This window comes from Medicago truncatula, chromosome 6 (assembly GCF_003473485.1).
Source record: "Medicago truncatula cultivar Jemalong A17 chromosome 6, MtrunA17r5.0-ANR, whole genome shotgun sequence".
Taxonomy (NCBI): Eukaryota; Viridiplantae; Streptophyta; class Magnoliopsida; order Fabales; family Fabaceae; genus Medicago; species Medicago truncatula.
The window spans coordinates 5,572,850-5,644,233 of record NC_053047.1 but is presented as its reverse complement, the minus strand read 5'-3'; the positions used below and the strand labels follow the sequence as shown (position 1 = coordinate 5,644,233).

General features: G+C 31.4%; 5 protein-coding genes and 1 non-coding gene across 7 annotated transcripts; 3 read left to right on the top strand and 3 right to left on the bottom strand.

Annotated features, from left to right (window-relative positions):
- The first annotated feature begins 11,840 nt into the window (after positions 1-11,840).
- Positions 11,841-16,976, top strand: LOC25495437 (disease resistance protein RUN1). Its single transcript, XM_013595660.3, has 5 exons — positions 11,841-12,502; positions 12,703-13,921; positions 14,145-14,417; positions 14,749-15,579; positions 15,955-16,976. The coding sequence occupies exons 1-5, from the start codon at positions 11,919-11,921 to the stop codon at positions 16,423-16,425; spliced, it is 3,378 nt and encodes a 1,125-aa protein (XP_013451114.1). The 5' UTR covers positions 11,841-11,918; the 3' UTR covers positions 16,426-16,976.
- Positions 16,977-19,185: 2,209 nt separating this feature from the next.
- Positions 19,186-21,133, bottom strand: LOC25495436 (adhesive plaque matrix protein). Its single transcript, XM_013595658.3, has 2 exons — positions 20,893-21,133; positions 19,186-20,783 (listed from the first exon to the last, which is right to left on the bottom strand). Exons 1-2 carry the CDS (start codon positions 21,059-21,061, stop codon positions 19,912-19,914), a joined length of 1,041 nt encoding a protein of 346 aa, XP_013451112.1. The 5' UTR covers positions 21,062-21,133; the 3' UTR covers positions 19,186-19,911.
- Positions 21,134-38,247: 17,114 nt separating this feature from the next.
- LOC25495435 (E3 ubiquitin-protein ligase At3g02290) lies at positions 38,248-44,319 on the top strand. Its single transcript, XM_013595657.3, has 5 exons — positions 38,248-38,431; positions 39,394-39,707; positions 40,796-41,222; positions 43,146-43,255; positions 43,919-44,319. Exons 2-5 carry the CDS (start codon positions 39,588-39,590, stop codon positions 43,949-43,951), a joined length of 690 nt encoding a protein of 229 aa, XP_013451111.1. The 5' UTR covers positions 38,248-38,431; positions 39,394-39,587; the 3' UTR covers positions 43,952-44,319.
- A 2,961-nt stretch (positions 44,320-47,280) lies between these two features.
- LOC25495434 (agamous-like MADS-box protein MADS2) lies at positions 47,281-52,710 on the bottom strand. Of its 2 annotated transcripts, none has more exons than XM_024786643.2 (8): positions 52,306-52,710; positions 50,393-50,471; positions 49,489-49,553; positions 49,292-49,391; positions 48,583-48,624; positions 48,463-48,504; positions 48,039-48,181; positions 47,281-47,582 (listed from the first exon to the last, which is right to left on the bottom strand). In XM_024786643.2, exons 1-8 carry the CDS (start codon positions 52,488-52,490, stop codon positions 47,483-47,485), a joined length of 756 nt encoding a protein of 251 aa, XP_024642411.1. In that variant the 5' UTR covers positions 52,491-52,710; the 3' UTR covers positions 47,281-47,482. The 2 variants fall into 2 exon arrangements, with proteins under 2 accessions (XP_024642411.1, XP_013451109.1); XM_013595655.3 differs by having other exon boundaries at positions 49,489-49,550.
- A 14,737-nt stretch (positions 52,711-67,447) lies between these two features.
- LOC25495432 (uncharacterized) lies at positions 67,448-69,787 on the bottom strand. The gene is made up of 2 exons (XM_013595653.3): positions 69,625-69,787; positions 67,448-67,854 (listed from the first exon to the last, which is right to left on the bottom strand). The coding sequence occupies exons 1-2, from the start codon at positions 69,735-69,737 to the stop codon at positions 67,635-67,637; spliced, it is 333 nt and encodes a 110-aa protein (XP_013451107.1). The 5' UTR covers positions 69,738-69,787; the 3' UTR covers positions 67,448-67,634.
- Positions 69,788-69,845: 58 nt separating this feature from the next.
- On the top strand, positions 69,846-69,919 carry TRNAI-AAU (transfer RNA isoleucine (anticodon AAU)). Its single transcript has one exon. It is a non-coding gene; the product is annotated as a tRNA-Ile (tRNA).
- Positions 69,920-71,384: the final 1,465 nt, after the last annotated feature.

Here is a 71,384-nt window from a genome sequence, read left to right as displayed (position 1 = left end):
CTTGGATATCGCAAAATCTGTGAAATACCTTATTGGCAAGTATTTTTGAGATGTGGATATGAGGCGAACATATTAAATGCATGAGTTTTTCATCACCAAACTATTTGACAAAAAAAAAAACTTTTATTTATGTTTTTTTTGTTGAAATATTTGTCATTTCTACTTACTTTCCATGGTGTGATCAAGGTGAGCAGTTAAAAGAATAGGAAGAATAAAAAATTCAATTAATCATACTGTGCTAATTACCCTAATATATTATTGTGCACTCACCCACGCTTTGTAAGACACCAATATATACATAACAAATTCTTGTTAAAGTAGGTGTTATAACTTAAAATAATTAGGAAAATTGCATTGACTTCTCACTAAGCATGTTTTAATGACAAATTCATTCACTTTATTTGCATTGACCTCTCATGAAGCATGTTGTAATGACCTCAATGGTGAGGAGAGATAAAAATGGGTGGTGAATCCACTTCTCCCAAGCGTAGATGGTTATTAAAAAAAATTACATCAGGGGAGTTCCATTCCCATTTAAAAAAAAATGTCTTGTTAATGAGTGTCTTCGAAGCACTCTTTAAACATGCTAAATTAAGTAATTATTTTTTTAAAATGTTAGTTTTCAATTTTCAATGTATTGATTACATAAACTTTCATAAAAAAATTATTATTTAAAGTCTTTAACAAGTGCACCCGGAGCACTAGTTAACATTTCTAAAAAAAAAAAAAAATTACATTAAGGGAGTTCCATTCCCATTTAAATGATGCACCCCTCTATTTTTTATGTAAAAGAGGGTACGTAGTTTGTATGTAATTAAGATTATTAATATCTTCTATAAAATCGATAAACTATACAGCAAAGTTTTTTTTTTTTTGAGAGAATACAGCAAAGATAACTGTAAGTTCGTAATTTGTTTTTTTTAAGGGTAGGTTACCTTTGAAGAATGTAAAATAATTTACCCAACAATCAAATAAAATTAGCAACATGAGTAATGATAGTGGTATTCACAAGCTAAATTTCGATTCACTTGCAAATTCTTTTATGTGGCTAATTTATACTAGTTGCTGGACAAATGTTCATGATTCTTTAAAGACAATTTGAAAAACAAAATTGACAATATGAATGTAAGTTCTTTGATACCTACATGAACAAGTTATTCATCCTGTAATTATATATATATATATATATATATATATGAGATTTGCTAGGATAAACTCACTACTTTTTATGAAGGTGTGTTCACATTTGAGTGTATTTAGCTACTAAAAAATAAGTGGGTATATTTTAACAAATGCGGAGTTGCTAACTTACACCCACTTATTTTTTTAGAAGGAGTTTTTAGCAACATCTACCTTAAGGTGTATTTAACAACTTTTTAGTTATATATTTGTTAAAAAACTCCTTAATAAAAACTAGTGGGTGAATCCTAGCAAAAGATTTATGCCGCCTCTCATTGAGTTGACGTTTTGGCAGATTGATTCGTCACGAATATAAAAAGAAATATAAACAAATGAAACATTTGATTTTTAGACGAGTTTTATGTCAACAATTAAAAGAAAAATAAAATAATATTCAACAATCCTTACACAACCGATTAAACGCTAATTTTAGTGAGTAGAAAATAGACTAAATGGAAAAAATTACATAGTAAAAACAACTAAAAAACGATTATTATTATTTTTCGATTGATCTGACATGTCAACTAACCCAGGTTAGTACTACCACTCAATTTTTTTAGTAGTTGTAACTTATAAGAGACGGACGAATTTAGAAGGTGAAATTCAAAATCTCAACTCATTCCACTTAAAAGGAGTTAGATCATTAGATGGACCGACTTGTTTTGCCACCTCCCTAATAATAGGTACATGGAAGTTAGAGTGATTAATTTTTCCTACTACTATATATGAAAAGATGTTCCTAGTGATGTCAACTCTCTAGTGTCACAAAATCACTACCAGCCATTAGTTATTAATTGTCATTAAACCTATATTAGACTAACTTTGTATAGTTTGATATCATATCATATTCATATATATAGGAATTCCTAGAATGCAGAGGAAATGACAAAGAAAAAATCAAGTGGAAAGGAGAAAATTCAGTAATTCGTACAAGAAAATTTCACAATCATCGTCCATTAGCTGAGAAAAGTTTTAGCATAAGCATCACTCTTTAATTATGATAATCAGTATTATTAGTTGAAATTGAAATTAATGGGATGGTTTTAGCTTCTAAAATCCACATTCATTCAATATGTCGTATGGTTTACAATTGATTGATTATGACAGATTTGATTAACTTTGTTTTACTAATTGAATGCACCTATTGCCTAAAACACATTGGCTTCTTACTTCTAAAGAATCATTATTGGGTTATCTAAATTTCTGAAATTATTAATATTTTAAAAAGGTGCGTGACTTTTTCAAAATTTATTCACATTAATTATTCGGAAAGTTAGGATTTTAATTTGTTTGTAACATTAGAGAATGAAATAATAGTAAGTGATGAATAATAAATTCAAGATGATATTAAGTGGTTAAAAATTAAGAACTTACCTTGGTGTTTTATTATATGTCAATCTCAGAAGAAAAAAAATTGTACTTTACAATTGTGTCAAATATAAGAACTTACCATCATAATGTACCATATTTAAATCATAAAAGAATTTGGATATTTAGAGATTATTTTATCATTTTTTATTGACAATAAGGTTAATTTCTTATTTTAGAAAAGTATGTTTATAGTATTTAATTAATAATAATTGGCTGAACACGTGTAAAGATATGCTCATAAGTCTTATATCAACTAAAAAATGTTGAAATAGTCAGGTTGGACGTTAAAATCTAAGTTAAAACCCGAAATTTTTACTTGAGTGTGCGAATTTTCAAGTAGTTATTATCATTTCAACTATTAAAAAAAATACATGAAGGTATATAAATAAAGTGTGAAAATAAGCGACCACTCGAGTAAGTAATGAGCAACCTTAAGACATATTTCTTCACAAACTCAAAATGAAAGCTAATGTTTATTATTATTTCAACAGAATATTGAATTTAAGGAGCCAAATCAAAATAAAAGACCAACTTCAAACGAATAAATCTTTTTGCTAATTATAAAACCCAGAACTATTTCGTTAATGATAGAGAAAGTGACCTATATTACAGGAGATAAAACACCATTAATCTTATTAAAAAGAAGTTAGAATAGTAAGTGCTGAGTGGAAATGTTACTAATTATCCTTTATGTGTTAATTTTAAGGACTATTTTTTTACTCATGAGTGTTTATAAGGATGGAGGAGCAATATACCATTATAAATTCTAAAACACCCTTTTGATTAGGCTGAAAGAATTTGATCAACCTTTGGAATTCAAAGAAACAATGACAATGGCAAGCGACCATACACTTTTTCAATCAAAATGTCATACTTTTTGTGTCTTTGGTTAAGTGGAGGTCAACACCTAAACTAGTTAACAGTTAAAGATACAAATGTAACTAACAAAACAAAGTGATTGAGGCCATTGATAGAGGAAGATATAGGATGGTGATGTTGATTATTCCAATTTCAAAAGTGGTTTACTAATGGACACCAGTTGTTGATGAATTATTTGTTAATAATTGTTATTGTTTTTTCAAGTTTACCTTGTTGAAAAAAAGTTACATTATCTTTCCATTGTACTGTAGTATTTATTGATAGTTACACAAGAGGTGCAAAAAATGGTGCTTTTGTAAGAAAATCATTCATGGAGTTAAGAATTTGAAAGTTGTCTTAATGTTCTAGACCAACCTAACGTTATATTTAGTGTCAACCATACCTTGTTGGTCTTAAGCTATATATGGTGCATCTTAGGTTAAGTCGATGCTAAATAGTGTCGGCCTTTGAAACGTGATTGTAACATCTCTTATTGAGCATCGCTTACGACACTAAGTGGATGTTTGATTCGAATTACGATGAACTATCGTAATTTTGTAAAAACTATATAGTGAAACTTTTTCATAATTACTAGATTATGACAATTAACGTGATATCAAATATACACTAAAAAAAATATACACTAAGATGTGTAGTACTTTAATTTTTCAGCTTTAACATAGCTTGGTTAAATTAACATCAGTTTTTTAGGGAACATCATTTTTGTTTGTTATCCTTTTTTTATCTTACTTTTGTTTTTTTCTCTTGTTTAGTTGAAAATGTGCAAATGGTCATTTGGACCCTTGGACCCAACATGTAAAAAAAAAAAAAAAAAAATCTCTTTTCTTTCGAGTTTTGGAACCTACATCTTTTGACTAATTTGTTGTTAAAAAGTTGTTTCTGTCAATAATGTAAATGGGCTTTTGGAGCCTCCGACTATTTTTTAAATGTAAATTTCTTTTCTTACTCTTCTACCTCTCGCGCCGTCGCACGTCGTTCATATGTTTTATTTTACCAATATTTAAATTATATAATTTGAAATATTTTAGATTATATAACCTGAATCCCCTAAAAACTCATAAAACTTACTTTAGTTCTTCTAATTTTTGTTTCAAAATAGTTCGAAAACAATAATCTAAAAAATATATTAACAGATCAGATTATATATTTTGAACTGTGTAACACATTAACCAATATGCAAATCATATAAAGCAAATTCCAAACATAAATTTCAAACAAAATATTCAAATCAAATGAAGCATAAACCCACCCTTGGCATCCACTCCTCCTCCAACCATACATCATTTTAGCAATGATCTGCTATGAAATAGCACAAAAATACTTCAAATTATACAATTCGAATGGAAGTAAAATGAAAAATTGGAAGGACCTGCGAGAGATAAGTAAGGTGCAAAAAGAAATTATCTTTTTAAATTCCAAACAATTTTTTTTATTTTTGGTACAAATTCCAAACAATATTTTACTAGCCCATTTTTATTTAATGTTTTGACTATTACTTTTTCCACCCTATGACCTTCTCCCGCGTCCTGTAATTTTTCCAAAAATTTTCTTGTGCATTCCGGGTTTTAAAATCCGAATTCATGTTTATTATTTTGGATTTTATAGTCCGGACAATTCTTATGTACAATCAGCCATCAGACTCTCTCAAATTTTAACAGTTTTGAGTTTTGCTTTTAAAAACAACAAAAAAACTAAGTAAAAAATGTTTAAAACCTGTCAAATAAAATCATTAAAATATAAAAATAGCACCAAAAAATTCTAAAAATCAAATAAAACCAATGCAAATTTTCTCTGATTTTTCTGAGAATATGAAAAATTAAAATAAATGAAAAATAGGTCTAAACGATGGAATTTTGGATTTTGAGGGGCGGAGTCCCGTAAGAAGTTCCTTTCCTTCTACGGGAGTCATGGTTCGATCCGATCAAGTAGTCCGAAATCCCGATGGAATTTTTCTGATTTTCTGGGGAAGTTTCGGAGCAATCCGATCAAGTAGTCCGAAATCCCGATTTTTGACTAAGAATAGGTAACAATGACCCAAAAACAGAAGGATGAGAGTTATGAAGATTAATATTGTCCTTAAAATGACTATCCATGTTACAAACATATTTAGAATTTGTGTTAATACAGTTCGGATTATATAATCTGAAATCTGAACTGTATTACCTTGAAAAAGGGTGTTTAGGGGGTTTCCGGATTATGTAATCCGGAAACATCATGTAACGCGCCCTATTTTTTCAAGTTTCCGGATTACAAAATTCGAAAAAACCCGTAACTCCATTTTTCACCCTATAACAAAGGAAAACACCATTCCGGATTATGAAATCCGGAAACTCAAAGACATTTTTTTAAAAAAAAAATAGGGCGCACGAGGAAACCCATAGGGTAGGAAAAATAATAGTCTAATGTTTTTTAAGAGTATTGGTCCACTTTTATTATGGACTTTAGGTTTGTTTCCTTAACAGAAAAAGGAATAAAATCACTTGATCCCTAATTCCTTTTCTGTGCTGGAGAAAATCATTGTCTCCTTCACCATCATTGACATAAACCAGACCCCATAAAAGGATCATAGAAAAAAGAGATCAATATGGAGGGAACCCAACAACAACAACAAAAAAAGGCAAGGGTACATTGCAGAGGTGGAAGATAACCCCAAGGCTAAATTTAGTAAAATTGGTTCACTTTGAACCCCCATTATTTTACATTTGAGTTAAATATGTTTTTTATTATAAAATCACAATCTTAAATATGTTGTTATTTTTTATAAAATCACAATCCTTAGGCCTAAATGTTTTATAATAATTTTTAGTTCTTAATTTGAAAACGTTTTACAAGAAATTGATGTTTTGTCTTTCAAAAAAAAAAAAAAAAAGAAATTGATGTTTTTAGTCCCTCAAAATAGTCCCCTGAAAAGAAAAACAGGGACTAAAATTGAATATAATATATCGAGGGCTAGACTTGAAGTGTCTTAATTCTATATGGATCAAAAATATTTAATCCTTAGAAATTTTTATAGATATGCTCAACATTTAATGGGGATATTCTTAGAGTGAGTTTGAATGAGATAATTGAAAATTCTAGAAAACCTTAAAATTTGAAGCAATTAAAATACTTCAATTGAATTCTTTTTATTTCTAATTTTTTTTTTGTTTGAATAGAGTAAAAATTTATTCTTTCTTAAACATTCTTGGTCTAATTTTATGAATTTTCAAAAATCTCAAGTGACTAATTCCAAAATAAGAAATTTAGTTTAGTAAAATACTCCATCAAATCCCTTCATGTTTATACTCCAAATTTTTCATCTAAATGATAATATTTACATGGAAGAATTTGAGTTCCCTTAAAAATACATCACCTCATTAAAATCTCTTAATCAAACACACTCTTATAATTTTGACTTAATTGTACTGGTCTTCTACTTTATCTCACTCAAAAATATTTCATTTAGTTAAAAATCAGACTTTTTGGTCCTTATAGTATCACATTTATTGGCATTTTACCCCAGCAGTGATGATTTTATGTGTTAATTTTGATTTTGAATAAAAAACACGCCACTTTTGAGGTAAACAAAAGTCATCACTTTTGGATAAAAATTTATATTCTTGTTTAGAGGTAAGTTTTGATCTTTTTCAGTTTATCGTGTTGGAACATTTAATTAGAGGTATTGTTTTCGAACCAGTGTCATAAGTCACCTCCTAACACTTATGAATCCAAATTCTGGGATATATTTTGGATGAAGATTTTCATACCAAATATGCCTAATCTAATCAATATAGCATTGCCGTTACTCCTAAGTATAGAGTATCCCCTGTACGGTGGTGCTAGTGTAATGATTGTGGGAATGAAATAACCAAACATGTTAAAAGTAACTATATAATATGGGAATGATTTATTTCCCAACAATATCAAGGATTAAGGTTGTGCTTCTAAATATAAAACATGGTACAATTTTGTCCAATATAAATCCAAACCACTCATTTCCAATTATCATCTTTCATTATTCACATGGATGCATAGTAACACTATCATTGTACAACATAAATTTACCACTCTTTAATAAAACATTTGGATTATGGTTCTAAATTCTTACATTTCCACACATTGCAACAATGACTAAATCTATGAAGAACAAAATGAATGCAACAAATAATTCCTAAATGAGCAAATAATTTTTGAAGTTCTGCCCATCAGAATTATCCCTTAGAGGCAATGTTTCGTGGGGAGATTTGCAACTGGAAAACATATTATAAACTCCTTGGGATAGCAAAAATCGTTGAGTGGGTTGAATTAGGGGAAATGAGAGAAATTATGGATTGCTCTTGGTAAACAATTGAGGATAATTTATTGGTTAATTTTTGTAACTCTCTTGTTCTTGATATAAAAGGTTAGGGTGGAAATTAGGGTTTGCTTATGTTGATCTCATTTATGGATCCGATAATTGCTCTCTCCGTAGGCAATTTGGGTTGAACTGCGAAAACAATCTTTGTCTGTTTTTTCCTTCTACTCTATTTATCCTCTCTATTCTTTGAATTGCTTCTTTGGATTTACATCACACATAGGTTCTAAATTTGTTTTGGATTGTATCTATTGTTGAAGTTTTTTAATTGTAGTTGTCATTGTTATTGCTCAATTGTTCTTGTTGGTTTTCACAAGAATTGGTTTGAATTCACAACAGACGAGATGAGGTAGAAAATTACGAAGTCGCGTGCAGTTTATTTGTGGTGAGAAGTGCAGTCAACGTACGTAACGTGCTTCTTCCATGTTATTTCATAGCTTATTTTGATGTTAATCATTCTTTTTTTTTTTTTTGAGAAATCAAAATGAAATATAATATAAACGACAGCCAATCTTCACGGCACAAGGTGTACCATTCAAGACTGCCCAAAAGTTACAAACAAGTTCAGATAGGACAAACAAAAATCAACTAATGCCCGCACAAAGGAACGGGGCCTGGCACCAATCATGAAAACAATAAGGAAATACAGTAAATTTAGCCTTAAACCACCAAAACGAGAGAAGTTTAATGGCCTCCAACATTTGATAATGAGAACGTTCTTGACCACGAAAAATCCTGTCATTCCTTTCTTTCCATATCTCCCATACAGTTGCAAGCTAAATCAAATGCATAAGAGAGCATCTTAATTTTCCGTAACCTGAAGAAGTGCCAAACTGATGAAAATGATCCACAATGTTACCCGGATCCGCATAATAAACACCAAGCCAATTCCGAATAAGTTGCCAAATATGATCAAAAAGAGTACAAGATAAAAACAAATGAGTCTCGGACTCCTGTTGACCGCAACCACTAATACATAGTTGAGCCTCAGAAGGAATAATGCCTCGACGAAACAGATTTGTTTTAAAAGGCAATCTATGCCGAAAAAGTCGCCAAGCAAATACCGACACCTTCACTGGGACATCCTTTCTCCATAAGACAGCCACTGGAACAATATTAGTGGGAGGCGTCCTATCAATGATCGTACGATAGGCCACCCTAACCGTATACCCCTCCACAGGATCAGGAGTCCACGTCCAGACATCTTCAGTATCAACCTGCAACAAAATCGTTAACAATAAACTCCTACATTCCACTACCATCTCCTCCTCCCAGTCCCACATTCTCCACCTCCACTTCCACGCCTCCCCTCCAATCTCCCACCCCCAACTGAACATTTGAGCAACAATAGTCAATTTATTTTCAGAAAAACAATTCCATAACGACATAATTTATACATAATTATTTTATCATAAAAACTAATCTATACCTAATTAGATAATAATATATATTCCTCCTTCAAAAAGAAATAATAATATATATCTGGACTGATGTGTACTGATATAGTCTTTGTTTGGTTAATAAAAAATGTTGGTCTTTTAAAATTGCTTTAGTGACTAGACTGTGGGAAAACTTTGACAAACTGGACATATATAAAATTCCCCGTTCCTTCCTTGTTACATTTATTAATTAATTAAAAAAAATGCTAACTAATAAAACTTGTATAAAGGTAATTTAAAAGGATTTTAAAAGGTAATTTTAAGATGAAAAACTCTTAAGGAATTCAATTAAAACTTTTACTTAATCTAAATAAGTCTTGTGGTATTTAATCAAAAAAATTATAATTTTAAAAAATCTTGTGATAAAGTTCATTCGGAGACAAGCAAACGGTACTGCTCATAGCTTAGCTGAGTAAGCTCCGTCTAATCCTAATTTTAATGAAATGCAATAAACTTCTTTCTATCCAAAAATATATATTATATTTTGTGCTATTTATTTCGTACTACATCATAACCACCACCATCATGCATTCTGATCCGCACGGCACAACCGCGCTAACCGTGTTGTAGCACGGGTATCTCGACAAATATTGCAAGTATAAAGGATTATTATATGCAATGCATTCACCAACATATACAATTTGCGCTAATTATTGTGCTTCGTTTCTGCATCTGGATTTTTCATTTTCATTCAAAATTTCTCTACTACATTCATTCATTATTCCCCATTGACCACATATATTTAAACAAAAAAGACACAAAAACGAGATTATGCACAACAAAAAAAGTTAGACAAAGTTGGTTCCATTTAAGAAGCCATCAGTTTACTCCATTTAGTCCGTCAAAAAAAAAAAAGTTTACTCCATTTAGATATATGGATGTATGACATGTGTCAAGAAAATTATTTAATGGCTGCGATTAGAAAACCAAAATTAAGGATTTTTTTCCTTGTCAAAAAGTTAATTTTTTTTAAAGACAAAATTAAGGATATATTTTTTTTGTCAATTAGTCTAATGGCTGGAGCTCACACATTTTAATGTGGAGAAGTGGGGTGTCCGAGGTTCAAACTCCTACCCCTGCATATAATATACAATATCCCTACCAACTGACCTAAACCACGGAGATAATTAAGGATATTTTTATCAATACTAATACTAATAATAATAATAATAATAATAATAATAATAATAATAGAAAAATTCTTTTAATTTATTTCATTTTCGTCCTTAGGTACACCTCATTATGTTTACTAGATTTGCAACATAAGTTGACAAATCATCTATTAATGCTTCAATCTAACATCGGAGACTATTATAACTAAAGTACAATAGAATGAAGGGTTATCTTATGTTTTTTTTGTTTGCTGAATCAAACGACTGCTATGACAATTATGTGCATATTCACATATTCCCTTCGTTTCATATTCGAGTTCCTATTTGAGTTTTATACGATTTTTAAAAAGATGATTATTAATGTTGATTTTAATGGAAAAACACGTGTCATTTAATTTATTGAAATGTTCTTATTAATTATAGTTAATTGAATAATTATAGATGATTGAAATGCAATATATAATGATATGTTAGTGAAAAAATTAATAAATATTGTAATAATATTATAAAAGATACAAATAATTTAAGACAATTATTAAAAAAAATTGAGACAAGAAAAAATAGGAAAAAAGACATTTGTTGTGAAATAGCTGTCCTACCTAATCTTTGATACAAAAACAATGCATAAATATACTTTCATTGTCCTTTTCTTGAACTAAATATATTAGAAATGGTTCACTTATCAATGCATGGAATGACAAAGAGAAATGATATTTGAATAACCATTTTTTACAATTTTTGTGATAATTTTATTTCTCATATTCACATTATGTTTTTACTTTTTCTCTCTATTGTTTTGATTTTTGTGTCAATACCTCATTTCCTTTGTAAAATTTAGGTTGTCTCAAAAGTTGTCACATACATGAATGTTTAAATAACACAACTCAACTACAAATCTATTCAAAACCAATGTTGAGTACACATACAAAAAACAACCTCTCAAGTTGAAGTACCACTGCAAAAATTAGAGCATTCACAATGGTAGTACAGTAATAAAGACTCCTTAAATGGACTCCACGTGTAGATATCATTTGTTTATAATTTTTTAATGAAAGTACATATTAATAACTCAATAACAATACATTAATAAGGACTTAAATTAAAAGTACTTAAATATATCTCACTATCTTAAATATGTCACACTAATAACGACTCAAATTTAAAGTACTTAAAATATTATTTCTTTTGCAAGTGGGATCAACTAGTATATATTTTTGGCTTAATACATCCCCCGATCCCTTAACTTATTTTATTTTCTCAATTTGATCCCTTAACTATAAAATGATTCGTCCTCGTGAGCTTAGCTGTTATAAACAATGCATAATATATGCAAGGTATGTGGTTGAAACCCCGACTGCCACAAAAAAAAACGACTAAAATGATTCAACTTTAATTTTTTTGAGTAAAGAAAGACAACTTTCACTTTTTTGAGTGGAAAAAAAAAAAAACTATTATTTTCATTTTCTTTCGCTGTGCACACCAATAAAGGCGCACTCAGCTTTTGCCTTTCACGTGGATCTTAAGCTAATAGAGTTCATCCTCGCTTTCCTTCAAAGCCCATTTACATAGTTTTTGATCTTAAGCTATCTGCCTTTGAGTGTAGTTATGGACATTGTTGGAGCGATCCTAGGAGGTTTCAAAGAGGGTTTAATAGATGTTTTAAAATTTGGTCCCACCCGTGCCTCTGAAACAAACACAGAGACTTTGGACAGAGAGACTTTGGACAGAGGATTGTTAAGGAGCAATGACGTGTTCTTAAGTTTTCGAGGGGAAGACACCCGTGCTTCAATCGTTTCACATCTATATGCTTCTCTTCTAAATGCTGGAGTTTTCGTTTTTATGGACGATGATTCACTTCCAAGAGGAGATCACATTGCAACATCACTACTACAAGCAATCGAAGAGTCTATAATTTCTGTTATAGTTTTCTCAAAAAACTATGCAGATTCGTCGTGGTGTTTGAATGAGTTGGTTAAAATAATGGAGTGTCGCAGAACTATAGGGCAGATAGTGTTGCCGGTGTTCTATGATGTTGATCCTTCAGATGTACGACACCAAACAGGTGAGTTTGGAAAAGCGTTCCAAAGTCTCTTGAGCAGAATTTCAAAGAAGACAGACAAGTCGCTGAAATGGAGAGACGCGCTTAGTGAGGTTGCTGGGCTTGCTGGCTTTGTAGTTCCAAATTTCAGGTAGTTTCATTCAACTATTGCAATCATTCAGAGGCTTAAACTCATTTTTGGTTCCCTAAATTTGTTAAAATTATAATTTTGCCCCCGATTAATAAAACAACATTTTTGTCCTCTAACTTTGCCCCATTTTGCAATAAAAAAAGAGGGGGGGGGGTTCTTATCCAATCATTAATCCTCTCTTTTGGTTGTTTTTGAAATAGGAACGAAAGTGAGGCTATAAAAGATATTGTCAAAAAAGTTGTGCGTTTGCTAGACAAGAAAGACTTGTTTGTTGCTAATCATTCAGTGGGAGTTGAACCTCGAGTGCAAGATATGATGCAATTGTTAGATAAAGAAATACAGCAAGATGTAGGCTTTGAATATTCAGAAGATATAGACTTTGAATATTTTGAAGATATACTTCACCTGCCAGACATCCAACAATCATCCCTACAAAAAAAAGACATCCAACAATCTAATAATGTTCGACTAATAGGGATGTGGGGCATGGGAGGAATTGGCAAAACCACCATTGCAAAAGCCATTTACAATAAAATTGGCCGCAATTTTGAAGGAAGGAGCTTCCTTGCAAATATAAGGGAAGTTTGGATGCAAAATGTTGGACAAGTATCTTTACAGCAACAACTTCTCTCCGATATTTGCAAAGAAACAACGACCAATATACAAAACATTGATGCAGGAAAAAATACATTAATGGATAGACTCTGCCATAAAAAGGTACTTATTGTACTGGATGATGTGAGTACATCTGATCAATTGAATGCTTTGTGTGGATCTTGTGAATGGTTTGGTCCCGGCAGTAGAATAATTATAACAACTAGAGATAAGCATATACTTAAAGAGATAGGAGTTTACCAAGTATATGAAATGAAAGAGATGAATGAAAATGAATCAATGGAGCTCTTTAGTTGGCATGCTTTCAAGCAAGCAAGACCCAAGAAAGATTTTGCTGCATTGTCCAAAAATGTAGTTGAGTATTCTGGGGGATTGCCACTAGCTTTGGAAGTCCTTGGGTCACATTTATTTGACAGGATGGTAACAGAATGGGAGAGCGTATTGAACAAACTCAAAGCAATTCCTAATCATCAAGTACAAAAAAAGTTAAGAATAAGCTATGATGGTTTAAGTGATTATACGGAGAAAGAAATATTCCTTGACGTGGCTTGTTTCTTTATTGGGATGGTTCGAAATGATGTTGTACATATATTAGATGGTTGTGATCTTTATGCAGGAATTGGAATAAATGTCCTTGTGGAGCGAAGCCTTGTGACTGTTGATGATAGGAACAGGCTTAGAATGCATGATTTGTTGCGAGATATGGGAAGAGAAATCGTTCGTGAGAAATCGCAAAAAAATATTGATGAGTGTAGCAGGTTGTGGTCTAGTAAGAATGTGCTTCATGTATTATCAAAACGAACGGTAGGCACTTCATATTCATTTTTCTTTCTATTTTGGACTTACAGAATCTAAGGCTTAAGGAAGTGAAACAATCATTTATGTGTAAATTTTTGACACTCTTTAATTTTGGTGACTATCACAAGAACATACAAAATTAGTTTTGTTGTGATTACAAAATTTGTTTAATCGTGAATCATTTTTATATGATTTCAAAATTGGTTTGATTGTGAATAATTTTTCATAGGGAACAAAAGTTGAGGGACTGAGTTTGAAGTTGCCAAGAGCTAATGTACAATGTTTTAATACTGAAGCATTTGAGAAGATGGAAAAACTGAGATTGTTTCAACTTGCTGGAGTAGAACTTGATGGGAATTTTGATAAACTTTCAAAAAATCTGAGATGGTTTTCTTGGGATGGATTTCCTTTAACATCCATCCCTTCAAGCTTTTATCAAGGAAATTTAGTTTCCCTTGAGTTAGAAAACAGCAACGTCAAATTTCTATGGAAAAAGGCACAGGTAATGATTTTGACATAATCAAAGGAATTCGGCAATCGGTTATTAGATGATAGTGTAAATAAGTTTTACACTAAGCATGAATTAAAATTAATTTTTTTGGAGATTACCTCATCAGAAGAGTTTTATTTATATCTCCATCATAAAAACTCCTTTAACTAGTGCATGATTAACAAATAATCATGCCATAAACTTGCGCAGAATACTATGTAGTCTTATTTCAAAGATTATGCAAAAGTAGTACAAAACCAATTTATTAATGAAAGGGTTTTCCTATCATTTATTTTTTGAAGCTTCTTACATAAGTTTCTCTTTAATATTTATATTCTTGTAGATGATGGAGAAGCTTAAAATTCTCAATCTTAGTCACTCTCATTATCTGACACAGACCCCAGACTTTTCAATCATGCCTAATCTTGAAAAGCTAATACTCAAAGATTGTCCAAGGTTGCGTGAGGTTTCCCATAGCATTGGACATCTCGACAAAATTCTTCTGATAAATTTGGAAGATTGTATTAGCCTTTCTAACCTTCCAAGAAGCATCTATAAGTTGAAATCTCTGAAAACTCTCATTCTTTCCGGGTGTTCAATGATTAACAAGTTGGAAGAGGACTTGGAACAAATGGAATCTTTAACCACTCTGCTTGCAAATGACACTGGAATAACAAGTGTGCCCTTTTCAATTGTAAGGTCAAAAAGCATTGGGTATATTTCTCTGTGCGGACATGAAGGATTCTCACGTGATATATTTCCATCTATCATTTGGTCTTGGATGTCACCAACAAGTGCTCTTTCATCCCCCTTTGAAACATCTGCTGCCATGTCATCTCTTGTTTCTTTAGATATACCATGTAGTAGTTCTCAGGAACTGTCATCTATTTCCAACCACCTTTCAAGGCTTCGAAGTCTATGGGTAGAGTGTGGTTCAGAACTTCAACTTTCTGAAGATGCAAAAATCATTTTGGATGCTTTATACGCCACAATTTCTAAGGAAATGGATTCGACTTCAGCTACTTCTAAAGTATCAAACATGAAAACTTCTGCATTAGTTCAACACTGCAGTCAATTGCGTGCTTTCGAATCAAAAAATTTGTTGAAGTCTGTTCTGTTACAACTGGGAATGAATTCCGAAGTCACCAATAATCTGAAAGAAAACATTTTAAAGGTTTGTTTTTTATACTAATTACATTTGGATTCTTTCTTGTAAGTCTATAACTCTTAAAAAAACTTGCATCTAATGTAAGTCTGCTGAATCCTAAACATTTTAAAATGATTTGCGACTACACACACTGCACACTTTAGTTAGTGGTACAATTTTGTTGTTATTATCAAAAGAATAAAGAAACCCTCAATTTTATTCTTGTTGTATGGTATTTTAACCTCGACTGGCAGAGTGTTCTATGAACCCGGATTTTTTTTTTCCTGCATAACTCAATAATACAAGAATGATTAGTTATCCTATGGAGAAAAATTATATATCTATTTGTTGAGTGACATAAATAAATTGCTAAAAAAACTGAGTCTGTTTTTACTTTTACAGAATATGGATGAGAATGGGTGTGGTGGTTGTTTGTTTCCTAGTGATAGTTGTCCAGATTGGTTAACCTTCAATTGCGAAGGTTCTTCGGTAATGTTTGAAGTCCCTCAAGTGGAAGGGCGCACTTTAAAGACATTGATGATATGCATCGACTATTCTACAACCCTGGATAACATAACATCAAATGGCCTTGCAAACTTGTTGGTGAAGAATTACACAAAAGCCACCATTCAGCTTTATAAGAGCGAGGCATTAGTCTCCTTTGAAGATGAAGAGGGACAGAGAGTAGTATCAAGTATAGAACCTTGTAACAAAGTGGAGGTTGTTTCTGTTTTTGAGAACGGTTTCATTGTGAAGAAAACAACAGTTTATCTCGTATATGATGAACCAATTCGTGAAAATATGGAGCAATGTCAAGAACAAGAAGAAAATGATATTGTGTGTAGTAGTGGTGATGAAGATGAATGCTATTAAGAGAGGTCTCTTCTAATGCACAAGATTACAATGTCATTGTTGGTAGTAGTGGTGATGAAAATGAATGTGTTGTCAGAAATGTCTCTCCTCAAGTGGCTCTGGCTCCTATGGAGGATTTAAAACATAACAGAAGGAAGAAAATTTTCAAGTGGAGATGGAAGACGGTTAAACATTGGTTTTGTAAAAGTTAACGCAGTTTTATGAATACCTCCAATTGGTGCTGCTTGTTGTGTTTGATCGATCAAATAAAGTTAAATTAGGTTTTGAACTGTGGAATGAAGGTCTTATGCGCAAGTTGGTAGCTACTAATTCTCTGGCTTCTGAAACATGAGATTTTGGGGAAGGTAAAGATTCAGCTTGATTGCAAAGCTGTTAATCTTCTAATGAGGTTTCTAGTTTTCTGTATAATCTAATAATTGGTCTTGTTACTTAATGTGTGCCTTTGGTGCATTTTTCTGCTGTTAGGCTTTACAAATTCCATTGTTTTGTAAAATATGTGTTTATGGGTTACATTATTGTAAAATAATGGATGAAAAAGTTTTGAGCACTCATCAGCTGTGCACATAAAAAGGAATGACAAAAGTTTTCTAAAATAAGCACAACATTTCTAATCAAGGCTGCTCCTCAAACCTGTTTTGCATATTAATATCCCCATAAAAAAAAAAAAAAAATCTTCAATAAAGTAGATGCGACAATGATTAAAATATTGAAAGTATTACTATATACACTGTTTGTAACGCAGTAAACTTTAATTCATCAAAAAGAAATATACAGAACTATAGTTAATTGTTTTAGTCATAGAGGTAGGCATCATTAACCAAACTGCATGAGCAAAAATTGTGTCGCATTATCTTGTGATTTTCGTTTCTTTTCTTCTTCTATTACTCGATGTTGCTTTAACAAAAACTAAATTAAATGTAAATATTGTAAACAAAAAAAATTACAATCTCTTCCTCCTCCTCCATCGTTAAGACTTCAAAAATTCGACCTGGATATAATCTTGATACCCAAGAAACCAATGATTGCAAGGATCTAATGAAACCAATCTAAAACAAGCAACAAACCAGACTAATGACAGGAAATGGTATGAAGGTAAGAAGACAATTTTCAATCTTAAAGACAAATGTTATGGTTAATGAATCGTCACACAGCAAATTAGAATCTTTCAAAACTCTTTGTGAATACAAAAATTCACCGGATAAAATCTAGAAACTGCAGCCAAAATTGGAAAACAATTGTTGGTAATCACCATAAGAAATTTTATGAATATAACTGATAAATTTAAGGACATTCAGATGAAAGAAATTTGATGTGAAATTTTAATTGTTCTAAGTTAGTTAGTCCTGTGGTGTAAATTAATTAAGATTGAGCACCTAAATATAATTAAGGCAATATTACATTATGGGTCCTTTATCTTATTTATTTGTAACACTTTAGTCCTTTATCTTTATTTTTTTCCTGTTTAGGTCCTTTATCTCTCTTAAAAGCACATATACATTTTTTTCGCATTTTTTTTTTATTAAAAAATACATAATTTTATTTTTAAAAATATATTTTTATTAAAACCGATAAAAAATCCAAAAATATGATGAAGATGTTCATCATCTTCATCTTCTTCCTTTGAATCTTCATCATCTTCCTTAAATAAAAAAAAAATTCTACTAAAATATATTTTCAAATATCGTGAATTAATATTATATTCACCTCAAATCTTCTTTTAAACACAAAAATCAAAACCTTAATTTCACAAATGTTGCAAGGCGGATGGTGGAGGCTTAGTCACCGGAGGAAGGGTTAGGCTTTACGAAAGTTAAAATTGTTCTGGAAACAACAAAATTGATGTGCAAAGCTGCTCTCAATTTTGGGGTTAGCGTGACAATTTATATAACTAAATCTTTTTTTTTTTTTTGTGATGAAACTAAATCTCTTTCTCTATAGGGTTTTGATTTTTGTGTTTAAAAGAAGATTTGAGGTGAATATAACATTAATTCATTAATTCATGATATTTGGAGATATATTTGTGTAGAATTTTTTTTGATTCAATGAAGATGATGAAGATTCAAAGGAAGAAGATGAAGATGATGAACATCTTCATCATATTTCTGGATTTGTGTCATTTTTAATAAAAATATATTTTAAAAAATAAAATTATGTATTTTTTTAATAAAAAAAATGAGAAAAAGGATGTGTATGTGCTTTTATAAGAGATAAAAGACCTAAGCGGAAAAAAAAAAATATAAAGGACCCAAATGTAACAAATAAATAAGATAAAAGACCTCTAATATAATCATGTCTATAATTAAATAAAAATTAAAAGTATTAAAAGTTACCTTATGATTATAATTGATTCTTTTTTTAGAAAAAAATTGACTCATTTATGACATTTAATATTACCAATGTATATTACATTTTGATTGGTTGATATCATGAGAGAGAAAATACCCTCTAAACAAAAGAGGGTAATCTAGAAAAAACTATAGAATCTACGTATATTTTGGATGGAGATTTTCATATCCAAATATGCCTAATCTAATCAATATAGCATTGCCGTTACTCCCAAGTGTAGAGTGGATCCTGTACGGTCCTAGTGCAATAATTGTGGGAATGAAAGGACCAAACATGTTAAAAGTAACTATATATGGGTATGATTTATTTCCCAACAATATAAAGGATTAAGGTTGGTCTACTTTTAAAAGAGATAGAATATTTAAGTATATAAAATATGGTACAATTTTGTCCAATATAAATCAAAACCACTCATTTCCAATTATCATCTTTCATTATTCACATGGATGCATAGTAGCACTATCATTGTACAACATAATATACCACTCTTTAATAAAACATTTGGATTATGGTTCTAAATTCTTACATTTCCACACATTTCTGCATTTGGTCTTTCTCATTAACTTGGCCCAGACATATAGTCTTCACTCTTCAGCAACTTTTGTTCAAGTATTGAAATAATATTCATATCACACTCATAATTCATAATAGTACATTTATAGAGCAATTCAAGGGTAGAAATTACACACTCAAAAATTACTAGAAAATCTCTAAGATAACAATATTCTTGTATCTATTACTAATTACAAACATAGCAATAATGTATCAACATTTTTTTTGCTTAAGTCACTACATATGTGACATAATCATCCCCATATTTAGAGAACTATACTATATCATAATCATAGTTTCAAATTGCACTCACAGTTATACTGTAAACCTTTATATTGCAGCCTTGCAGGAATGTAGCCGCAATTGTCATTCCAATGCCGTTGTGGAGACCTCTAAAACTGTTAAGTTGCAGCTGCAGATTGCAATTTACAACTATAATATTATATACTCCATCTGGTCTTATTTATAAGAAACATTTGGGTCAGCAAAATATGATGTAACTTGTTAATAATTTGGTCCAAATACATCAACTTTTGTTGACCCAAATGTTTTTTATTAATAGAACCAGAAGGAATAATATGTTAATAATCAAGGAGAGAAATTACTTGAAGAAGTAGGGGGTGAGCCAGGGCTAAGAGGTGGTGGGAACAGTGGAGGAAAAGGAAGTAAGGGAGCAGGAAAAATTGATTTTGGTGGTGGCGGCGGCGGTGGTGATGGAGTTAAACCTGGTATTACTATTGGTGGAAAAGGAAATGATGGTGGTGGACTTGATGGTGGAGGCTGAAATGGATTTGGAATGAGTGGTGGAGGACTTGCTGGGGGAGGTTGAAATGGATTAGGAATAAGTGGTGGATTTGATGGAGGAGGTTGAAATGGATTTGGAATAAGTGGTGGACTTGGTGGTTGAAATGGATTAGGAATCAAGGGTGGACTTGGTGGTTGAAATGGATTTGGAATCAAAGGTGGTGGTTGCAAAGGGTTAGGAATCAAAGGTGGAGGTTGAAGTGGATTAGGGATAATAGGTGGTGGAAAAAAAGGGTTTGGAGGAAAAAAGAAGAAATCTTCAACTTCATTAGGTACTTTATTTTTGCTTGAAAATTTTGATTGTTCCAAATTTTTCACATAACTATGTTGTTTCTTAAGGTTATGAATACTATGTTTTTTGTCACAAAATTTTGGTTTTTTTATAGGCTTGAATGAGAAAATCCCAGCTGAAAAAATGTGTTCTTGTTGCAACTTTTTCTTTAGGCTTAGTGAAGATGAAGTAGAAGTTGAGGCTATAGCACAATTTGGTTCATTACTACTTAACAACTTAAAATTACACCCTTTGATTCTCTTCACATGTTTCTTCACTAAGAAAGGTAGTTTCACTTTGAATTCTCCATGTTCATTTGTTTTCACTTCTTTATAGAATCTTGGTTTTGTTTTTCCTATTTTGCATTCAACAGCTATTGATGCACCTATACATAAAAACAAGGACAAAATAAAATATGATAAGGTTTAGAAAAATTTTACAACATTTTAAGAGATATAAAATTGAAGTACCCTTTTGAGGTTGAAATGGATTACCTGAAATGAAGTGGCTGTTTAGAGAGAAAGCTTGTTGAAAACATGTGTCACAGTAGACAGTGCCAACTACAACAGGTGAAGGAAGAAGCTTCTTGTTGTCATGGTTTGCTTCTGAAAAATTAGTACCAAATGTGAGACTGAGAAACAGAATTGTAAGGAACCAAGACATTGTGATGAGGTTTGAGTTTTCAGAAATAATGTCTTCTTGTGAAGGGAATGCAAATTTGTATTGTGCTTTTAAATAAATAATGAAGGTCTATATAAATATATTTAAGACACTATTTCTCAATCATATGTCACATCAGTAATAAGAGTTTGATCTTTTAACTTCAACTAACTTGAGTTCAAATCTCTTCAGAAACGACCGTAAAATGGTTACTTGTTCTACTTTACTTAGTAATACCCATTGTTTGAATATGAACTATTCCACTAACCGATATTGGGTCTAGCGAATAGGTAGTAACCCATAATGTGGCGAACTAAAATTTGAATTCCGAGGGAGAGAGTTATCCACATTTAGGGATTTGGATTGCATGCAGTCAAAATCTCGTGCATTAACACAGTTGACACATCGATAGTTGTTGAATTAAGATCGGACGTTGCAGGTTTTGAATACATTTTAAAATCTATAATATTGAGGTTGAAATTTGACTTGTCCGATTTTAATCGAAGAACCAGGAATGTACCGAGTGTGTAATTACATGATATGTTTTGAGTGCACACAAACGAAATTTCACATTTAGTGTAACACAATGCCTCAAATAGGGTTAACTATCGTGCAAGAAACTTGTTGAAAACAAAAATAGAATCTAGTCCTCTATCTTTTTACTGCTCTTTGTTTCTTCTAGCTGTCTATGAAAACAATCTAAATAATAAGATTTTGTAGACTAGTTTCCTTTAGCTGTCTATGATAAAGACAATCAAATTAAATTAGGGTTTGTGTAAATACCTAAATAAGAAAGACTATTTTGTGCAATCATGCTAATACCTATAATCTTTAACTAATTAAAAAATGTGGTTTCAGGTTTGTTTTCTTAAACAATGTATTACAAAATGTTATATTATTTTACTATTCAACAATATATTACAATTTCATAATCTTATATGATTATACTATTCAACTTTTGTAAAAAAAAAAAGATTTTACTATTCAACTATGTATCACCTATAAAGCACGGACACAAACACAGACAACGACATGTACCGGTATAGTCCTAATCCAATGAGTATCCATATTTTATAATGTATCTCAAAAATTGAAAATGTAATAATAGAAAAACACAAGCATACCTACTAGATAGATAAGTATTTAAAAGTAGTTTTATTTTTCAGGAAAAATCCAAAAAGTTTACCAAGTATATTTTGGAAGTTTGTTCCTAGTTGATGTGGATGCATAAGAATAATTGAATTTGAATCACTGTTTGATCACGGGATAGATAGAGGAACCACATACTCTAGAGTATGATATCTGACAATTCTTATATGCAAGACACGTAGGAACTTCTTAGCATGACATGTGAAATATATTATACAGTTATGCATGTGAATATATTAGTAATAGTACTATGCATAAATTATAACTGTTTTTGGAAGTTTATGTTTGGTTTGTGACTAGCATCTAATAATGTTGAAAAATAAGAGTGGAAAGAAGATAATGTTGTTGTTGCTAGAAGAGATTTATGATTGCATAAGTCATACAAAATACAAAAATATATTTTGATATTTTCCATTATGGACAAATATGTGACAAGATGCTTTTATAAAGGGGTTTGACAAATCTTTGCATATGAATTTTATGTGAAAAGAAAACCTAAAGCTCATTAAACATGACATGAAGGAATGACATAGATCACATTGTCAGAATATGGAACAGCGTATTAAAGTGGCAAATGATGAGGTGAAGAGGCTTGATCTTCTGGGTGAAAGGAGTGGCCCTAAGTGATGCAGAGATGGACTGTAGGAGTCATTGTGCTTATGTAGGCTCTCTTTGGTAAAAATAGTGGATGATTGATAAGCTAGCTGATAGCTTATAGCTGATGAACTACTTGAAGTGTTTGATAAAATTAGCAGTTCAATTAACTGATAGATGTAAAATTACATGAAATGACATTTTTAATTCAAAGTTTATACCAATTAATTTTAAAGAATTTAAAAATTAAAAATTGTTAATTTAATATTATTATTAAATTAATTTTTAATTCCTAAATGTTAATTTATATTTATATTCATTTGCCTAAAAAAATTATATAAGATGTAAAAAAGTTTAAACGTAACAATAAATAAAATATAGTTTGTACAAATATATATATATAGTGAAGGTAAACGTAACATTCTCATTTTTTTTTCTATGGAGAAAATTATTGTCCTTGTTCTTATTCTCTACAATTTTGATGTATCACACAAAAATAACGTGTCATTTCGCAAAAAAAAGGTGACATTAAATATTGAAATAGTCCCACAAAAAAAAACGTAACAATTGTAATGAAAAAAACTTACGTAACGGTAAAAAAAATATCTTTTTCTATTGAGAAAAAAAAAGGATCTTTCATTCATAAAAAAAAATAGCATTCATATTTAAAACATATGTATTTTACTTTATAATATAATAAATGATTAAAGGTAAAAAATGAAATTTAGTTAGAATAATAAGGGTAAAACTGGAATTAAAAGTGAGAAGCTATAAGTTATAAGCTCAAACGCTACTTGGAATAGCTTCTGAAAAATAGCTTATAAGCTCGTGAAATAAGCTATAAGCTCATGGTGAAAAAGTGTTGCCAAACAGAGCTTTTTTTGTCAAAAGAACTTATAAGTTATAAGCTCTTTTTTGGATGTTACCAAACAGACCCGTAGTAGTATTGTGTATATTTGGTTCCATTTTTACATGGACTAAAATTGAGTGCGGGGTGTAGAATTGATTCTGATATGTTTGCTTATTTTCGAGTAGAATTGTTTTTGTCTTGAGAGTTGATTACAAGAGTCTAGAGTTTAGGGTTCTCAGTTGTATTTAAGTTTATTTTTTCTTTTGCTTTATGTAAAAACATGTCACTTATTTTAATATAATGTCTTAATTCAATTTTGAAATTTTTTCACTAAAACTGAAATTTTAAAACCTTAGTTGTTACATAGTACTAGTAGAAAATATACATTCATGCCCAAAAACAATATCATTTAGGTCATTGATAGTAGATGCAAAACTATTCGTCGACAATTTAACCCAACAATCTTCACCTTGTCTCCCACATTCTTACAACCAACAAAACACGTATCTTCCTGATTGTACTGCCGGTAAAACTTTCAATTCATGTTGAATAGGTATGGATATAGGGTACGGTATTTGGTATGATATAAGTACGAGAATATGAAAATTTCAAAAAATAAAAGAGTAGGGCAACGTAACTTTGCTTATGTGGTATTCTTGCTTTGCTCGTATCATAACACCTTGGATTCTATAAATATCATGGCTACCTTGATGAGTTGGTCAATGATTTACAAGACTTTGTGCCAAATAATGTTAACAATACTCTAAAACTCCAAGCCCAAAAGGTTTAACGATAGAATGAGGGTACCAAACAAACATCTTTCATGTAACAATAAAGTTGTGGTAAAATTTGTCCATTTTGCTGAAAATAAAATGTTATTTGACAATAAAAAAAAGAGATCGCTCCAATGGATCACGCTACAGTTCATTTTAAAGGAAATTATCAATTTCGTAAAATAGGGCATAAGATTAGTTGAAGAGGGAACCTATATGATAGTTTATGAGCTTTCTCACTCCACGACTACATGAATATGAATTTCGAAGTTCAGGAGGTACCGAATATTGTATGATTTGTTTGATTAACCAAACAAACCATACACTATTAGATACTAAAGAACTCCTCAACTATTATCCATACAGTCTTTGAACAAAATGACTCATGAGCTACTACTACTCATCCGCCCTATACTACCACTCATACATCCTCTTTTGAAAAGTTGATAATTTGCTTTGAATTGCCCTCGCGCTTACTCGAATTGAGGATCTCCTTTTTTGTATTGTCAAGTAGTGTTTCATTTTAAGCAAGGTTGATAAGTTGTATCATAGCTTTCTTGGTACAAGAGACGATTTTGTTTGGTACCAAATTTTATTGTTAAGCTTTTAAGCTTGGACTTATAGAGTGTAATATCAATATTTTGCACATAATCTTGTAAAACATCTAACCAGTCACCTCGGAAGTTATTCCATCTACAACAAGTATACAATATTGTAAAGAATCCAACCATTCATCCACTAATTTCCTTCTAAGAAAGGACATTCACATTTTCAAAAAGGTTAGAAGATAATTGTAGACTGCATCAATGCTTACCATGTCGGCCAAAATGGCATGATTCACAAGCTTTCCTTCCTCAAACTCTTCATGCAAAACTATATTTCATTTCATTATATTAGATTATATAAGTAATATGTTTTAATATTTTACTTTACTACGTTGTGACTTAAAATTTGAGGGTTGCAAAGCATGCACCGGTTGCTCGGAAATAATGAAGTTACCACAAAAAATTATGAAAATAGTGAAAACATTGAAAAAATCCTTTAAAATGAAAAAAAAAATGGTCGCTCGCATTAAATTTCAGGTTTGAAATTCTTGAAAACAAATCGAGGGTTGCTCGTAAAACAATAAAGTCGTCACCAAAACTTATTAAAATAGGAAAAACATTGGGAAAAAACCCTTTAAAAAAAATATGGTTCTTGAAACCTGATTTCGAGTTCGGGGATTGATTATGTGCAGGAAAAATATTTGCGTTCTACAGCATTCATTAAAAAAAAGTTTCCTCTAATCTGTTTTTTATTTTATTTTATGGTATCCAGGGTTTGAACCCCGGATTGCATATATTATGCATTGTCTTTACTAGCTGAGCTAAGTTCACGGAGACAATTAGTTGTGCAAGATTTAGTTTAACTTTAAAATACTGTAATTCTCCTTTATTATTGAATGCATATTATCAAGTTTATCCGAAAGTTGATTGATGAACAAGTTTGATTATTCATTTGAATTGTTGATTGCAGAAGTTTAAGATTATCAAATTGTTACAACTCAGACGTCTCAAAATAGGATCAACAAGATGTCACGACACGCACCAACTCCTACTCTTGGCGTCTTAAGAAGTAGCGTTTGTTTAACCGTAATAAAAATCACTTTTTTAAAACAAATAATTTAGTTTGTTTGACATAACTACATAAAAGAGATTTTTTTTTGTTATAAAATTAGTTCAATCTTTTAAACCATTTTTTCTCTATCCTCTAAATTATTTTTTTTTTAGACGCTGCTTTTAACAGCTTCTCATTTGAAGCTTTTTTAAAATTTTTGTTAGATTCTAATTTTTTAAAAAATTTATAACAAACGGATTTAAAACTCTTAAAAGTGATTTTTTTTTTTTTTTTAAAAGTGATTTTTATCTTAAAAAAACAATAATAAACGAGCTCATAATCCTCTAAATTATTTTATGTCAAAATTACTTTTATTAAATAATGAATACCAAATTTGCGATACTTGTCTTCTTAAGTTTGTTATGGCTTTGCGGGAACATCTTTTTAAATAGTCCTACTATAATAATTAGTCATTAACCTAATTGACTCAAGTGCTGCCAAACAAGGGAAGATCAAGTGATTATTGATTACGATGGAAGGAAAATTGAAGTCCTCTACTCCATTTAATCCAAGATACTAGATCTCTTTAATCTTTTTTATTTTATTTTAATTCTACTCTTTTAGTACTTTTAGGGTACTCTTTAAGGATTCATAGTTAAGAAATTATTCATTAAAAAAGTTTAATACTTCAATTTTCAATACATTGAATATATAAATTTCTATAAAAATTTACTATCTAAAGAGTGTCGCTGGTTATATATAGATGCATATATGTATATCTCATGCCTATATATTTTTGTCAAAAAATAAATAAAAAAATCTCATGAACATATCTACATGCATTGTTATTGTTTGTGATAGCATATCAAGTGATTAAGATGGAAGAATATAAATCCTCTATCCCGTGTCTCGTGAGCCTAACTCATTGGTAGGATAATACATTATTATATGCAGGGAGGGATCAGGGTTCGAACCCCACTTATTCACCTTATAAGGTGAATTCTATCCACTAGACTACCTGACAATATATATATATATATATATATATATATATATATATATCCTCTAATCCAGTTAACCCAAGGTACTCAATCCCTTTGATTTACCTTCATATATTTACTATTCTGCGTCTTTTAATTTCTTTAGGTTACACAACAAAACAAAAACTCAAAAATCAATGTATGTATCTAATTATCTCATTAATTTATAGGTTCATGATGAACAACGTAGATGAGAGCTTTCTGCAAGTACTTGTGTCCGCATGCAGGGCAATTATCCATGCTTTTAATTATCTGCGTAGCCCTAAAGATGTCATCATTCGCTGGTAAATTCATTGCACAACATGACACTATAGTGTTGCTCTCACTCTGTGTTTTTGTTTTAGTTTTTCAAATGATACTACTTGTTACACTACAACATCGTTCCAACAACAATGACCACAACAACAATATATTTGCAATCTTATGCGTTCTGTTGCTATCAAGTGTGACATCAATTATAGAAGTCTTTGTAGTTTCGCGTACCGCTGCGGCTATCACTTCTATCCTATGGTGCATCACACTTTCATGGTTTCTCGTCTTTAATTGGGAAGAGATCTCTACTAAAAATGCACCAGGAGAAAGAGAAACACAGATAATGATAGAATATAGTTGTTCAGTTCTTGTAATTGTCTTTATTTTCTACACATTTGTTTTTGGACTGCTAAATTTAAGTTAGTTTAGTTTTTTTTTTTTTTTTGGTACAATATTCTAGTTTTCTTTAATTTCAATTTTCTATTGGTTTTAATGACACATTATTAACCATTTCAATTCTCTATTGTTTTGAATGACAAATTCTTAATCTAATTACACTATGCATCATTCGGATGTTTATTCTTTGAGGAGTTGGTTTTTGTTAATAGTGGCTTTCTTTGTTTTACGGACTATTCAATATATAGTTTCTAATATCGGAAGAAAAAAACTTAAACACGGACCAAATAAATGAGTTTATACACATCCAAGATTTGAGGAATTCGTCTTCACAATTGTACGCAGAGGATACCTAATTTAAAAAATAATAATAAATAATTAACCCCCTTATACGGTGGGGTGCTTCCTTTATTATTTTACTCTTTTTTTATATGTACTGTGCTGTTACCAAAAATAACAAAATTAAACATGGAAACAATGACACTCAATCAAGCGTTCAAGTGAAAGAAACAATAGATCACGTGTTTTGATTTGTAAAACAAAAGAACCAAAATTGATTTAAAACCCTAACTCAATCAAGCTAATCGTTAGAAATAACAAATCTATCTTGCGGCCAGCATTAGTATAGTATTCAGAGAGTTGGTCCATGCCATGAAATTGAATGAAACCAAAAGAAATAACTACTACAAATTGAACATTTAATAACTAGTGCAAATCTCAGTGCTAGGGTTAATGGGCAATGTGATTGGATCATTTAACTAACATTTATAAACGTATAAAACACATTAATAAGCAAGTCATAATCGAATAAAATCAAATAGAGTAACTCTATTCAAAAGTACCGATTGATTACGTTCAAATAGTTGCAGAGAGGGTAATCCAAATGACCTAACCCAAGGATATTAGCTACTCGAATTCAGGGAGGGGGAAGAAGTACTTCAGGGTGGTGGAGGATGATGTGTCACGTTAGAGAAGGGGTGGGAACGGGGTTTGATGATAATTGTAGGTAGGTGGTAGGTAGTGGTCGTAATACTTTCTTTTGGACTGACAATTGGCTGGATGGAATTCCTTTACGCATTCGTTTCAACCGCCTATTTGATTTGTCAATACATAAGGAATGTTCCGTGGAGGATATGGCGGGATTGGGGTGGGAGGAAGGCGGAGGTGGGTGGAGATGGCGACATCGGTTGTTGGCTTGGGAGGAGGATAGTGTGAGGGAGTGTGTGAATTTATTGACTAACGTTATTCTGCAGGAAAATTTACAGAACCACTAGCGTTGGTTGCTTGATCCTATTCATGGCTACTCGGTTAGTGGGACTTATCGCTTTCTAACATCTTTAGAGGATCAGGTGGCTGTTGTTACAAACACAAACGTGTGGCACAAATTGGTTCCTACAAAAGTTTCTCTTTTCACTTGGCGTCTATTGAAAGATAGAATTCCGACAAGGTCAAACTTGGCGCTTCGACATGTTCTTCAAGCTAACGACACTTTGTGTGTTGGAGGACGTGGTTTCATTGAGACGGCGGAGCATCTTGTGTTAGGTTGCGAATTGTTTGGGAAAGTTTGGTATTTATTATGTCAATGGATTGGTTTTTCTTATGTTCTTCCAGGTTCGGTTGTGGATCACTACTATCAGTTTACTCATTTGGCGGGTATGCCACGAGCTTCTCATTTTTATCTTAAGGTTATTTGGCTTGCCTGTGTATGGGCAATATGGAAGGAGAGAAATAACTGTATCTTCAAAAATGTGGTAATTGATCCTTACAATATTGTCGAAAAGGTGAAGTTGGATACTTTTTTATGGCTTTCGTCAAATTCTGTAACAATGGCGTATGGTTTTCATGATTGGTGGAGGCACCCACTTCTTTGTATAGGTGCTGTCTAATGTTATTTATCTTTTTTAGTTGACTGTGTCATGCGTGTGTGCCCGTCACCTAGTTACTGTATCAGACTTTGAGTGATTCATCGCTTTTAGTACACCTTGTGCGGGGTGAATCACTTCTCTTTTGTGCAATATATTCCATTTTGATTTGTTCAAAAAAAAAAAAAATCCTCGCCTCTAGGATGCCTCTGGTCGTTGGTAGCCTTCCAAAATCGTGTGATTTCACCTTTTTCCCGTCGTTAGAACGTTTTTTTTTTCTTAAAGTGAGGCAAGGCTTCTATATTTATAGGTGTGTAAAACCCGAATTTTTTGGAACAATATGTGTACGACACACACCAGCTCCTACTCTAGGCGTCTTGGGCAGTAGCAATCTGATCTACTATGGTGGGACCTGTGGCTCGCATGTGGTGTGTCTTAATCAGCAAGTGGCTCCTTTATATTTCTTCATCCCTTGTTTCATTTTTCCTCGCCGAAACATTCGTAATGATTATACTCTAAGAAATCATGTTGATAATCTTGTAAAAAGCATTGCACATACACAAAGTTGTTTGGTTTGTGTTATTTGGCATGTTTCAATGATCATGCATGTTGTGAATCCGGTTAAAACTCACACCAATGAAAACAAAGATGTGTGGAGCAAAAGATAGTGGTAATCAAAGAGTAAAAAGTTTCCCAAGCAACAACAACAAAACCAGCCCTAGTCTAGTGTAGAGCAACACCACAAAGAGAATACAAAGCAAACAATATAAGCAAGAAAGAAAGAACAAACACACCAAAGAGATTGTTGACCCAGTTCAGCCAATATGGCCTAATCTGGGGGAGAGAGCAGCTCTCCAATCCAATATGATGAAAGTGTTACAAAGGGTTACAAGAAACAATAGCTTGCAAGCTTACACAAGAAACAAGACCTAGATTCTACCCTTTGGTGTTTCCCCACTCTCACAATATGAACCCTAAAAGAGAAGACACTAGAGGAAGCTTTAGATCCTTCCAATGGTGAACTCCTCACTACCCAAGGTGATTACAATGTTTTTCCCAACCCAAGAGACACTCTCTACAAAGACACTCAACCCTTTGGTTCCCTCCTTTGTAATCCAAGTTTTTCTCTCTAAGCTCTTCCAAGCTCTCCTCCAAATCTGCACAAGAACACTTTAAATACTAGCCTTCCTCTGATACAATCGTGTCACGATTTCCAGATCGTGTCACGATTTGCGTACGTCCCAAGGTATGACCAGTCCTTATCACGGATACTTAACGAGCAAGTTTCAAAATCGTGTCACGATTTCCCAAGATTGTGTCACGATTTGGCACCCTGCAAACCAGCTCACGGCATCACGAAATCGTGTCACGATGCCAAATTCGTGTCACGATTTCTCTGTTCTTCCAGACCACAAATTTGAAGCCAACTATCAACAATGCATGTAGTGTAGATGCTTATTTGGATTTGTTCCAGTGTAGATTAATGCTAAGGGTCACAAAAATGGTATTCGGAAATGACTTATAATGTATGTTATCGTCTTTTGTGGTTGTTGAAGTTCAAAAAAATTGCTATGCTGGCTAAGCAAGCACCCTTATGCTGGCTAAGCAAGCACCCTTCTTGTTCTTCCAATACAATTAGCCCTATAACCTTGCAAGCTGCGCAACCTCTCTAGTAGAAAATGTTTTTCCTATGTTAATGATGTATATAGTATTGTTAGGTATTGTGGGTTGATACATGATATTGGCATCTACTTTCCTTTCCAGTAAACTATATATTTACTATGTCAATGATTATTATGTTATCTATAATTAATAAAGAATATGTATAAGTAAGAATGAAATGATAGTTCTTGATGTTGATATATGTAAGTATAGAGGATATGCGAGCCTTTTGGAATCATTCTAAACAAGCAAAAGTCATTCTCTTGAAGATCATCAACAAACTGATAATGTAAACAGATAGTACTTTCTAAAGTGGAGAACAAACTAACAAGCACATTCTAGTTTAATGCTCAAAATCAAGTCACACATAAAATGGTAGCTGAAATCACTACGATTTAGTAACAGTTTAAAATTGTAACTAAATAAATAAAAAACAAATTTTACTATTTAGATTTTGTAACATTATTTGATAAATGTTAGGTAAAGTTTGTGTTGTTATATATCCAATGGTTTTAGTAACCTTAAGAGTCTTATTAGTAACAATTAAAAATGGTTACTTTTTTAGTATCATTTTTTATTTTTTTTGAAAAGGCTAAAATGAATTATATTACCAAATCAAAAATGTCCTTCCAACACAAGGCGTACCAGAAAAGAACAACAAAGTCTGAAACAATATTTAATTATGAAAACAGAAACTAAAGGAACAAGAACAAAGGTGTAATTTTAGTATCTAATTCGTAGCCAATCTCTAACAATCAATTTTAGATATAATTTTTATCCAATTATAAGCATAAATGTTAAATAGAATTTTAGTTAACTCTGTTGGGATAAACAAGAACAAAGGTGTAATAATTGGATGGTTACTAAATATGTTAAATATCATATCATATCATTAACTATTATGTTTTAGTTAACTCTGTTGGGATAATCCAAAGTTTTGACACAATATCATATCATTAACTATTATTTTTTCAAACTATTTGCATGGTGTGCCAAGGGAAAGATGGGCACTATGCCCGTCTTTTCGCCAGTAATATATAAATAAAAGACGGAGCAAGTCCCACATAGTAGAGAGAAAGAGTAATAAAAAGCATAACACGAGAGGGCTAACAAATGCCTAGCTCGGTGTACCAAGGGTACTAAAATAAAGGAAACAAAAACACCAAACTACAATCGCCCTCAAAAACCCTAAAGCAAGAAACAAGCAAAACTAAACAAATACACCTCCTCAAAAAGCGGACAGGAGCAGCTGCCACACCACAACACAACATCGCAACCGAGGGGATCGCATTAAGAACAGAGTTTAGAACCCCCCCCCCCCCCCCCCAAACTGATAAACCTATTTCTTAATGGGCCAAACCTTCTTGAAATTGTGTCAAATAACGACTTCCTTGTATGATCTTTCATGGATTCGCCCCTACAGGAATACCTAGGTAGTGATGAGTCATTTATTATCTGTTTTAGTATAATATTTAGGTTCGTTTTAATTAGATTTAAGCTTATTTTATTTTAATATTATTTCCTTTTAGAGCTATTTTACTTCAATTGCATATTATTATATTTCAGGAATGAATATTTGATGGATTGAGTCTTGGAGCAAAAGAAAAGGGTTTTGGAGTTGATTCGGAGCAAAAATATGTCTCCCCCAAGTCAGAAGCTTGGCACGGCCCGTGCTAACATTGGCATGGCCGTGCCACCTCCCAGAATAACCTTTTGTTGCTTTTGTTTAGATTTTAAGCTACTCTATTTTAGTTTTCTTGTGGAACATTTTAGTGATGTAATTGCTTAGATTCTAAGTCGAATGTAAACTATAAATAGAGTAGCTACCCATCACAAATAGTCATCTTTTATTCTTGGAATTCAATAAGTGACAATTGTCTTTCTTAATAAAAGTTCTTTTCTTTTTCTTTTCTTTCTTGTTATTTACTTTTATACTTTTCTCCTTCTTCTCATGTCTACGATGAACATGAGTGAGTAGACTTCTCTTGTATTAGGATTATTGGATAAGTCTAAATGACATAATCCTAATCAAACCAAGATATTGACCCTAATCTTATGTAACTCTAATCTCTAATCTAAATTCACCGTTTTAACATGAATTAACCATTATCAAACCGTGGAAACGAAAGTGGAGGGTTTGATAATTGTTAATCCATCATCTCAAATATCAATTCATAAAACGAAAGTGGAGCTTTGTGATAAGTGCTCAAAAGTGATATATTTCTTATGTTAATTTAGGCATTTTAGTGACTTGTTCTACAAGTTATCTATGGAAAAGCTCCAATTTTATGCATTTACACCATTTATGCTTCATATGCCTTACTCTACCCTTTTTGTGCAGGAAAATACAAGCCAGGACCCAAGAATCAACCAAAGTGCAGAAGTTTTCTGGCTCAAGCCAGAAAACTCGCTTAAGCCAGAATTGTCCAGAGAGAGCTCGCCCCAAGCAGGCTCAAGCCAGATCTAGAAATGTCAACAAGCTAAGGTTACGTGGCAGCCATCCATTGGAGCTGCGTGAGATTTTCCACATCTGGCTTAAGCGAGCTGAGCTGGCTTAAGCTAGATTACCCAGACTCAGCCCGTATAAATAGATTTTTCTCTCCTTTTTGATGCATTTACATTTTTATTCATATTTTTCTGGTTTTTAGAGAGAGACTAGGGCTTTTCTAGAGAGAGAAACACAAAGCAAGGTAGTTAGGAGTAGATTCAAGCCAAGATTTGTTGAGACATCATGGATCTTGTCATGGAATCTTCACCCTTTCTTCATCCTTTGCAAAGCTATCATAGACATATGTAGCTACATATACTCTTGTAGTTTTGAGGTATTCAAACAAGCTATTATGTAATCTTTTGATCTTTTAATATATGGTTCTAGCTTATTTATTCAATATTGTTGTTATTCTTGCTTTTATTGTTTTATTGAGATTCAAAATGATATGGACACATACTTTTGAATCTAGAAATAGAATAACAATCTATCTTAAGTTATTACTCTAGACATGGATGTTAATATTTGATAATCACTTTTAATCTAGAACTTAATGCTTTTGGGTAATTTAATCGGTTGGGAAATCGTCGATTAAACTACCCAATCGACTTTGTTATCGTTTAAATGTTTGGGAAATCGATGTTTAAACGATCACTTAGAAATAACGATATCATTTGGACACGAATGATATTGTCGAGTGATTGTCATAATATAGTTTAAAAAGCTAGAATCCGTTAATCGATCGAGAGATTGCAGCTGTTACGCTTGGTTGATGTCTCTGACCGCAAGCGGAATAGCCCTATCTCTTCTCGTTTTACTTTTATGTCGATTAGGAAAATAGTTTTACACAAACAAACAATTTATACCCAAACACTTAACGTGACAAATATTGTGAAAATGCTTATGAAAAACGCAACTCCCTGTGGACACGATCCTATATATACTCACGTGTAAATAGTTTTATGAGAGGTAAAAATCCTACATCACTTTGATATTCGAACAAGTGAATTTAGACAAGGATTGCAAAGGAAGCGAAATCGTCTTTGCAATCTTGGAGACATATAAGTTTGATATTCAAGGGAACTAATAGTAATCAAGTCAGCGAAATAAGCTTGGTTGCTATAGGAACCAAAATATAATAATAATCAAGTCAGCGAAATAGGCTTGGTTGCTAGAGGAACAAAAGAGAAATTGTCTTTAGAAGTTAGGTCTAACATAAGGTTCTAAGTTTAATAGTTTGGTTTGAGAAGGACTTGTCATTAAGATGAATCAATGATCCCAAGGCTCTTTTTATTATATTATCTTTCAACCGTTTGAAAACCCCAACTTTGCAACTTGATTCTCTTCTAATCATCAACAAAAGTTAGTTGAATTTAACAACTCCCTTTCTGAACGATACTCTTATTTTACTACTTCGATAGAACCGTACACTTGCAGTTTTATCCCATCAGGTAGACAAAAGGAATACTTCCCCTGCTGCAATGAAGGAAACACTCAGCCACCCTTAGAAACTCGTCATTGACATTAACTCCAATCAGCCTGCTCTTTGCGAAGTTAACTTTCAGGCCCTCTTAACAGCCCCACCCATCCCCTCAACCACCAGCAAAAACAAGAAAGGGGCTAGATTGTCACCTTGTTTCAGACCCTTATGAATATTAACCTCTTTAGTTGGGCTTCCGTTAACCAAAACTGACAACTTACCACAGAAAACACAAGGCTTAATCCAGCTACGCCATTTGGACCCAAAACCCAACCACCTCATCATATAATCAAGAAAAGTCCAGCTAACTGAGTCATATGCCTTTTCAAAATCAACTTTAAAAATTAGATAGTCTCTCCTCAACTTTCTAGCGAAATCAATTATCTCAATTAAGTCTATGTCTTAATGTTTTTGTCACATGACGATGAACATTATTGAAAAACTTTTTTTTTTTTTGTGGCATATATTATTTATGCATTGTCCTTAGCTTACGGGAACATAATTGAAAAACTTTTAACAAATCATGAACAGTTTGAAATATTAATAAAATTAGGGAGTAATAACTTAAAAGATATAAACCAATTTGATGGTTTACTCACTAATAAATAAATGTCGTACTTCTTATTCCGAAGATTGATTGTCCTCAAAAATTGAATGATTTTCGGCCCATTTCTCTGGTTGGTTGTTTGTATAAAATTTTGGCTAAGGTTCTGGCTAATAGGCTTCGATTGGTTATTGGTTCGGTTATTTCTGATGCTCAATCGGCCTTTATTAAAGGTCGTCAGATTCTAGATGGCATTTTGGTGGCAAATGAGGTGGTTGATGTTGCAAGGAAACGTAATAATGAATTATTACTTTTCAAGGTTGACTTTGAGAAAGCATATGATTCCATTGATAGGAGCTACTTGGATAAAGTGATGGTGAAAATGAATTTTCCGACTCTTTGGCGTAAGTGGATTAAGGAGTGTGTGGGGACGGCCACAGCTTCAGTGTTGGTTAATGGGTCTCCTACAGATGAATTCTCTTTGGGTAGGGGTTTAAGGCAAGGAGATCCTCTCTCACCCTTTTTGTTTCTTTTGGCGGCAGAGGGGTTTCATGTGTTGATGGAAGCTTTTGCAATTAATAATCTCTTATCTGGTTATAAGGTGGGCAGCCATGAGCCGGTGGTGGTGTCTCATCTTCAGTTTGCGGATGATACAATTATCTTATGCGAAAAATCTTGGGCTAATGTCAGAGCTTTGCGGGCCATCTTATTGCTTTTTGAGGATCTCTCTGGTCTTAAGGTGAATTTTTCTAAGAGTCTTTTGGTCGGGGTTAATGTTGAAGGGTCGTGGTTGTCAGAGGCTTCTCTGGTGATGATGTGTAAAGTTGGTACCATTCCGTTTATGTATCTTGGTTTGTCTATTGGTGGGATTGCTAGTCGATTGGATTTTTGGAAGCCGCTTATTGATCGAATACATTCTAGACTGTCGGGTTGGAAGTCGAGACACTTGTCCTTGGGTGGCCGGTTGGTTTTATTGAAATTTGTTCTGTCATCACTCCCTGTTTATGCTCTTTCTTTTTTCAAGGCTCCGTCAGGTATTATTTCAGCTATCAATTCTATTTTAAATAATTTTTTTTGGGGGGGGGGGGGGGGGGGGGAGTGTAGACCATAGGAAATTTTTTTGGGTTGACTGGAATTCTATTTGTCGGAGTCAGGAGGTTGGAGGATTGGGGGTAAGGAGAATAAAAGAATTTAATTTAGCATTGTTAGGGAAGTGGTGTTGGCGGATGTTGGTGGAGAAGGATAGTTTGTGGTTTAGGGTGTTGGCAGCTAGGAATGGTTTAGAGAACGGAAGGTTGAGGGTTGGAGATCGTGATAGTTCTTTGTGGTGGAGGAATGTGGCGAGTTTGAGGTCGGAGGGGTGGTTTTATAGTAATATTTCTCGCTCCTTGGGTGATGGAAAAGATACCAAGTTTTGGTCGGATGTTTGGGTGGGAGAGGTGTCGTTAAGGGCTAGATTTTATAGGTTATTTGAGTTGACGTTGTTGAAGGATGAATCTGTGGCGGTGATGAAAGAGTTAGGTTGGGGGGTGGATGGAGGGGCGTGGAGGTGGAGACGTAGGTTGTTTGCGTGAGAGGAGGAGTCGGTGGAAGAGCTTATTATTTTACTGCAAAATTTGTCTTTACAGGTTCATAGAGAGGATCAATGGATATGGAAGCCAGACTTGTCTTCAATTTATTCAGTTCGCAGTGCATATACATCTATTATCGCACAAGATGTTGTCGTCACAATGGGGACAGCACCTTTTATTTTGCATAAGGATGTACAGCTAAAGGTTTTGTTGTTTGTGTGGCGTTTGTTTCGTGACCGACTTCCAACAAAAGATAATTTATTTAGGCGTCAGGTGTTGCAATTCGATGATCAAATGTGTGTGGGTGGTTGTGGATGTTTTGAAACTTCCACTCACTTATTGTTTCATTGTATGTTTTTTAGTACGGTTTGGAATTATATTCTACAGTGGCTTGGAGTTGTTACGGTGTTACCTAATGACGTCTCTGGGAATTTTACTCAATTTCACCACTTTGGTGGTGTCTCTAAATCGAGGCAATCAATTTTACAGGTTATTTGGTTTGCAACAGTTTGGGAAATTTGGAAGGAAAGGAATAACAGAATTTTTAAGGCTATAGATAGCTCAATCTTACAGGTGGTCGATAGGATTAAGTTACTGACTTTCAAATGGTTGAAGACGAGGTTTATAACTCTTTCCTTCAATTATCATGGTTGGTGGATTAGTCCGTTTACTATTTTAGGCATAGGCTAATTCTTTGGTGGAACCGGCATGTTGTGCGGTGTAGGCCTTTGTCTTGTAATTATTGTATAGTTGTTGTTTTAACTCTTTGGGGTTTTCTTCCTTGATTCATCTTGAGCCAGGAGGCCCTATGTTGTGGTAATATATCTCATTTTAATCTCTTCAAAAAAAAAAATGTTGTACTTTATAAATTTCAAAGATTGAATTTTTTATTTACTCATAAAATAGAAAATGAAAAAGATAAATAAAATAAATAAAACACTCCACTTCACCCACCAAACCAAAGCAAAAGGGAAAGAAAGAGAAGAACAAGAGATAGCTTCAATTTCGCAGTTTCATAGCAATAATCGCCGCAAAAATCCAAAATTTTCAACCCCTTTTCCTTTGCAATTTCATTCTCCAACCATCTATCTACTCTCCTCAATTTCTCACTCCAAGGTTCATCTCTTCAATCTCTTTTTCTTACACTCTTTTTATTATAAAAAAATAATAATAAAAATTCAATTTTTATATTTTTCTCACCATACCCACCTGAGTTTTCGGCTTCTAAATTTCATTTTGACCCTTTTAATTGCTTATTGATATGATAATCTGAAATGGGTCGCTTTGTTTTTGCTAATTCAAGTGCGTTTCTGATATGATTTTATATTGATTATTTGTTTTATTTTGTAATTTATATAATTTTTTGAAGCTTTGTACTGTGATGATGTTGGTTGATACAATGACATAGCTTTTATGTGAAGAAAAGAATCAAATTTTCCAAACTTTGGAGTTTATAGACTGAGCACATGATACTGTCGGTGTGTGTCAAATTTTCATATTAGTTTTTTAATTTTATAATAATAATTTAATTTTTGATACACTTTCAGTGTAAAAAGTTTTAGAAAAATTTAAGTGTGAAGTTTTATATTGTCAGCAAATCACCACTAATTGTGTGTACGGATTAAAAAGTCAAATGTTGTTAATGTTGGGACGATTATGATTTATTGACGGTGTAAAAAATCTTTACGGTGACAATGTATATGGATTAAATCCATTTTATATTAGTTATTTTATGTTATATGGTATTCATATCATGTGTTTTGTACTGATCTTGTGTCATAGTTCTGATTTTATATCCTTGTAAGTTCTGTACACGTTGGTTTGAATAATGAACATTTGGTGCATTGCTCAGATATGTGGCAACCAAGCTAATAAACAAGTGATATTATTTTTCTGATGAATACACACATACACATTTTTGCGCATTAAATATATAAGGGAATTTCTTATCTTGAATTCGAGCATAGTTATTTTAATTTGTGAAATAATTGTATGAATGGTATATTCTACAACTTTCTCATGCTTTTCAATAATGATCTTGTTGTTTTTCTGTAATGCTATTTTGATTTATTTTGCAGGTGAGCAAGAGCAACAGTGCTTTGATCCATATTACAAATGAGGGATGGTACTGTTTCATGGATGCAGTGAAGCTTCTGAAAACATAGTTGGTGTGGTGCTGTTGGAGACTATTTTTCTCAAACCATGCATGTAGCACCATCTAGTTTTCATTGATCAGTTGAAGAGTGGGAGAAATCTGAAGCTAGTTGGAATAATGGGTTCTGTTTGTTGTTGTTTGAGCTTTGATGATTATGAAGATTATGTAAATCCAAATAGTACTGTGTATAGGAATTGCCCGTGTCTCAGTTGCTTGGTTCAGAATCTTTTGAATGTGGTATGTATCTACATCCTCTTTCCATTCTCTCCCTTGTTTTGTTTGCCTTATACGTAATTTGAATTTGAAGAGTAAATAGTCATATTGGTTGCTAAATGTGAGGCAATGTCTATGTAGTCATTGATTGTATCGAAATTACAACAATTCGAGTGTAACTTTTGTTAGTATATTGATGGATCAAACTGACTAATGGATGATACATTTGAGGACTAAACTAACTAACGAAAAACACATTCGAGTACCAAACTGATTGACGAGAGACACATTTGAGATGCTTTTGTAATTTTCATTAATTTGGGGACTATAGCGACATCGCATGAACATCTGATGTGCTGATCTTTGCGTTCCTTGCACACCTGGTTCCTTTGCTTGAATTATATAACCTAAAATTTTGCAAGTGAAATTGTTGGCATTAGCATCTCTTTAGTGTTCTGGTTTTGTATAGTGCGTACAACTATTCTTGAAATGTGTCATAGTCCTACTTATTTTTAAATGGTATTCTTTTGCATGTATGCTTCAGTGAAGAAATCTCGAGTGCTATCAATGTTAGAGGTGACTCTTAAAATCAAAATATGTCTCACTTAGTTTTGCGGGAAAGTTTATAATATGAAGCTTACATAGTCAAGTGATTGCAAACTTGTCCTACAAAGCCCACAAAAGAAAAACATCTCAAATCAATTTGTACTCTGTTGTCAAATAATGGCTGTAGCAGCGCTATAGTATAGAGGAATTTGAATAAATCGCTATTGTTTTGCGATGCCAATATGCTATTTGTTACAAAGTGTTGTCAAATAGCGGCGGTATAGCACTGTGGCAAGGTGGAATGTGAACAAACCACTATTTTCCGCGATCCATGATTGACAATATTGCTTGTACTAACCTATTATTTGGCCTAGGAAAAGTACTCTGCATTTGTGAATGTATGTTTCTTGATGGTAAATCCACCTTATTGATCGGCATTTATATTACGATTTGTTGGAAAGCTACCTAAAGACTATTTTAGACCAAAATCCTTTTTTCACAATGATGTAAATCAGAGCTGTAGTTTTTAATAAAAAATATAACCATTTTCCTATCTCAAATTTCAGTATGCATCAATATTTCGTAGAGGGGAAGCACATTCAGTTCCTTCATCTCTTCAGGGGACAGCGTCCATGACTTCTGCCGCATCACTTGATAATTCTCTATCTGACATGTACCGTTCTCCTCCAAGGCCTTTACCTTATGATGCAGAGCCTCGGTTTTTCCGCTCGCAGCGTGATGGACTAGTTTCAAGGCGTGAGAAAAGTTCAAGCCATTCAAATGACGAAACTGAACCTCTAAGAAGTGACACAGATGTGGATCCAGAACCTTTACATTCATCAGAGAAATGGAATGAATGTGCCTGTGAAGATGAATCAAAGATATACCGTTCTAAGTCCGCATTAAAACTTTCATCAGCAAAATATACAACCGGAGTTGGACTCATTTATGCATCGTCGGAAGACGAGGATATTTGTCCAACTTGTCTTGAAGGTAGATTTATACATTTTCTTTAATAATCTCAGTTTTTCATTAGAAGACCCTTTGATACTGGGACTTAAATCAGCATGGTTTGGTACTATATGATGCTCGGTGATTTATGAAGCACAGGTATATACATGAACATTGACACATACACCAGTAATAATATGATAAAATGGAAGTGATTAAATGTAACCACATGTGGTCTGTGTCGTGTTAGTGTCGGACACTGGACCAGCTTTCGTTCTGAAGTGTCAGTGCTACATAGTCAGTGAAAGATTTTGGCATCAACAAAAAGAACAATGCAATCTTCCCTTCCATTAGGTGGAGTCGGTTAATTTTTTTTGATAAATTACTTGGTAGTTTTTATCTTAAATCAAGTAGATCATCAAGCCATTTAAATCTAAATCCTTCTTAGTGGTTTAGTCTACAGTTTTTGTTGGGTACTATTATCTAGTCCCAACTTTTTCGCTACCATTCTTATCTACTTTTCTTCCCGGGCTTCTCTGTCTTTACCACACATGTGACATATCCAAACTGTCTAAGAAAAGACTATACCATCTTTTCCACGTTAGCTTTTACACCAACTCTCTAATAACTATCTTCATTTTAATCCTATTATGCCTTGTAACTCACTGTAACTTTGTTCCCACCGCATTGTATAGTTTATTTTCTTTTCAGATTTTTATCTATTTGCATTCAGTGTCATGTAGGGGTCTTATAGTTATAACTTTGTGCTTGTGTAGTGAAATATTCTTTTAAGCCTGAACGACAACTCTTAAAATTTGGGCTAGGGCCCAACTGATTCAAATAAAATTGACTTGTAAGGTTAGGATTGTCTGAGTTTTATGATTACCTCTTAGGCAATATCTCTAATTGATTGAGACTCTCAACACACCCCTTCATGCTTAATACTAGACGTCTGAAGCATGGACCAAGATAGTCAGAATCGAGATCCTACCTGAGACCGGGAAGGGGTCACGAGATCATAAATCGCGGGATCGCAATACAGATTGTATGCTCCAATGAGTTGACTCGCGATTCTTACTACCATGGTGGACAAATGTGAGTGACTGAGTAATAGAGATTTTAAAACACCTTCCATGAGCGGACATCTAGCACACGGACAAATATGGGTAACCCAATAACATATCCACGATATGGCTCTATCACTATCTGAGGATTTAGGCTTAAACTAAGCCCTAAAATCTAGCTCAAGAGGTGAGAATTCCTCAAGCCTGTACTTAGAAACTTTAATTTGATATACTTACTCTGGGAAGTTGATGATCTTTTGAGCCTATATTGTGCATAATATTTTCCTTTTGCTTGAATGTAAACTATTAAAAAGGCGAGCTAGGGCCTAATGGAACCATATTAAATCGACTTGTTAGGTTAGGATTGTCTCAATTTTATGATTGCCTTAGGCGATATCTATATTGATTGGGACTCTGACACCCCTCATGCTTAAGACTAGATAGATGTTTAAAGCGTGAATGAATGTACCCCATGCTCAGGAGTCAGGACCGAACATGTAGAACATAGGAGAAATAAATATGGGTAGCCCAATAATGGATCAATGATAAACTCTACTATATGCAGATTTTTAGGCTTTAGACCTAACTTAGCCCCAAAAGCTAGCTCAAGAGGTGAAAATTATTCAAGCTTTATAACTTATAAGGACTTAAATTGATTCGATATACTATAGAAAGTTGACGATCTTTTGAGCCTCCATTGGGCATCATTTTTCCTTTTACTTTCAAATTTGTGCCTCTTGTGCCTTAAATTGTTAAGTTGATCTTGAAGGTATATTTCAATTGAACGGGGATAATAAAACTTGGTTTGCGCAATGGTTTCATTAGTTGATCTTGAAGGTAAAAATATGAATAATATGCATCTTGATAAGTTCTATGTTTTGACAATTGTTTATGCTTGCAGAGTACACTAAAGAGAATCCAAAGATAATGACAAAATGCTCTCATCATTTTCACCTTGGTTGCATCTATGAGTGGATGGAGAGAAGTGACAATTGTCCAGTTTGTGGGAAGGTAATGTATTATTTTCTAACATCTTTAACCAAATATGTTTGCAGTGAAATCCATAAAATTTGCTTCGTAGCATACATCAAGGTAGAACTACACCTTCTATTAAGAGAAGTTCAAATATTAAATTATCGTGACTTGTAAATGCTAAATGAACAAAACATAATCTTAGTAGTTAACAAAAAAATGCACAGTGCCGATATGTATCTGCTCAATCATTTTTTTGTTTCAATAATTTTAGTTACTGCCTCTGTCATTAATTATAACATACTATGTTTTTAATCTTGGTAAAGTTGGCAACTGTAGATTGCGCCAAGATTAACATCTTTAAGTGTTTTTTATTAAATGACGTTAATCTTGATGTGTCTCAATGACATGTTAGAGAATTTTAGTTTTATATAAAAAATCTACTGAGATAATCTATGATTTAAATTTTCATTCAAACGGCGAGTTACATAAAATATGTACGTGTATATGGTAGAAGGTTATTGAACAATGTAACACTATCCAAATGTTATACCGATGTAATTTTATCTCTTCTATGATGTATAGATTGTTGTTGGCAATGTATTCCTGATTGATTGCAAAATTCTAGGCTTTTAGTTGGATTTTAATGAATGATAAATTGGTTATATATTTGGCTACATATGTGTATATTTTTCTGTATAGGAAATGGATTTCGATGAAACGACGTACACTTGATTGATTTGGGTGGTGCATAAAGGAAGCAACAGAGGAAAGGAAGGATATAAAAGTATAGACATTGTGAATAATGAAAGATGAAGTGTTTGTATATGTATATGAAAGTTTTTCTTAATTGTTGTGAGTTCAATCTTACTGCTCATGTGTTTTTTAGATTGAAGCTTGTCTCCTTGTCTGAAACAACTGTGAAGGAAAAAAAAGTGATTTAGATGGAAACTTTGTCAATGCAGCACCATGTTGATCTATTATTGCTCTGTTGTTTACTGTAAGGTTTGGTGTTTTCCAAGCCATGAGTTCTACAATTCATCTTGAAGAAAAGTCATGTATGCATATATAAAAGATCAAATTACACCAAATAGTTACACTAATTATTACACTACACTTATTTTTAACCCTTTGTGTTATGGCTATACTATAATTCGTCAACTTTAGCAAGTCGATGGACTCCCCAAAAAAAAAAAATCATGTTCTCTCCTTTCGAGTTGCGATGCTCGCTGCCTTAAATTTACAGGATTGGATTGATTTTACTCCATTTTTTACGAGTTTGGATTTTAAAATTCGGACAAATCAAGGGGCTTTGAGAAGCATGGAGTTAGAAGAAGTCTATAAAGAATCTCCGGCTTCACTTTATCTAGCTTTTTTTTCCCTCCTCTTTGGGTTATGAGTATGACTCTCCATTTTATTTTTAGAAAAATATGGTCGTTTTCCATGGGCAAATTTTAAAAATGAATAACTTTATCACATGATTAATCTTATCATTTTTTATGATTTATCAAAGACAGATCAAGTAAAAACATGATGTAAGTATGAGAGATAAAATTGTCACAAAAGTTATTGTAAAATAGCTGTTCAAATATCAATTTTTTTTTTTTTTAGATAGACGAAATGGCAAAGCCATTATAAACTCACACACACAAGTGGAGGTACCGGGGTTCGAACCCCGATCATGGCATCCGGCCTAACAATTTCGGCAATTTCAGCATTTTTAAATATTAATCTAGTTTATTATATGCGTCAATCAAATACATAATAGAAATAAGAGTTTATCATTTGACCAAAAAAAAAAAAGTTTAGGATTCAACTATTACGTTGCTGCTAGTTGGAAAAGGAATACAATTTTGTGCCATTTAATTTGAATTAATTTTTATTTGGCTTAATTGCTATTTTCGTCCCTAAACTAATTTTTTGGTATCGTTTTGGTCTCATAATTAATAAAAGTCCGTTTGAATCCTTTAAATATGTCTCTGTTACATAAATTGGTTCCTTCCGTTAATTTTATTAAAAAATATGTTAACTCAAGCACACGTGTCATTTTCACATTGGTTGGAATTTATATTCATCTTCTTCCTCCTCATCTTCATCTTCTTCAACAAATCTTCATAAAACCTTCATACAAACCCAGAGAAAAAAAAAAAAAAAAAAACTTAAACAACAAAACTCATCATATAATACTTTACCTTTATCATATGAAATCCTAATCTAAACTCATTATCATTTTAATTTGTGAATTTCTTTAAGATTTGGAATGACTAAATTTTTTTTATTCCAATGACAACAACTTCACCCATAACACCATAAGTCGTCGTCTTCTTCTTCCATAGGTCTTCTCATAACACCATCAAACGAAAATTCGTTTTCAATTCCTCTTAAACAAATGAAAATCGGAAATCATGCTCAAAATCGTTGATTTGCATGCGTTGTTGAAATTGCAAATAATCTTCAAGTTTTTTGTGTTCTAGTTCTTACTCATGTGTTCCTCTTTTGATTGGGGTACTGAAATCGTGTTCCAATTCTCCTTCATATGTGTTCCTCTTTCGACAATGAGTTTTGTTTTTGAAGGAATAATGGTGATGGGTTTAGTTCAGAAAATGGATTTTTATGAAGAATGGATTTTTATGAAGGATTGATGATGATGATAATGATGAAGAGTTTAGATTGAATTTGAAAATGAGTTTTTTTTTTCCTCTACAGAAAATAGAGCTTTTATGTTTCAATATTTAAGAATCAATTTGTTTTCTTCCAATTTCAATTTCAAGGTTCGATTTTTTTTCTTCAGTTTTCTGTTGTGCTGGATTTTTATTATGAAGGTTGATGAATGTGGATGAGGAAGAAGATGAAGAAGTTGAATGAAGGTGATGACTTGTACAAATTCTAACAATTTTTTAATAAAATTAACGGAAGGAGCCAATTTATGTAACAGAGACATATTTAAAGGACTCAAACAGACTTTTTATTAATTATGGGACCAAAGTGATACCAAAAAATTAGTTAAGGGACGAAAAATAGCAATTAAGTCTTTTTTTTTTTTTTTTGTTAATTACAATTTTTGAAGATTGTTATGAAGACATGAAAATTGAAGATTGAAGGTTTTTTTTTTGGATTGGTAGAGATGAATGATGAATATGTTTGTTTTGGGTTTTATTTTTAACCTTTTCTGATTTTTAATATTTTTTAATTTATTTAATTTATAAAATGATTATGTGGCATTTTTTATTTTTTAATTCATTATTTTGGTCAAAATTGACCAAAAGGATCAAAGTTGCAAATGGGCTAAATCTTAAGGGATCAAAATTGTAGTTTTTGTACATAGGGAACTAAAATTATAACTTTTTAAAACTTAAGGGGGGAAAAATGCACTTTAACTTTTTTTTATACCAACATTACATATGGTGTTCTAAGGAACATACTTTAAACAATACAAGTGGATATTTAATGTTTATGCTAAGCTCAAATGGAGTTGCATTGAAAGAGGTCAGCATTCCCATGCAAACTTTAGTTATGTGCAGTTGATCATATGACTCACGTGTGGAACATATTTTTTCTCTTCTTTCAAATGCACTATATTGAGGAGTTTGGGGATCAAATGATGTTTGGATAAATTTAATTTCAGAGATTCACCGAGTGTCGAGGAAAGTCTCAAAGTTTAATGAACACTAACAAAGATATTTATAAATCATTGATTAAAGAGGTCTCATGCTGACAACATGAGTTGAACCCACAATTTTGTAAATAGTTTAGTCAATTTTCAGTGGTTACTCACTTAAATTATTTTAACATTTAAACATTTTTAAAGTATGGTCCATGATGAAACACTTATGAAGGTGGTCCATATTAAAATTTGCCTTCAAACATATTCCAAATAGAAAAAAGATACTCATACACACATTGTACCACCCTTTTCACAACCAACCAAATACTATTTTATATGTTCCTCTAGTAATGAAATTAAAATTGATGTTTAAAAACAATGCATATAATGATATAAAGCATATAGATTAGTATCAGATTAGTAAGTGATGCATAAGAAAAATGAAAATAACATCTAAAGATATTCAAAATACTAAAAACCTTCATATATGCCATATATATCTATGGCTAAAAGTTTCAATAGTTTTAATTCAGTCACTGCTGTTTTTATAGCAAAACAAGTTAACCAGAAAGAAGCACATGCAGCATTTACAACAATGTCAAAACCAAAAGGCATTTTTTTGTCTTTTGCTTTTATGCAAATAGAGAAATAATGAGCTTAGCTCAAAGCATCCATCCAGGAATAAATCCATTAACTTGTTGAGCTTGAGTTGTTGCAGTTAGCTGATCTGATGCTACTGGAGGACTGTACCTGTAATCAGTCCTGTATCAAGGAACAATGGTTTAGAATTTAATAATTTAAAGGTTCAATATATTTTATATGTATCTGAACTATTTCATTTTGACAAAAAATACACTCGAGAGTTTCAACAATATCACAGTGTCATTTTATTGTTTTTAATGTGATTCCAAACATGCACTATAAGTAGGTCCTTAAAATTTTAAATAATTTATATTTGCATCTGTAAGTTCCGTAAGTTCAACGACATAGTTACAAATTATTTAAAAATTTAGGGACACGATTTAAAAAAAAAAAAAAAGTAGTTTAAGGACCTAATTACAAATCAATAACAAATTTAGGGGCCCAGGTACAATATTTTTTTTTAATTCAGTGACCTATTTAAATTTTTTGAAATAGTTTAGGACCTAGAGAATAGTTAAACCTAATTCAAATCATCTTTAGCAACAACAAAAAAGAAAATGATTTATAGATTATTACCCTATCTGCAATGTTGGATTGCACTCCAAAGGCTGAAAGAAGCTTTGTGAGTGAGCATTTTGATTACCATATGCCATACTTTGATCACCAGCTTCCCATGTTTGCCTATACTGGTTTCTTGAATTGATATTGATTTCTTCCAGCTTTCAATAGAATAGTATTCAATCAAATCATCAGCACAAGGACTTAATTAATATGAATGGATGAATAGGTATAAATCAGTACTATAGTCTTTATATTGTAAGAATAGGTTACTACTTTAGTCTTAAGGTACATTAATCAATTCATAATAGTATTTTTCCTTTTCAAAAAAATTCATAATAGTATTTTAATGTTCCAAGTACTTTAGACAAGTACATAATCATATTGTGAAATAGAACCATGCATAAGAACAATAATGGCATGGATGATGGATGAATGTTACCTTCATAGACAAAGATCTGTTTGCTTCTACCAACATATGCTCCTATGGCCAAAAAATGGATTACATGTGTTAGGAACATATAAAGTTGATTTATTATGAAGTAATGCAAACACCATGTACCTTATTTTGAAGATCAGCTAATTGGTCCAGCATGAATTGGGTCTGCAAATTGATGTTCCATTTAATGTCAGATATCATCAAAAGAAGTAACAAGAAACCACCAAATTGGTCCCTATCTTTGTAGATCATTTTCAATAGTCCCCGACTATATTAATATTTTAAACTAGTCTCTGTCTTTGTTAAAAGTTTCTCAATTAGGTCTTTTTTATGTTTCTGTCGCATGACGAGGGACCTAAATGAAAAACTTTTGATAAAGACATAAATTAGTTTGAAATATTAATATAGTCGGAGGCTAATTTGAAAATGAGTACAAAGACAGAGACCAATTTAATGATTTAATCTCACAAGTAATAATAAGCTATTCATAAGGAAACTTCAGACTAGGAATTATCAGGATTTGTTTTCAGATATATTAACCATTTTCATGATCAAAACTGTGTCACCAACATAGTTAAGCATTTCACATTTTACTGAAACTTAGGGTTTTATGAAATATTCTATTCAAGAAATTATATTTTACTAATTGAGCAGTATGACATAATTAAAGTTGAAAGTTTAAGTTTAAAAAATTTCTTTATGCATCTTAAATACTCACAAACACCACTAAAAAGCGTTGATGCGACGAAAATTAGAGACAGAAACATAAACTTGATTACTAAATTTGATGTCTCTAACAGTTAACGATGTAATTAGAGACGAATTTTTATACCTTGGTGGACCTGACTTGCTTGAGAGATGAATCAAGTTGGCGTTCAAGCTGCTCAAGATCTTTGGTACCTAATGGACCTAAGTCTTCACCAAGAAGGTTTCTGCAATTAAGGAACAAAATGCCATGGTCTTAATGAAACACTTCAAAAACATATATATAGTTTGAACATTTACACTCACACATGTTAATATATTTACCTTTGAGTCCTTTGAAGAGATTCAAATCTTGCTTTCAGCTTCAAGTACTCACGGTAACTGCTCTGCTAAAGCAAGTAACAAGTTAAATATAACAATAGTCCATAACACTTTTCAATGCATAAGCATATTTTCAATAGTTTATAACAATAGGCATAAGCATATTTTCAATGCTCTATAGTAGTTTATAACACTTTTCTTGAGTGAAATTTTCAAGAGATGTTGAAAAAAATACCTAAAATGACTTATTTAGGTTTATCTATTGACGAAAGTATTTGTGAGGATGTTTAGACGCACTTGTAAAAGCAATTTATGACATGTCCATGAATTATTGTTAGCTTATGATAACAAATTATAGTTAATATGAAAATTATTTTGACTTTATTGTATCTTTTATTATAAAAATAGTTTATACGTAACGTAATCACTTACTTTCTCCGTTCATTTTTCTAAGGACCTCTAAAAAATTTCATATATTAAGAAAAATTATTGTCCTCGTGAGCTTAGCTCAGTTGGTAGGGACAATACATAATATATGCACGGTTCGGGAGTTCGAACCCCGGCCACCATAAAAAAAAATATTAAGAAAAACTATTAGTGAATTTCGTGTGTCTATTTACTATGTGGATCTTCCTAAAATACCCCTTGTCCACCTTAACTTTTCATTTTTCAAGATCAATTGGCAGTATTAATAAGGAGCATGTTTAGAGAGAGATAAAATGCACATAGTAAATTGCATATGGCTTATACTTAGCACAAAATTTTCTTCAAAGGGCTTATAACTAGGGACGAAGGTAGTATATGATAAGCACTTAGGCTATAAATGCTTAATGAAGTTGTTTATTTGAATAGGGCCAAATGCTATAATCATGTGTGTTAAACAAATTAAAGCAATAGCTTTATATACCTCAAGCTCTTTGGCAGGTTTGTTAACTTCTACTGCACCATAGCTGCATTTTTGGTACCTATCAAGCGTCTTGAGCATGCTGCATTCAAGGAAAAGAAAGGAACAACCAATCAATTCATGAATAACAATTTCATACAACTAAAATGATATTCATAGATCCAAAGCACAAGAAAATGCTAAGAATGTAATTATTTAAGCACTTATAAATAAAACAATGAATAGCTTATGTGTTTCACAAACTCAAGCATATAAAAGTAAAATTAAGATAATGAGGCTCAAATACAAGTGAAATGCAATATCAGGCCACCAAAACATGAACCCTTAATTTCTTAATTTCTTGATTACAACTAAATATAAAATGTTGGTCCAAGATATATCCCTATATTTAGGAGCATTTATGAATTTGTTCTCCTATTGACAATAAAATTTTTCTAGGGTTAAATTCCATGTTTGTGAAGCCATTTCCTTTTCCCATTTTTTATCTTAGCTCAAGTAAATTAAAAAGTAAATGTTGTATATTAATTGTCCAATAGACCAATACTAAATATGATCCACTAAATATATCCCAATTCAGCACATATATGTGTGAGTACTTTGAACATCAAGTCATGCTTTAATGTCTTTTCCCTCAATATGACAGAATGAGTATCATAACAGGAAAAAGAACTAAAAGTAAGGAATATATGACTGAAAACTATCATATAGGTTTCTTAGACTTATTTGATTTCATTGTCATTAATTGAATGCATCAAATAACACATCATGTACATGAATATTAGTAAATGAACTTACTATAGTACTTTTTATCTTTAATAATAAGTGACTATAGAAATTTGAAGGAGATCTCATCAGAAATATTTATAAATTTATAAATTACATTGAAAACAAAAGGGGGGCCTGGGGGGTAAAGAGGTAGCATATTAGGTGATAAATTGAAGAGAAAAATAGAAATTTGGCATGGAAAATTCCCAACAGAAATTAGAGACAGAAATACTAATATTAGTCTCTAACTTTGGAGTTCTTAACACAAAAATCACTTTTTCAATGGTGAATTTAAGGCATAAAATGGAAGGAAAAATAAAGTGTTAAATACTCCATTATATAAGTAGAAATTTCAGAGAAGAGCAAAACACTGAATGAAATTAATCATCCATATATAATTCCTTTCTAAATGCAAATATATTTGTTAATTTTAGAGTAAACAAAGATAAATTTGTTTATTTTTTGTCAAAAAAAAAAATGAGAAATTTATTTATTGGTACTAATAAACTCAGGAAGCTAACATCATGTCCTTGATTTATTTGAATATATGTAAATCTAGTACTGCTGGTAACAACTTGTCAGCAACTTTAAGAAAAAAATCTCTAGAAAGTAAATCAAATATTAAATTCTAAAATAAACAAACAAAAATCATTAGCTCAATAAAAACAATTACAAATCTATTATCCATTTATCATCATTAGTTAAAAAACTACAAACCCTTCAAGAAAAAGAAAAAAAAAACATCACATGAATTTAATCAGATCAACTTTCTCAAAACAAAGATATGAAAAACACAAAGGAAAAAACACAAGTAATTTTATAAAAAATAAATAAAAAATAATAATAACACATCCAATATTTACCAGATCATGTACTATATCTCCAGATCTCATGAATCCAATAAACTCAAATACTAACACAGAAAATCAAAATTATAGATAAATAAATCTAAAATAAAAACTTCTCAAATAATCAATCAACCTTCAAATAAAATATATCTCATAAATCAATAATCAAACAATAAAAAAAATCTAAGAAACTCATTTAATTAGTTATTATGATTCTACAAAAGAAAATATAAATTAAAAATTAAAAAAAATATTAAAAAAAAACACAAAAATAAGAATAAAAAAACAGAAACAGAAACATACCTAGGACTGCTACAAAACTCATAAAGCTTGCCTCTATTGGAGAAGATAATAAGAGCAACTTCAGCATCACAAAGAACAGATAATTCATAAGCTTTCTTAAGAAGTCCATTTCTTCTCTTTGCAAATGTTACTTGTCTGTTTATCTTATTCTCTATCCTTTTCAATTCCACTCTTCCTCTTCCCATATTCAACTTCAAAAATAATAATATTTCACTTTATTTATTTATTTATTATAACAATTTCTCTATCTTCCTCTTTAACTTACCACTTCTTAAATCCTTCTTTTCTTAGGTCAGTACCATATTTGTGAAAGACAATAGAAACATTTTTATACTTGAAACCCTAGAGAGAGAAAGTGTAGAGAGAGAGAACAATGATATTTGTTGTGTTGTTCAGTTCAGTTTCAATGATACAAGATTGCAATTTATCTTCAGATGTTTTTTATTTTATTTTTTATTTTATTTTTTCAACCATAAAAATGGAGTGAAACTTAGGGTTGGTGTAACTTTCTATTTTTGTACAACTTTCTTTTTATTGTCTTTAGTTTGCTTAGGGTATTTTTAGAAAGTTTTGCTGTAAACCATTTGCGTGGTTGGAGCGTGAGATTCACGATTTGGTTTAGTACGTTGTTGTTTGGGAAGCGCGTGTGTTGCAATGACGCGTGGTGACAGCTGTGTTGTGTGTTAATGATGTTGAGAAAAATCTATGTCATTTTCTACTGTGGTTCATTACCTTATTTTGAATCACATCACATAGGTGTCGTTATCCCATTGGCTATTTTATTTTTTACTTTTTATTTTACCATGTAGGACACAAAAATTTCATCATGAGATTAATCTCTCTAAGAAAAACTTGTGGTACAACTTCTCTTATCATCAGATTTTTAATATACACAAAAGTCAGCGATCAAGTTTTTAATTTGTCAAGTACATAAATTTCATCGAGATGATTAATCTTTTTAAAAAAAACTTGTGGTACACTTTCTCTTATCAATCAGATTTTCAATATACAGAAAAGTCAACGATCAAATCTCTAACTATTTAATTTAATAATCAAGTATCTTATCATTTAGATTAATTTGTTAATGAGTTTTTTTTGTTGCAATTTTAAATAATAGTTTATTATATGAACTAGGTCTATGTTTGATTTTACGTATGGAACGACCATTATTAATTTTAGATGTATAGTATTGATTTTAACATGTATGATTTTTTGAAAGTTGAATTGACTTTGTCTCAGGAGTCTAAACATGATTTTATACTAAAATTTGTTGTTCAACTTGATTTTACGAAGAAAAAAAATATATACAAATATATTTCATTTTACATTCATCTCACTCTTAAAAAAATCAATTTCACGAAATTAATTAATTCGTTGGTCAAAATCAATTTTATTCATCACAGAACCAAACATGCATGCACCAAATATGTTAAGCTTTCTATATGAATGACACTTTTTTTTGAAGAAATATATGAACGAAACTACATAATTATCTAGCCTAAACTTAATTATAAGGATATTTTCAAAATAAAGTTAATAAGTTTATTTTAATTAAGGTCCTACATAAGTAGGGTCTTGATAATATACTGTTAGAGATTTTATAACTTAAATTCTAGTTGAAACTTAGAACAATCATCGATCAGACTTTACTTACTTTCAATTGAAAGTCTCGATTATATTGAGCCTTTGGAACCAAATTGATTTTTGTTTTTCGTCTTTGAAAGGTTTAGGACCGAATTGTTAGGAGGGTTCAAGGAGAGTGAAGTTTACCTGAGTTTCCAACAGCAATAAAGACTGTACTAAAAATTGTTCTAGAATGTGAGGCTACTGGCTAGCATTCCTTAAGAGATGAACTAATACACATTTATTCTTGTAAAGTATGGTACTATATATACTAGCAGTCTACATTGATAGTTTGCGTAAAAAATTAAGAATGGAACTTGGCACAAAGAATAATCCCCCGTAGATAATAACTCATACCTAATTCTAATCAACATGAAGTTTCATTCATTTATTTACTATAGTACTCTAGTAGTTGTACTATTATACATGAATTAAAAAAATGAGATACTAATATAGAGTGTGTTTGATACTTGATTGCTAAATTGTAAGTATTGAACATAACATCACAAGATAAAATAACACAAAACAAGACATAACAACAAATGACAAATTTTTGTGGTATTGAATGATTTCTGATCTTGTACAATTTGTGGTGGACAAAAAGCTACTTTGGTATTTTGCGCAATTTATATGTGAGACCAAATGTTGTGCTATGATTTAGTGAGGAACAAAAATTTCAGTTTTTGTCGTATCTATTGCCTTCAGTTTGTCTTGTCCTGAAATAGTTCTACAAATCAAATACTAGAACTAAAGTTGTCATGTCTTATCTTTCATTTTTAGCAGATCAAAAACACTCATATTGTTGACAGTTAAAAGAGTTGACAACATGACTTTTCTCTTTAAAAAAAATCAGATTTGATTCTTATAATTACTCATTTGAGAAACAATTTAGTCATCGTAAAAGAAAGATCAAATATATTGATACCAACTCGAAAGTAAGTCTAATAGCGAACCCAGAGAATCTTAGTCATGGAAAGACTTTGGACACCATTGAGGGTCAAATATTCTAATTACCATAGGTTAGAAAAATATTGGTAATTCAATAAATTTGTTAATAATGCATCTAAGCTTTTAAAATTGTCCTTTAATTATGTTTTTTGTTAAAATATTTTAGTAACACACAAAATAATTATCCTAAGAAAAATTCATATTTTTTTCATAAATATAAATTTAGTAATTGTGTTGAATGAGTAACAAGGGTATCATTATTCACCAACATTTCTCTTAATACCCATCCTCTGAAAAAAATACTCTTACTAATATTAATAGTCATGTTCTTCTCGAAAAAGCTGCATAGCATTGTGTGTAGAAAATGGTAGTATATTAAAAATGAATGTGTGAAATTGTAAAAGGTTAGAATCTTTTATGGAAAATAATCAAATATAGTTAGAAAGTCTGTGAAAGTAAGATTTTTACCTTGATGACATATGAAAAATAGCCAGCACATATACGTACCTTTTATTCCCTATTAGGCTAAGATGTCAAACTGTTTTCATATTTACTGTAGCCACATTTGCTGATTTGTTTCACGAATTTATCGAGGTAAATTTTTGGCGGTGTCTATTAATGTGTTAGATTGATAGATTTTGCTAGTGAACACTCAAACATTTTACATTTTTTTAGACAATGAATTAATGAGAGTACAAAAAGATAAATCAAAATTACAATAATGATAAATACATCATTGGTTAAACAAACCAATCAAAATTATAAAATGGTGAACTCATGAACAACTTATTGCCTTTTTGGATGGACGACTGCAAACCACGTTTTGTTAAAATTACAGTAAAAAAATCATTTTAACGCAGAAGTTTCAATTCTCAACTTCTTAAAATCAAGGTAGATTTACATCAAATAGTGTGCAATGTGTTTTTGCTTCATCAAAAGTCACTTCAAACAGGCACTAAGAAACCCCGACAAAATTATCAATTTCAACTCGAGTCAATTCATATGAATTCTATTTCATTCACAAAATTTACTTAGATTTGATTCTACATACACGTTGATTCGAAATACACTTTTAGAATTGTTAGATTTTACGAGTTAAAACTTGGTTTTAACAATCAATCAAAATTATAAAAAGATAAACACTCATGAGCAACAAACATACTTAGACCAATTTACCAACTATGACTCGGTTTAACTTATGTGAACTCTATTTCATTCATAATTTTAGATTTGATTCTACATGTAAGTTGATTTTTTTACTTGGGGAAATGCAAGTTGATTGGAAATACACTCTTGAAATTGTAGAATTGTAAGATTTACGGGCTAAAACTTGATTTTAACAGATCTGGGTGTTTTCAGCGTTCTTTGTTTTGTTTTGAATGGTCGTTGGTAGTTTTTTTTTTATGCTTTTTCCTATCTTTTTAAATGGTTCAGGTTGTTATGAGTCTTATCTATTTTATATGGGACTTGAGTTTTCCCCAATACACCCCCCTCACGTCAGTACTCTACAAGATCCTTCTCACTAAGGTTGATAAGTCAGTTTTGTAAGGATGAGTTAGATTCTAAATTTCAAATGGTTTCAAAACCTTCTCCAAGATCTGATGATCCACATGCTATCAGGTTTCCGCTATCGGGCCACTCACTATTTATGTTCACGAATCAAACCCAACTGGTTGTGAGGGGTGTGTTAAGATTCCTACATCGAATAGGAGATGACTTGCCAATGTGTTTATAATTAAGGACAATCATCACCTCACAAGCCGGTTTTGTGAGGTTGTGTTAGGTCCAACCATAATTTCTAAGATAGGTGTTCATTGTACTCTTTTCATAATACTCTTTTGTCATCTGTTTTTTAAAACAAAAATTTGACTATTAAAATTACATATTAACAACTAACATTTACCTATTAAAAAATTATGTTTCTAGTTCCAATCAACAATCACACCAATTTTTTTTACCAAAACAATTACATGGATTTAGTTAATGCAAGATTTTGTTTTTATCTGAAAGGTTGAGTCAAATATACATATAAAACACAGTAAAATGAGTACTCCAATCCATTACATGCAACTTTTAAAAGAGAACATGAAACTAATAGTGAAAAGTGAAAACCAAAACAATCAACACAACAAATTAAGTAAACTATCAAATATAAATGTTCAATCAAATTTGTCAAAATAAAATCACCTTAATATAACTCAATTAGGCTAATGTTTGAAACCACAAATACCAAATATGGGTGTCGACAATGTTAAGTAACCACATAATTTTCTTCAATGCCACATTTTTGTGTAAATGAGACCAACCTCACATTCTATACTTTATTTCTTAGTTATTTTGGGAGATGCAAACCTACTCTTTGTCATTTTTCTTTTAGCCAAACTTGTACATACCAAAAATCAAACCTTGGATATATGAAGAAATATCAATGAGGTTGGATTTGATCAGAACCCATAAATGATAGATGACTAAGGTTAATTAGTTATCAAAAATACCAAAGCTCAAACAAGAAAATTTAATTGTACATAGCTAGGGTCAATTTCAACCACTTGTATTTTTCTATGCAAAAGAAGGAAAGTTGTGTTAGATCATAGGTAGGGTCCTACATTCCAAACAAGGAAAAAGGAAATTAAAGGTGAATTTATTTTATCACACTAAGATCCACCAATGACCAATCAAAATTCATTTCTTTAAATATGTGTAGTAGCATTTTTGTGGCCTAAAATGAGTCCAACTATGTTTGGATGTCTTTTTTTTTTTTTTTTTTTTTTAGTTTTAGTTATCATTTTGAAATATACTAGTATAGCAAGTGCCTTTTTTGACAAGTAGTACTTGCTTTCCTCGTTTTACACGTTCATAAGTTTTAAAAGAAATTTCTTCATTTCAAAAAGAAAATTACTCCTTCTATTAGAATTGTTTCAAAATATATATAAAATACACCACATCAGAAAAGTCAGTAGTTTTACTTATTTTATGCTAACAACTGTTTGGAGATGTGATTAGTTACTAATTAGAGAATAATTTGTTACTTGTGGTTAACTATTGTTTTCTGTAATTTTTTGTGTAAATTCACTTGCAACAATTGTTGATACATTTGCAAAAAAAAATTAGTTTATGTATTTTTTTTACTCACTATATTTGTAAAATAGCACTCTATAGCTTATATGTCCTACATACATTTGTTTGTTTCACACATATTTATATGAAGATACTATAAATAAAATAAAGAAATAAAAGTTTGTAAGGGTTATCTCAACTAACAAATACAAATATTGATAGATTAGACACATTTATCCGAGTTCAAATCTGAAACGTTACAATTATGTATGTGAATTTGACTGTTTGAGATGTTGATTACCATTTCGTATAACGAATAATAAAAAAGTAAGTAATTTTACCAAATTGAAATACTATAAAGTGATGGTGTTTTGTTTTCTTGTAAGTTGAAGTGATCGAATATTATAAATCCAAAGTGGAATATGTTAATTAAATATAATATTAGAAAAAACATAATAACTAAAATTACATGGAAAACTGAAAACGATATTCATTTTAGAACGAAGGGAGTATGAATAATATTAAAAGGAATGAAATTATCTCACTAAAGTTTATACCTTATCTTTGATCATCAATATAAATTTCAACTTGACTTAAGTGTTTATTGATTCATGTGAGAAAATTTTGCCCTATTTAAGTTAAAAACTGGAAGAGCATAAGAGTTCAAGATTGGTGATACAACTAGCGTTGAGCATTATTTGACTTCAATTTTACGTGTAATTCTTGTTTTCCAATTGTTAGGAATTAGCTTATTTGGACGAGAACCTTTGTTTATGGTTGATCTCAATTATCTTAAAGGATTCATTGCATTGTCATAAATTTTATATAGTGTCTAATCCTAATCTCTTAGTTATTGTCTTAAGATAATCCCAAATCTCATGCATGAGCACGCATCAATCTCTTGACTATAAAGTCGTGAATATTTAAGCTAAACATTCACAAAGCTGAATTTCAACGTTAATCATAAATCGATTAAAAGCGGTCAACAATGAACAAAATTAAGAATAAAGATTAAATAAGTTCCCATAAGTATATTACTTAACCATTTTTAAAAAAAATAAATAACACTAATCTCTAAATATGATTTTAAAATATTTAGGTCACGAATGCGCCAAATCAACGTATAAACATTCTCATTGATGTTACATTTCCTTGTTACCATGTCAACTAAAACTTTTGAGTAGTTCTCCATATCTCTGCATGTAGCGTGTCGCATGAGTCTATCTCACAGGCATAACTATTCAAACAATTTCCACTGTTATCACGGAGAAGGTCGCCACATCCCGAAATATTAATTGGGTTTTTATGTGTGTTGTCATAGTTGAGTTTAACCCAACCCTCTCAAAGTCTCTTCCAACCAATGAAATAGGCCTCAAGTTACATGTGTTCGTTGAGAGTTATCAATCTCATAGCCATCTTAAGAATCACATCAATTCTTACATCAAAGGATTCTTATAGAAAAACATTAAGTTCAAACAATGAATAAAAAAATAAAGGCTTAATTACTCTTTTGGTCCCTTAACTTATTTTTTGGTTTCGTTTTGGTTCCTTAACTATTAAAAGTTTCGTTTCGGTCCCATAACTTATTTTTGGGTTTTCTTTTGGTCCCTTAACTATTAAAAGTTTCGTTTTGGCCTCTTAACTTATTTTTTGGTTTCGTTTGGTCCCTTAACTTATTTTTTGGTTTCATTTTGGTCCCTTAACTCTAATACATTCATCCTAACATAAAGGACCAAAGTGGTTGACGGAGGAAGAGTTAAGGGACCAAAACGAAACCAAAAAGTAAGTTATGAGACCAAAACGAAACTTTTAATAATTAAGGGACCAAAACGAAACCAAAAAATAAGTTAAGGGACCAAAAGAGTAATTAAGCCAAAAATAAATTATCACGTAGATTTTTGTTATTATTTTAAACTGCATGTCTTTTTTTTTTTTTTTTTAATAAACAAAGCCTTCTTGTTTTTTGAAATATAAAGGAGGTTTAACTGTTGATAGAAATCATAGTAATACTATCACCATTAGTCAAATGCACATCATTTTCCAAAGGGTTTCTTGAAAAAGTAGGACTTGTTTTTGTTTAAGAAATAAACAGGTATGTCGTAATAATTTTTAATAAAATATATGTATTAGGGCATCGCTTTTTTTTTTTTTGTCAATAGTTTCTAGAAAATGTAGAGGGGAATCAAATCACTAGAATAAGATCTAGAAAAAACAAATTTTTTTTTATTAAGAATGGTAAACAGATTAATGAGTTTGAGAAATACCTAGTTTTTTTATAGAACATTGTGGTATCATTTGATTTATATAACCGACTCTATTTAGTACGATAATGCTTGATTATTGTCATATTTTTTTTTTTGTCAAATAGCTTAATTAACAACTAGAATTTCATTAGCAAAATGCTGTTTGGTACGACAATTAATTCGCGGGAATCACACGAACTAGTCAAATAACTATGATTCACACTAAACAAGCCTTTGACTATTTTTTTTAATTTTATGGTGCAGCTCTTTGATTACTTTAACTATACTGAACTATATTTTGGCATTGAGAAATATCAATAAATTTAGTGTTAAATATTTTTTAATCCTAATAAAATTAAGAGTTTTCAACTTAGTTCCTATATAATTTTATTTAGTCTTCTATAATATTGAAGTAATAGTCCCTATTTTAAAAACTTTTGACAAAAAAATTATAATTTTAGTCCTCCAAAATAGTGTCTATAAGATGTAAGTAGGGACTAAGAGTGAATAAATGTTTTATAGAGACTAAACTTGAAAATTTGTAATTTTATAAGGACTAAAAACATATTTAACCCATGAATTTATCTATAATGTGCTCAAGTCTGTTTATACATTGGCAAAAGTTATGACTTTGTACTTTGTTTATGTAATCAAGCAAGAGATAAGAATTGTTCTTATGGTTTAAGGATTGTAATTGGAGTTTGGTTTTACTTTGAATATGCTGTCAAGCAAAAGATAAGATGCAACAAGCGTGAAATTTTTTTTGACGGTTTTGAATATAATTTTTTAATCAAGAATGCTTTAACACACACGTGTTGGTTGGATTATGCATTCAATAATCAATTACACGGTCGTGCCTTTTACGCGAAAAACAATTCGCACCGTCTAGCACTGCTCATTTCATTAATTAAGAGGAAAATATTGTAATGTCATTATCAAATTAATATGGTCTTGAGGACTCTAGGGCATAGTTGTTTTACTAAATTATGTCTATATTTATTTAAATAAAAAATGACAATATTTACTACGCAAGCAATATACTACTGTTCACCTGGAGTACATTACATAATCCATCACCATTACACACCATTTTCCAAAGTGTTATTTACATATTTTTCGTATAAATAAATGAATTCTCCTAATAATTTTATGTCACAGACTCACAGTTACGTGTCAATTTATGACAGGCTATCTTTGCACAGTACCAGGTGACGGATTGATTGAAATCTTTGTACTTATTTGGAGGACACGTGTCGACCTTTAACAGCTGAAATAGATAGGGACCGTTTGATTTGCCTTGTTGACTGTGCATCAGACGCGTGCCATGGAAAGCAAATTTAGGGTTACTGTACAGTGAAATGGGACAGTAAAAATTGAAGATGGCAAGTATTTGTACCACTGACAAATAATGTCCAATCATTATTATTACAAGTCTAAATTACTTGTTAGGGAAAAAAAATTATGGAAGTAAGTCAAATTAGCACCAAATTGAAGATGGCAAGTATTTGTAGCTAATTTAATGGATATATATACTCTTTTTTGCCAAAACATTCCGCAGCTTATGAATTCAACTATAGGAGTATTAATATAGTATATGATTGTGCTCAAATGGATATTTCTATGAGAGAATGTATGATTTGATTTGCTTAAATGAAATAAGAAACAAAGGGTTGGAGATGAGAGATAGAGATAGAGAAAAGAAGTGACATATTTCCGCCAAATAATTTGAAAAAAAAGTAAGAAACATAGAATATAAAATGGTGTGTCCTACACGTATTAATCTCTCTAATTTAGCATTTGTTAATTAGATAAAAAATATCTGAAGAATTATAAGTTAGTTTATAGCTGGTATACTTATAAGGAATAATCTATAAGTTTGTTTATAGTTTACAAATGATAAGATATAGTTGATTGAACCAAACAAACTCTAATTACTTTATTTCCCCTCCCCTCCTCCTAAAGAATCGAATCAAACAACTTCATTTAAAATATTATCTCCTCTATAAAAATCTTCAACCAAATACACCTTAAAATACCACGTTAAATATTAAAATAAAACATGATTTTATTCATTTATTGACAGATTAGTCTATTTAAATATAGATCGTATTAATTAAATATGTAAATATGCTAATATATCATACCAAACTTTCAAAAAAATCAAATTCATGTTTAAAATAAGTTTATGAGTGATAATAGACTAGACTTACTACTTGTTTGTTATGTGGTAGATGGCATCAAATGTACAATTTTTTTTCTTCCAAAAACTACCAATATTTTTTTAGGGGAACCAAAAGCTACTAATATTGATTGTATAAAAATTATGTAGAAAATTATAAAAGAATAGAAGGCCGGTGGGTAACAAATTTACGTCGCTAACCATTTTTAGGTGGCAAAACAAATCCTCTTAAGCTACTAACACGGTCGAGGCGACAAATACACGACCAAACAAAGACTTAGCGTGTGTTTGATTTCCCGTTTGCAACACACAAAACCAAATTTGCATGTTTCCCAATATATTTTTACCATGATTTCCAGAAGTTTCAAATACTAACTTCTACGCTAGCGTGATTTTTGTCGTGATTTTCATTAAACTCCGTTTTACAAACCCAATACCAAACATGCTCTTAAACTTTAACTTTTTTTAACCAAATCTAGCTTGGGTTTTACAAATAAGAACTCAGTTCAATCTATTTTCACCCTACTTCAAGTCATATTGCCCAATACTCCACCATATTTCCACCACTAGGAAAAATGAAGAGTTCTATTTTTGCAACCTATATGCTTATTTTGATCAGATGCTTGTGATCTCCCATAAAGTGCAAGTTTCTATCTTTGCATAGTTACTACCAGTAGCTAATAGGGAATCACTAGGACTACATATTCTACATCAAACAGCAGCATCTTCTACTCCACATTACCATTATGGCCTAACAAACTACCACAAAGGTCTGTTTCTTAGGTCCACACCCCATTTTCTAAAATATATTTAGCCAAATTAAATCATACAAAAGCATAATTGTACCACGTGGGGGTCTTGCATTACTTTCCATATTGGACAATCACTTTAATACATACATGGAGTGTGTTTCTATGTGTGACATACAGGACAAATGGTTATTCTCCTTTCCAAATTACCTGTAATATGGAAATGGTAAATAATTAATCTTTCATGTACAACTTGTCATTGAGTCAACAAAAAAAAAATGTACAATTTGTCACATAAATATCTATATTTGGATTCATTTGTGGATGATAAAAATAACATTAACAGTATATAAATAATTTTAAAATGTTTATATTTTTTGGAGAATTAGTTTTGTTTTTCCCATGAATCATGATTTAAACCTGAATTTAATTCATATACAATAATAATACAATAACGTCCCCGTGGGCTTAACTCACTTGGTAATGGATAATGCATAATTTATGCAGGACCGGGGTTCGAACTCCGGACACCCCACTTATTCACCTTTAAGGTGAATTTCTCTAGCCGCTAGACTACTTGACAAAAAAAAAAACAATGCAATAACAATGTGAACTGTTTTTATACCGTCAATAATCATAACTATTATTCCTTCTGTCTCAAAATATAATCAAATATTGCTCAACTGATGTTAACGCATTTTTTATTATATTTTGAAACAGAGGGAGTATATAATTAAAAACGTTTTATTTTTGACCCAAAGAAAAAGAAAAACGTTTTATTTCGTAATAACATTTAAAGTTAGATATTAGTTGTGGTAATATTTTGATAGCGTAAAACTTATGGTGTGTTTGATCTATAAAACAGTAAGTATTAAACAGGACAGTACCAAACATAACAACATAGCACGAGTCGAGTCGAATCGAACTTGTCTGAGTTCGACTCGACTCATTAAGAATTTGTTTGGTTCGAACCTCAGATCAAGTTTGACACGAACTTTTTTTCCAACTCAAGTACGGCTCGTTTAAAGTTCACGAACAATTTGGTTTGGCTCATTAGGTTCGATTCGTTTGTTCAAAGCACATAACTCTAGATAAGGAAATGAGTAGATTCACTTGAACCACGTAACTCAAAAGTCAAAGAATTAGCTATTATTACACATGGTAATTAACACCGGTATGCAACCACCAGATTCAGTTTTTCCCTCTTATGTCATATGTTTCTCTTATTATAGATAATCACATCCTCTATTTTTCATGCATGATTCGATGCAGAACTATTTTAGTTTTGAAATCCTTAAAAACTACAACAACATTTTGCATGGCGTTCTCTATCAATTTTAAAGTAGTTCATTTTTATTCTATTATTGCTAAGTGTTTGTTTTAGTTTTTAAAGTATTATATATATAATCAATTATCTAAATGTGTAAAATCAATTATATATAAATTTAAAAATATTTGTAAGTGTTGTGTGTGTGTATATATATATATATATATATATATATATATATATATATATAGGGGACATATTATATGAGAATAGGTAACTTAAGTGAGAATGGTAAGAATAAACTGCAACCATTAAATTAAAAGGAATGGGTGAGATTAATAACTTTATTTTAGAGGACACATGTGCCTCTCCACATCTAATATCTTGAACCGTTCATCTTCTTCCTCAATGAGTTTCTAATCTAGCTGCTTCTTCTCCGATCCACTTCGTGCTCCATCTGAACCAAATTGAAGGAAAATCAACAAAATTAAATTACAAAAGACATTGTTGAATAGGTTTCTGAAATTAAATTCTCTATATAGCTCGAGTCATCTTGTGAACCAAACGAGTCGAACTATATATAGTTCAAGTTCAGCTCAATTAGTTGACGAACTTAATTTTCAGTTCAAGTTCGGCTCATTTGGTTCATGAACCAAGTTCGACGAATCAATTATCGAATCGAATTACGAACTCTAATCGAGTTGGTTCGGTTCATTGCCAGCCCTACACGAGACAAAACAACACAAGACATATTTTTATGGTATTGAATGATTTTTGGTATTTTAGTGGACAAAATATTATTTTTTATATTTTAGACATTTTGTACATGGACAAAAAATTGTCATGTGATTTGGTGAGGGAAAGATTTTGTTTTTGTCTTGTCAACTTACGTTAAACCACAAACAAATTGATAAAAATTTTCACATTATAATAGTATAGCCAAATACATTAAATAGGGTGTTTTTTTAACATTTTGAAGAGAAAAAACTCAATATATTATTTTCAAAAGTCAAGTTTCTGATAATTTTTACAAATTGCTTTGAACTGTTTTCTAAAAAAGTTGTAAATGTGTATTCTAAATAAAATAAAAAATTATAATTGTAACCAAATGAAAATTAAGTTTAACATTACTGAAAATTTCAATATAAAAAAAAGAGTATTACTTTTTCCACCCTATAAGATTCTCGTGCGCTTCGCGTTTTTTTTCTTCCAAAAATGCCCTTGTACAGTTCGGATTTTAAAATCCGATTCACGTTTACTATTTCGGATTTTATAATTCGGACAATTTTTATGTATAATCAGCCATCAGACTCTCTCACATTTGAGCAGTTTTGAGTTTTGCTTTTAAAAACAAGGTTAAATTACATTTTTGATCTTCTAACTATTTAATTGGTATCGGATTAGTCCTCTAACTAAAAATTTATTTATTTCGGTCCTCTAAGTTTCTTACCGTTACTACATTTAGTCCTTTTTGTTAGTTTTATTCAAATAAACATTATGGTTTGTGTTATGTGGGTTCTCTAACTTTATTTATTAGTATCATTTTGGTCATATTCCTTGTTAAGGTATTATGATTAAATAGTGACTGATATTATTGGTAATTGTTATGGTTCATATGTATGTGTGAAATAGGAGGTCGGGTACCCACATAACACAAACTCTAACATTTATTTGAATAAAACTAGTGAAATTCTTTTCGGATTATTCTGAGAATATGAATAATTAAAAAAAATGAAAAATGGATATAAACGATGGAATTTTGGATTTTGAGGGGCGGAGTCCCGTAAGAAGTCTCTTCTAAAGGAGTCATGGTCCTTGAATTTTTCTGATTTTTTGGGAAAGTTTCAGAGCAATCTGACCAAGTAGCCCGGAAACCCGATTTTTGATTAAGAACAGGTAACAATGACTCAAAACAAAAGGATAAGAGTTAAGAAGATTAATATTGTCCCTAGAATGGCTATATATGTTACAGACATGTTTATGATATGTGCTGATACAGTTCGGATTATATAATCCGAACTGTTTTACCTTGAAAAAGGGTGTTTAGGGATTTTTCAAATTATGTAATCCGGAAACATCATGTAACGCGCCCTATTTTTAAAATCCGGAAAAATCCGTAACTCTATTTTTCACCCTATAACAGAGGAAAACACCATTCCGGATTATGAAATCCGGAAACCTCAAGGGCATTTTTGGAAAAAACGCAGGGCGCGAGAAAATTCTATAGGGTGGGAAAAGTAATACTCAAAATAAAATAAAAAATCATCTTTCTTTTGGGAAACTTAGGTCCCTCATTTCCAAGGCCCAACAATCCTTGGGAAGGTTTGACCACAGTTTGATACTAGCCAGTTTTCTTAAAAAGTCTAGTCATGACTGAAAGTATACATTTGGATGGCTAAGCACATGTTCGTATTACAATAGGTATGCTAGAATCACGGTGGCTCGCCGTCATTTTAACATATCCACCGTAATACCAAACATACTCTAAAAAAGCTGATTTTTCATGTAAGTATACTTTCGAAGTGCATTTAGAGGGTGAAAAAATAAGCTCTCAATTTTAATACTTATTTCCAGAAAGCTCAAATATGTGAGGTAATCTTCCTTATGACCTCCTGAAAAGCTGATATTATACAGTAGAACATCACACCAAATTCTAGTGGAAGTTGTTTGAGTACAATGAGTAGTCTCACATGCAAGCAAAGCTATATAAGCAATCTCTGCAACATTTATGCAACTCTAGTTCACTTTAATTAGACACTGACTTAAGCATTTGAGTCTTTACCAAATCAAAACAAACTACAGGCTTTATTGAAAAGTAAAAAATCTGATCTCCCAAATTAAGAAATTCATATAACAAAATTTTTTGCCTGTGATTAGCAACTCAAATTATACAAACTTTGTGCATGCAAGTCAATTCATCTCACAGCTTCTGTGAAAACCAAAGACATTTCTTATCATATAAACTCGCAAAATGTCATAATACCACGCAATGTGGAACTTCTTACTTTTGAATATCACGAAAACACAACAGTACATACTAAGAATCCTAAATCCTTTACTCCAGAGATACTGCGAGTGAAAACCAAAAACATACGAAGAATCTCGATAAAAAAGCAGGATTCGGACATGAGTAGCAGAAGATAAACTTTTGTTACGTATACCACCATGTCTGAGGGGATCATAATAATCAAAATGTTACATGTTGAGATTCAATAATGTAAGAAAGAAAATACTTATAAGCAAAGAAGATAAAACCACACTGATTATAGTTTAGAACATTCAGGACATGGAAAATAACCTTTGGCTTGACATTTATCACAAGCTATCTTCTTCACCTGTGATTCGCGATTACCGATTGTTTCATACAAATCATCTACAAGGTTAAAACTAAGTAATCCTCCTTCTTTGATCGTTCCAGTTCCTTTGCATTTCGCGCAAGCCGTTCTTCTTACATTGCCACATCGCTTGCACAACCCCAATGAGCTGCAAGAAAAGGTTTGTGGTACATAATTCAAAATAAAGGGAGGAAAAAGAAAAATCTAAAGTGTCATAAAGTTTGGTTGTTTTCATAACCAGTTTAATTAAATGCTAATAACAAAAGCGTTTATCATATAAGTGCTTATTTATAAACTATTTCTATCAAAAAGAAGATAAAATAAAGTCAATATTTTTTATAAATATCCTACAGGGCTTATAGAAATAAGCTGTTCCTTATTTTGAATGAATTGTTTGGTAGAAATAGAAAAATATTGTTTTATGATAAATTAAGAGCGGGTGACAATTATATATGAGAGGGATAAAGTCATTCATTGAAGATATACAGAACACCATTAACACCAAGAATTACATGGATAATCCTATCAAGTCATAACAATATACAACATCTGCACTTTCAGCCATGACAATTTGAACATTTTTTTTTCACTAATTTTCCAAATATTCAAGTATACTAGTGCTACTCTATAAACATGTAGGATATTTTTCAAAGCTTGATTTTAAACAAAAAAATACTATAAAGGATTATATCTTACAAAGACCAACTACTACTAGAAAATGCAGAAGTTCTAATTAGATAAATTCCCTACTAGGAAAGCTTGCATTTACGTAGCTACTAAGTCAAAGCCGTTGGTTGAAGATTGAATGTTTTATATTTTAAGCTCGATAAAGTATTGTATGATCTTCCTCCAACGATTCTGACTTACAGACTGCTACATGCTTTCGCAAAGCGAGATTGACTTATTTTATTAACTACCACACATGAATCAAATTCTCCCCTATAAGGGCAGGGCAAGGTCTACACTATACTAGTACAACCAATGCATGTTTGGATCAACGGTGAGTTTGAAAAAATCATGATGGCACAGTGATTTTGCTTAAACACCAAAGTGCACATTTTTCCAAAAATCAGAGTCATATCTCGTTGTCAATTCAAACATGCCCTAAATAAACTTTTAAACATGGGAAACTAAGTAAATAATAATGTTTCCTACTTGCTTTGATTTTGTGAAAAATGTAAAGCTACTCCAAACCAACCAAGTGTGAATAGGCATACTTCATTAGCTAATGTCCTCGTAGAACACTGGTTTAATCAGAAGAAAGTGAAGAATTCTGAATTCAATGATCTGAGATGACTAGAATGATGGTTTATCTAAGCTATGTTTTACAAAGAACAAACTTAACCATCATAATAAGAAAATGACTAATTAATACAATGATTAATAGAAAATCCTAATACTAACATGGCTCATAAATATTGAAGATAGCCTTTCAAAGAATCAAATATATCTCCACTTTCTATCAACCTTGTAAAAAATGTAAATTGGGTATTAAAACTCAGACATCATAGTTTTAAGAATGTAACACTGACCATACACTAACATAATGAAAATTCATGATGCCTTTGAATTTGAGTAACATTAGCTCTATAACACCGACACTTCAAATTGAAAGCGTGTCTAGTGTCCGACATTTGACACCAACACGTGTAAAAACCTTCAATAACTTTAGCACAGTCCAGACACAGACAGTTCAGCTCCTATAAAATTTTAAGAAAATGACATAATTCAATATAATCAACACATGTCGGACATTGTGACACAACTTCTATCGTAAGTGTCGGTGTTACAGAGCTTAATAGAGCATAAGACAAAGTGGGTCAATGAAAAATAAAAAACAAAAAGAGAAACTAGCTAACAAAGTTAAAATGAATAAAAGTGAGAAAAACCCATCAAATAAAATGAAAAGAGAGAGAACCTGCGTTGAGAAGAAGAGAAGAAGGTATCAATTTTGGGAGCAGCAATGGTAGCAGAAAGAAGAAGAACACCAACTGCTAAACCAGCTATTTCACTTGCTGTTATATTATCCATTCTCTTCTGTTATGCTCTTCTATCTTTCTTCTACCATTATTTCTATCCTTTAATTTTCACCAAAGCGATAAATGAATAATTATAATTAATGTCAAATATTAAACAAATGGCCCATTAGCTCAGTTGGTTAGAGCGTCGTGCTAATAACGCGAAGGTCGCAGGTTCAAAACCTGCATGGGCCAATTTTTTAAAATTTCTTTTTAATTTTTTTATCAATAGTAATATTTGGGGGTGCGAATAGTATATAAATAAAGGCTAGATAAATGCTTCTTCACAGAATTTGGGTCCAAAAGACGGTCACAAATGTAAGCCTGATTTTAAACTAAAATAGAAAACCATTTGTCATACTCCCTTCATAAAAATTATTGTTATTAGTAAATAAAAAATGTCTTCTTTTCAGAAAATAAAGTGAAAAATGTCCTAATAGTTGACGTTGTTAAATCATATATCAAAAAATAAATAAATTGATTTCACATTTATTAAAAAAAGTATACAAACTTTCAATTTAACTATGCAAATTATAATATAGTTCTTTGAATCAATACAATTGTGATAACACTGGTCTTTTTGCACACGCACTAAAGACAGTGATGTTGAAGTCGGACCAATAAAGGAGAAATAAACAAGAACAAGGACAATTCTACAAAATTTTTGTAACAAATATGATGCTGCCGGCGGTCATTGTTTGTGATATACAAGTGTGTATAGGAGAGAAAACTAGGAAAATATGAAATGCTTATATCATTTGAAAAAAAACTGGTTACAAGTTTTATATTGAAACAACTCATCGTTACAAAATCGACATATGGAATGAGTTTTTAGTGGTCGTTTCTTTTCAATTTAGGTCTTAAATTTTTATTAATACATATTGTTACGACTTAAGCCATTTGGCGCATTGATAGTTTAGTGGGTGACCCAAACCAAATGGTCAATATTTTATACAACATTAAATTTTACTACTCCAATCTAAAATATAAGAAGAAAAAAATCAAACAAAGTTGATGTGTGTTGAAAAATTTGAGTCAAATACATCATCTTTGTTTGACATTTTTTGCTTATATTTAAGATCAAATAGTATATTGTTTCTAATTTATTCAAAGAAAACTATTTTACTAAAATATAAGCAAAACTATTGTTTATAACAATTGTTACTCTATTTTATTAATTCAAGGTAATTAAGATCTTGTATCTTGAGTAGACGTTCTAATATATCCTCAGAACTTCAACATATTGGATAAGTTATGAGATTAATCCTTGAATCGACAATGAGATAGCTAGTCTGGCATGGCTATAGGAAAAAATCTAGGTTGTGCAAAACAGAAAATATATTCAATTTTTAAAATTTCTAGGTTTTATGTTGCCACCCTAAGTTGTACCTTGATTCACCCCAGATGATGTATTAGAAAAATCAAATTTCACATAAATTATAGATATATATGACTAGAGTTGTACCTTGAATCGAGTTAGGTTTATTACAAAAATCTAATAGATAAGACGTTGATTGAAATCCATCATTTCTCACTTTTCTCTACTTATTTTTTAGTATTCCAGTTGTCACATTATTACAAATAATTGTGAATTAAGAAAAATAACTTTACCACTTCAACATCATTTTGTTTTCTTGCGCCAATTCCAATTAGAAGAAAA

What these genes read in the sequence shown, in the direction of transcription:
- LOC25495434 (XM_024786643.2), bottom strand. Translation starts at nt 52,490, where the DNA reads ATGGGAAGAGGAAGAGTGGAATTGAAAAGGATAGAGAATAAGATAAAC. An exon ending in GAGTTTTGTAGCAGTCCTAG is followed by an intron (nt 50,472 to 52,305) that starts GTATGTTTCTGT and finishes CCTTGAATGCAG; the next exon opens with CATGCTCAAGACGCTTGATA. An exon ending in AACCTGCCAAAGAGCTTGAG is followed by an intron (nt 49,554 to 50,392) that starts GTATATAAAGCT and finishes TACTTGCTTTAG; the next exon opens with CAGAGCAGTTACCGTGAGTA.
- LOC25495436 (XM_013595658.3), bottom strand. Translation starts at nt 21,061, where the DNA reads ATGTCTTGGTTCCTTACAATTCTGTTTCTCAGTCTCACATTTGGTACT. An exon ending in AAACAGCCACTTCATTTCAG is followed by an intron (nt 20,784 to 20,892) that starts GTAATCCATTTC and finishes TTTTATGTATAG; the next exon opens with GTGCATCAATAGCTGTTGAA.
- LOC25495432 (XM_013595653.3), bottom strand. Translation starts at nt 69,737, where the DNA reads ATGGATAATATAACAGCAAGTGAAATAGCTGGTTTAGCAGTTGGTGTT. An exon ending in TTCTCTTCTTCTCAACGCAG is followed by an intron (nt 67,855 to 69,624) that starts GTTCTCTCTCTT and finishes CTTTTCTTGCAG; the next exon opens with CTCATTGGGGTTGTGCAAGC.
- LOC25495437 (XM_013595660.3), top strand. Translation starts at nt 11,919, where the DNA reads ATGGACATTGTTGGAGCGATCCTAGGAGGTTTCAAAGAGGGTTTAATA. An exon ending in ATGTATTATCAAAACGAACG is followed by an intron (nt 13,922 to 14,144) that starts GTAGGCACTTCA and finishes AATTTTTCATAG; the next exon opens with GGAACAAAAGTTGAGGGACT. An exon ending in TGAAAGAAAACATTTTAAAG is followed by an intron (nt 15,580 to 15,954) that starts GTTTGTTTTTTA and finishes TTACTTTTACAG; the next exon opens with AATATGGATGAGAATGGGTG.
- LOC25495435 (XM_013595657.3), top strand. Translation starts at nt 39,588, where the DNA reads ATGGGTTCTGTTTGTTGTTGTTTGAGCTTTGATGATTATGAAGATTAT. An exon ending in TTGTCCAACTTGTCTTGAAG is followed by an intron (nt 41,223 to 43,145) that starts GTAGATTTATAC and finishes TTATGCTTGCAG; the next exon opens with AGTACACTAAAGAGAATCCA. An exon ending in ATTGTCCAGTTTGTGGGAAG is followed by an intron (nt 43,256 to 43,918) that starts GTAATGTATTAT and finishes TTTTCTGTATAG; the next exon opens with GAAATGGATTTCGATGAAAC.